Source organism: Melanerpes formicivorus, unplaced genomic scaffold, assembly GCF_026170545.1.
Source record: "Melanerpes formicivorus ecotype bairdi unplaced genomic scaffold, bMelFor1.0.p_v2 SCAF_105, whole genome shotgun sequence".
In the NCBI taxonomy this organism is placed as follows: domain Eukaryota; kingdom Metazoa; phylum Chordata; class Aves; order Piciformes; family Picidae; genus Melanerpes; species Melanerpes formicivorus.
The window spans coordinates 482,135-549,199 of record NW_027142457.1 but is presented as its reverse complement, the minus strand read 5'-3'; the positions used below and the strand labels follow the sequence as shown (position 1 = coordinate 549,199).

Sequence of the window (67,065 nt, the reverse complement as noted above, 5' to 3'; positions counted from 1 at the left end):
TTGGATGAGGAGCACATTCAGAGGGAGTGGGGGGAAGCTGGAGGATAAACAGTGAGCTGAGATGTCTCTAATTCCTCTGTGCAACTGCCTGTTGGAAACTTCGGGATTACTAGAAAAGCCTCTTGTGCTACTGCTAGTTTCTGTTTAGAAGTCTGGCTTCAGACAAAGGCATCTGTATTTTTATAGTGCAGAAAGGAACATGAATGGTGGAGAAACCTGATTGGAAGCAAATGTTATCCTGCAGACTTAGCACAAACAGGATGTGGCAGATTAGAAGGGAGGATTTTTTTTCCCTTGTTTTTTGAAGGCAATATGCATTTGAATACTCTGAGAAGCACGTGGTGCTTAATTTTAGACCCTGTATTACTCAGTGTATTTATTATCCTTATGTTTGTAGCTCTTGTGTATAAGTGAACTGTTGTAAACACAAATAACTTGCCAGAGATACGATGCATGCAGTTAAATATGCTTCTGGTGACCTTCTAACAACAGGCTGCCCAGAGATGTTGTGGAGTCTCCTTCTCTGGAGACGTTGAAACCTGCCTGGATGCATTCCTGTGTGACCTACTCCAGGTAATCCTGCCCTGGCAGTGGGGTTGGACTTGATCTTTCAAGGTCTCTTCCACCCCCTCATATTCTGTGATTCTGTGAAACCAAGCCCAAGATGCTATCTGAAACTGTTCCACTTTTCTCCCAAGTGCGATGCTGCAAGAGGTTAGTGACTCATGACCCCCCTCCAAACTTCACTCTGTTGCTGTGCCAGTTCCCCCTCTTCCCGATCCCAACTATTCAGAGTGCCAACCACTTGCAGTTGTGGCATTTAGATAGCTTTAATACACCTCCAGGAAGTCTTCCACATTTTTAGCTCCTTAAAATAGATGCCTGGTTTCTTCAGGACCACGTCTGTCTCCGTTGCATAACCTTCTTTGGGTTCTTTCCGAGGGAATATTTTTGTTAAGTCTATGAACACAGTTATGAGACAAATGACAGAGCAATAGTAGCACTTCCATTTTGGCATGCCCAAGTTATTCCTTTTTAAACAAGTGTGTGATTATAGCATGAAAGTCAGGGTGGCTGATGTAGTGGTTATTTTAGCTTAAAATCCATTCTAGATGTAAAAAGACAAAAAAGTAAAGAAGTGTTTAAATTCCAGTGCAGGGGAGGTCTATTATTAAATTCTTGAAGGCTTAAAATGGGTCTTGATGTTGCTATTTCAAGTGTGTCCCAGGAATGCAGGAGGCTTTTTATAACATTAAATCTGTGGCTTACTTCAATGTAAAGGCAAAAGGCAAACTGTTATTCTCACACCTTTTCAACATGGCATGCATCAAGAACAATGAGGCCAGCAGGAGCAGGGAAGTCATAGTGCCCCTGTACTCAGTATGCTGGTTAGGCCATACCTTGAGTACTGTGTCCAGTTCTGGGCCCCTCAGCTTACGAAGGACATTGAGGCACTTGAGTGTGTCCAGAGAAGGGCAACGAGGCTCGGGACAGACCTCGAGCACAAGCCCTACGAGGAGAGGCTGAGGGAGCTGGGGTTGTTTAGCCTGGAGAAGAGGAGGCTCAGGGGAGACCTTATTGCTGTCTACAACTACCTGAAGGGAGGTTGTAGCCAGGAGGGTCTCTTCTCCCAGGCAACCAGCACCAGAACAAGAGGACACAGTCTCAAGCTGTGCCAGAGGAAGTTGAGGCTGGAGGTGAGGAGAAAGTTCTTCCCAGAGAGAGTTGTTAGCTGTTGGAATGTGCTGCCCAGGGAGGTGGTGGAAGTTATCTTGTAGAAGTTAGAGCTCTCAATCTCTGGTCTATTTCAATCTAAATCTAATCCCGTTTAAAACTCTTTTTCACAGGTTTATGCTGAATGTGTCCTTCAAAATTACCCTGTGCTTTTGATGTCTGGGGTGTATGGGGGAAGTTATTCAAAAGACAGGACAAGAGGAGGAAGGGAAAAGAGAGAAGCTGATGTCAATTTATCTTGGGAAAACTAAAATAATCATGTTACATGTCTCCTGGAATTGTGCTGTGAGGCTAAGCAAATGTACATTCGTTATAACAAGCTTGAACATCTAGGTAACTATTTTGGGAGCTGGCCCCTTACAGTGATTTTCCACTACAAGATAATTAGATGCACAGAAAGCAAAAACATCCTTTGAGCTGTGAACTTCAGCTAGCAAGTATGTTCTTAGAGTCAGTTTCATTCTCTTGTACCTATGTTGCTGGCTGTCCTTAATGTTATTTAGGTTCCCAGGTGCTTAGCTTGCAACCAAGTCACGTGGAGAACCTGGGTCCCAATGACAAAGGTTGCTTCTGTACCCCACACTGCTGTCTTGTTTGCAGTGAAGCTCTGTGATGGGTTTGTCTCTGCTAACTGAGAGCTGCTGTCTGAAAGCTGCAGAGATGAAGGTCAGGCTGGTTTTGGAGAGCAAGAGCTTGGTTTGCTCAGAAAAAAACAACATGATAATATTTAAATTTATATTAAAAAACCCCACTTCCTGCAGCCTCTTAAGGCCTTAGCAAGGGAGAAAACATAAAAGGAGTCAAACTAACCAGGGCAGCAACAGTTAATGATCAGTATTGCTACTTACACTTTTAGCAGTCATGTAGATGTAAGGGGTTTAATACATCCTCAAAGGCATTTGCTGCTGTTGGCTCAGTAACCCCCAAACTAATTTAATTATGACTCCTCAGACTTCCTCAAGGCCAGCCTGAAGAGACTATCAAATGATGTTTTCAAGTGTGATGGACTTGTTGGCTTTCTTGGGTATTTGTTGGTGTTTGGTTGGCTCTTCCCCAACTTGTTTTGCAGCCACTCTTAGCCTTTTGATCGTCCTCTGATCTGCTTTTGTTAAATATAATGATTGCCAAAGCATTTGGATAGTAAAGGTTCTATCAAAAATTCATTCAAACACAAGGAATGTTCCTCTGCTGCTCCTGGAGACAGAGGCCCCTGGATAGCTGCTGAACAGCAAGGCTGCCCCTCCTTAGGATGAATAGAAATAGAATAGAATTAAAATTAACCAGGTTGGAAAGGACCTTTGAGATCAAGTCCAACCTGTCATCCAACACCATCTAATCAACTAAACCATGGCACCCAGCACCCCATGACATGATGCCAGTGCTGGGAAGGATCAGGTACCCTCCTTTGTGAGCATCTCTTGTGAACAAGAAGTGCTGTACTGTGGGAGCATCTCTTCAGCTGCTGCAGCTGCCAGATGTGGAGAGGTCTGCTAGCAGGTTATATCTCCCGTGACACTTGCACTGTGGGAGGTGGAAAACATCCAGCAGTCTGAAGGGTTCTCAAGAGTTGTGAAAGATAATAAACATGCCTAAAAAAAAAAAAAAAAGGTCCTTCCAGATATTAATCCAGGCAGAGAATTTGTCACTTGGGGTAGCAACAGCCCTATTTAGCAAGGTATAAACTTCCCTTTTTCCTAAACATCCCAGGCATTATGGAATTTGCAACTTAAACAGCTGAGAGGAGCAGCGTGTGGCTGAAGTATCTGAGGAACTGCATTGCATAGACAAGTAGGGTCATAACTTATTAAAACATTTGCAAAACACATTCCAGTGAGACGAAGTTAGACAGCTAGAGCATCTTCCCACGTAAGAAAGGCAGCGCGGAGCAGAATAGGTAATCATGGAAATGGGCTGCCCAGGCGCATTCCTTGGATGGCTCAGCTCGTTTTTGAGCACTCTGAGCTCCCCCTTGTTGGCTTGCAGGGCAAATTCAATTGGTTTTGCAGTGGAAGTGATGCTGGAGCTTACGTCAGAACTTTTTCCTTCCCACGTCCCAGCGTGCTGCTGAGCAGGGTGTGATCGTAGGCTGCCTCTCCAGCATATGCTTGGGTCAGAAATAGAGTGGTGTGCAATACACTTTTCCTGAAAACCTTGCTTATAAATAGTATAGGTGGGGCAGATGAATTCAGTGGTCCTCCAGCTCAGTGGCAATTTGCAAACTGGTCTGGCTGTCCCTGCTGGAATGATGTCATATTGGCAATGGCGAGCAGGAGCAGAGCCAGGGATCTCAAGTTCATGCACAGAGCTCCTTGGCTGCTTCTGTGTCCCACTGGATGTGTAACTAGTGCAGCTGCATGGTCACGACACTTTTCCCTCCAATTCATGTTAGCTACTGCACTTTGAGTTGTGCCAGAGGAGGTTTAGGTTGGACATGAAGAACAACATCTGGGTTTGTCAAGCCTTGGAAGGGGCTGACCAGGGCGGTGATGTAGACTCCATCCCTGGAGGGTTTTAAAAGCTGTGTAGATGAGGTGCTGAGGGATGTGGTTTAATGGTGACCTGGTAGTGCTGGTTTAACAATTGGACTTGATAATCTTAAAGGTCTCTTCCAAACTAAATGATTCTATGATTCTCTACAGAAAAGGCAAATCAGCTGGGAAGCTCCCACCCTATTTCTTCCTAGGAAAACTGCAGTTGCATGCAGGGAAGTGCTCACCCTGCCCCTTTAAGAGCAAAGGTAGTGTTAGCAGCGATGCAAAAATGTGCCCCGTTGGTGAAGATGCATGCAAAAAAGTATCTTTGCAGTGTATAAAAGGCAAAATAGATCCAATAGAGAGAGCTGGAATCACAAATCATTCCTTTAGAAAGCTGAGGGCAACAAGCATGTTAGGGAGTGTCAGTTTCATTTTTGAGTGTCACAAAGTTGTTCTGAACATTAAATAACAACAACCTTCATGCACAGGATGTGTCTGGGCTCCGTGCTCTCCACTATTAACCATTTCACAATGTACAGAAAACAACCAGCTGACTTGCTAACTGGAGAATCCAAGTGCATCATCATTTGAAAGCTTCTCTGAATGGTGCTTGCACACAGTAATGAGCAAAATTGCAATGAATCGTAGAATCAATAAGGTTGGAAGAAACCTCAAACACAGAATCACAGAATCACCAAGGTTGGAAGAGACCTCAAAGATCATCAAGTCCAACCTGTCACCGCAGACACACGTGAAGTAAGGATTCTTAGTGGGTTTATTCCCCAAATTCTAGACACATTTATCTGTAAGAGTTTTAGGCACTAGGTGGGATGAATTCAAGCAGCTGTTCTTGAAGAAGGCAGGTTGTGCTCTTGTCTCATCACAATATCACTAAGGTTGGAAGAGACCTTGAAGATCATCAAGTCCAACCTGTCACCACAGACCTCATGACTAGACCATGGCACCAAGTGCCACATCCAATTCCCTCTTGAACACCTCCAGGGACAGTGACTCCACCACCTCCCTGGGCAGCACAGTCCAATGGCCAATCTCTCTTTCTATGAAGAACTTCTTCCTGACATCCAGCCTAAACCTCCCCTGGTGCAGCTTGAGACTGTGTCCTCTTGTTCTGGTGCTGGTTGCCTGGGAGGAGAAGAAGAAGAAGAACCCCCTCCTTCATACAGTCTCCCTTCAGGTAGTTGTAGAGGGCAATAAGGTCTCCCCTGAGCCTCCTCTTCTCCAGGTTAAACAGCCCCAGTTCCCTCAGCCTCTCCTCAGAGAGGGCTTGTGCTCGAGGCCTCTCACCAGCCTCATTGCCCTTAAGAGATCGATGACTGCTGTAACTGAAAATGACCAAGAGAGTGAAGATCCTCATCGTCATTGGGCAGTTCCCGAAGACATGCAGCTCTAGGATCAGTCATTCTTAAATCACCATCCATTCCTGCAAGGCTGAGCGCTGGTAAACGTCGTTAGGCGTAAAAAATTTGTTTTTCTGGCTCTAAGGCTAAATGCTATTAGCCCAAATGAGCTATGGAGGTGAGATGAGAAAGGCCCTGTCGAGTATTTATTCAGAATTCAATTAAATACACATGTGCCACTTGCTCTACAAAGAACATAAGGGAAAATGTGACTAATACATAAGAGCAAAGATTAGTTTACTTGTCAGTTCACGATCATGATATAGGTGGAATTTCCTCCCATAAAAACAGCATGACAAAGAGTTCATGAATATTTTCTCCAGTAGCTAATGTTTCCATTCCCAGAGGAGTGCTCTGAGCCCACAAACAAGAAAGGCTGCTGCATCTGGGATTCAAGAGAATGTCACCACAAAATATAAACTGTCTGCGAGAAACTCGCAGCTCTGATGGCTTTATCACAGCAGAGACAAGTGCATCACAGCTGTGAAGTGCATCATAGCACAGGCATGGCCCGCGGCTAGAAAAATCCGTGACGGCGTCTGGGTGTACTGGAAATGGCGTAGGTCTGGGCTCTGCTGGGGGCAAGGAGAGTTTGTAGGTGGAGGGCAGAGCTGTCTTTCCATTTTGCTGTCTTTTTTCCAGGTGAAAGGTGCAGCTTTTATGGCGCTGTGAGGATGGATTCTCAGAGGATGGCATTTCACTGTGACATTCAAGCTTGTTCCGAAGTGCAGCAGATTAAACTATAGATCAGTAAGTAACACGTAGGTGCAGTGAGTATACATTTTGAATATGGCTGTGCCATAGAAATTATTGTTTAATAACTCAAAAGCAGCTCTCTCCTAGAATAACCACCTCATAATTGAACATGAACTAGTTAAATGCAACCTGGCTTTGAGGTCTTGTGTAAAGAGTTTGTGCCAAGCTGTTTTGAACCATCAATCTCAGGTGTTTAGAGCTGCTTTACCCTCTGCTCAAATGAAACCTGTGCATCATTTTGGCCATTCCCATGTACTTTTTTTCCAACCTTTTATCCCTTCTCCTTGAAAGTAGGAGGGATAGGTAAACCAAATTGCAAGGAATATTACCCAAATACAGGTAATGAATGCAGGTAACAAAAAAGGCAGTGCTGCAGCAGATCTGCAGAAGCCAATGCACAGGAGAAGGTTGCCTCAATTGCAAATGAAGGAGAATGGTGAGGCTGAAGTTAGAACAATATTCTCAAAAGCAAATCCTTAACAGAATGAGGTAGAGATGTCATAGCTGGGGGAATCTGTTCCAAAATGTACTCTGGGAGAAGGCTTGAATCCTTCAGAAACTGAGGTTTAGAAAACCAGCAAGTTTCTATAAAGGGACAAAATCCACAATGATCTAGAAACAGGTTTACTTTTGCCTGAGGGCTGTGACGTCTTTTCCACAGGAGTACAGAAATTCAGGAAGTTCTTATTCTACCTGTTGAACAAACCCAAAGGGGCAGACACTACATTTTTTTCCCCAAGTGCATGCAAGTTCTCATGGCAAGCAGCAAAGTGCTAAGAAAATGAGATAATTAACTTAAGGGATCCCAGACTCTAAGGAAGTCTTAAAGAGCATGTTACCACATTCCTCTTGTTTATATTGTTTTTAACATTTCTCCTTAAGAGGCAGCTGGCCTGTGTCTTCTGTTTAACGTGCAGTGTGGTCCAAAAAGCAGCCAAATGTAGCTGGAGTGGGGTGGTGAGAGTTGTCTTTCAGTGCCTGAGAGCATACTGGGGAAAGCAAGGAATCCCTGGGGTCTGTGCCTTCCTGATGCACTGGAATGTGGGACCTAGACCTTGCATTGCTTTAGGAGGTGAATCCATGCTACCAGGTATGTACACACTGTGCAGTGCTTTGTTGCATGGGCATCATGCCCCTGGTGCCCACTGATGTTCCTCTTTGTTCCAGGATTCCCAGGTGTCCATCATCCCATGCTGATGGATGTCAGAAAACACTGTCTGGGAGTCACTACAAGAAATACTGCACCTCTCCAAGTAACAAATTGTTCAGTGCTTTGCTCTCAATAACTGTCGTGTAAAATATCAGTGAGGGAGTATTCACATCAAGAGCAATTTAGGGGTTTTATGTAGGACTTGGGAGCAGTTCTACATAATATTGTGCAAACAGTCAAGGTTCCAGAATGAAAAGATAATGCTTCAGTTTACTGGGGGAGTGAAAACAAAAGGGAAGTGGTGATATTTGTTGCAGAAAGGAGATGTGCAGAAGGGAAGATACATCCATAGAGCAGAAAAAGGAGTACAGTGTATTGCTAGGAACCTCTCTGTGGACACAGAAATCAGGAAGTTAAATGTCATGGAAAAATACCACAAAGGCAAGGGCTATCTCTTTGTCCTTCCAGTACCCCTTATAAGAAAGCAAACTTTGGCTTGTTTAGGGGCTAACTAGGCAAAAATGTTCTGAGAGGATGCCATGGTGGCCAGTAAAGCAACTGGCTTTTAGAGAAAATGCCCTGAAAGCTCAGGAGTAAATGATCCCATTTTACAGGACAGATGATTCTGGCAAAAGGCCTCCTCGGCCAAGCAAGGAGCTGTTTGATGAACTACCACAGATAGAAAGGGGAAACGGTGACAGGCTTCAGAAGTGAAGTATAAAAGCATTTATTGGACTTGTAGATGTGAAATTGAGGAGATTAAAGCTCAGCTGGAGCTAAGAGTAGTAAGAGACATAAAGGAAGTACTTCACAAGTTTGCTCACAGAGAAAATCAGAGAAAATGTGGGCTTCAAGGGGATGGTGGGGAAAAGCTGAAGAAGGGATGACAGAGAAAGCAAAGAACCCAAGGTTATTTTTTTTCCCCTTTCCACTCAGGAAAGCTCTTAGTTTGTGAAGGAAAGGCAGAGCCATTACTGAGAGCAACAAGGGAAAGAGTATAGAAGGTGGATGGGAAAGGTAGGAGCATCAGGGCAGCTTTAGGCTCCCTTGCCCCTGTTGCTGGAAAGATGACAGAATCACATAGTGGTGGGGTTTGGAAGGGACCTCTGGAGATCATCTAGTTCAACCCCCCAGCCAGAGCAGGTTCACCCAGAGCAGGTTGCCTTAGATGGCATCCCAGTGGGCTTTCAAAGACATCAGAGATGAAGACTCCACAGCCTCTCTGGGCAGCCTGTTCCAGTGCTATACCACCCTCAAAGTTCTTCTTCACTTTTAGATGGAGCTTCCTATGTTCAAAGTTGTTCAATGAGTTGCATTAATGAGATTAGTATGCATTAACATGTTGTATAATGTTATCTGGTTAAAAATCAAAGTCTTAGATAAAATTGATGATTGCTTGAGGGCTAAACCCTTATTTAGTTAATTTTTTTTAATCTGTTTAAGAAAGATGCTGCCTTTGGCCCCCTTCAGCAGCAAGCCTGATCTTGGTCCATCGCAGTTTGTTCTGCTTTGTAAACCCTGGGCACATGGCCATGGAAATGCACTCAATTTATGGAATCTATATTGCTAAATCATCTACTGAGAAGAAGCAGAAACCAGCTCCAAATGCTTTTTTTCTGCATTTCCTAGCCTAAACATACCGACTGTTGTCTTCACTGAGCAACAACATCTGTTACTCTGGGAAAACAGATGTGTGAAGTATACTAGCAGTCAGGAAACATCAAAAAGGTGGAGAGGAGCTTTCAGCAGCTCCAGAGGCAGTAAGGAAGCTGGAAGAGAAGGCAGATGCAGTGTGTGCTTGCAAACAGGGAGTGTGGAAGAGGAAAAAAGACCTCATGGGAATTGTTTAACTTAGAATGATAAAGAGAAGCCCCAGGAAGAAAAGTACAATATTGTGAGGCCTCGCTTAGGCTTTTGTTTTCTTTAATCACATTCCTTATTCATAACAGAGTTGATGACTTAGGGGTTTCCCAGGAATCCTTTCATAGTTCTGGATGCTGATTTATACTGATTCTCATGGGTTTGCTATCAAGGGGATGTTGGATTAGCTGAGCAATGGCTGGGTATAATTCTTTGACATGTTATAACAATTCATAAGATGAAAGTCTGGCTCCTAGCAGGAGCAGGGAAGTCTGTGAGTCCTGTGTCCAGTTCTGGGCCCCTCAGTTTAAGAAGGACATTGAGACACTTGAACGTGTCCAGAGAAGGGCAACAAAGCTTCTTCCTTAGGGGAGGAGCAGCTGGGTTCTAAGAAGCGTGGCCAGCAGATCAAGAGAGATGAGTCTGCTACTTTTATCTGCTCTGGAGTGCTGTGTCCAGGTCTGGAGCTCTCAACACAGGAAGGACATGAACCTGATGGAGAGGGTCCAGAAGAAGGCCATGAAAAAGATGAAGAGGCTGGAATACCTTTCCTAGGAGGACAGGTTGAGGGCACCGGGGTTGTTTAGCCTGGAGAAGAGAAGGCTCTGGGGAGACCTAATAGCAGCCTGCCAGTACCTGAAAGGGGCTGCAAGAAGGCTGCAGAGGGACTGTTTGGAAAGTGATAGGGTGAAGGGCAATGGTTTGAAATAAGAGAAGAGGAGATTTAGATTGGATGTCAGGAACAAGTTGTGCATCATGAGGGTGGTAGAACACTGCAACAGGTTGCCCCGGCAGGTGGTTGAGTCTCCATCCTTGGAGATATTCAAGGTCAGGCTCAACAGGGCTCTGAGCAACCTGATCTTGTTGAGGATGTCCCTGCTCCCTGCAGAAGGGTTGGGCTAGATGGCCTTTGGAGGTCCCTTCCAACCCAACCCATTCTATCACTGTAACCCTCGTGTAACGCACTGTGTCTTTGGGTGTCTCTGAAAGCATTGTAGTCTCAAGACTGTAAGATAAGACAAATCCAAGGAACAGTTGTTTTGTTTCTGGGCATCATGGAGGGGGCTAGCAGAAAAGCTAAAAGTACAATTGAGCAGGCATATAGAAAATACCATCCTGGATTATGTCCAAACCACACCTAATCCCCTACCCTGTCTCCAGCAATGATTACTGTTATAATCTGCAGATGGAAATGGGATTATGTGGCCTTTGCTCCTCCACAGACATTTAAAGGCTTATTCTGAGTTGTAATCATTTGAAACTGGCTTAAATTCTGAAGGCTGTGGTTTAATGTCTCTTGCAGTGAATTGATTGCAGAGAACTATGATTCTGTGGATGTTCCTGTCACCCACAGAAATGGCCACTCTCTCCTCGAGCAGTGGTGGCCTAGACCTTTCAGAGCTTTGCCTTCACCAAGGTCAACAGAAACACAGAAGTATGGTCTGTGAGACACCATTCAGCAAGTCGACAGGCACTTTCTTCTGGGAGAAATACCACAAGTAAATTATGGCTGGGATAGGGTAGAGTAGAACAGAACAGAACAGGGTAGAGTAGAAGAAAGTAGAGTAGAGTAGAACAGAACAGAGTAGAGTAGAACAGAACAGAGTACAGTAGAACAGAACAGAACAGAACAGAGTAGAACAGAACAGAGTAGAACAGAACAGAGTAGAACAGAACAGAGTAGAGTAGAACAGAGTAGAGTAGAGTAGAACAGAGTAGAGTAGAGTAGAACAGAGTAGAGTAGAGTAGAACAGAGTAGAGTAGAGTAGAACAGAGTAGAGTAGAGTAGAACAGAGTAGAGTAGAGTAGAACAGAGTAGAGTAGAACAGAACAGAACAGAGTTGAGTAGAATAGAATAGAATAGAATAGAATTAACCAGGTTGGAAAAGACCTTTGAGATCATCGAGTCCAAACACCACCTAATCAACTAAACCATGGCACCAAGTGCCCCATCCAGTCTCTTCTTAAACACTTCCAGCGATGGACATTGTAAACAGAACCAATTTTAGGTGTTTGACATCATTAGTCCAATAAGAAAGGGGGGAAAAAAAGTGAAAAAGAAGTTTTTATTCGATTTGAGCTTCTTGTGTTATTTTGATTCTCTCTGGAGCATTCAGCTGATATCTGTACGTTGCTGAAAAACTGAATTTGTGTTGCTGGAATCATCACAATGAGTCATTAAAATAATTAAAATGAGTCAATGAAATGAGTCACTGAGTGAGAGAGAGTTACACCTGCAAGCAGCTCCTGTCCCTGTGTTATGCAATTGAATTTTTGATGATTTGGGGGCTTAAAAACTTGTGGCGTTCACGTTGAAGTGTTGATTAAGAGCTCATGCTGCCACCTGACTTGTAATATTTAGTGCTGCTGAATGAGCCTTGGTAATTGCATTAACTTGTTAGTCACAGAAAGCAGAATCTGCCACACAGATCCTTGTTGCCTGATAAGAAGTGTTCCCTTGAAAAAGTTTGCAGAAGCATGTGCTTGGGCAGAAATTGTGCTGATACCAGGGTTAGCCTTCAAAAGTGCCACGTCCAATCCCCTCTTGAACACCTCCAGGGATGGTGACTCCACCACCTCCCTGGGCAGTACATTCCAATGGCTAACAACTCTCTCAGTGAAGAACTTTCTCCTCAACTTTGTATTACATAAATGAAGCACTTGAGCTTTTTAAGGAGAGGGATTACACATTATGGGTATCAGCAGAGTGCCTCTCATGCCTGTGTCCCTGGGTGAGTTGGTACCTTTAATACTGAAAGAAAAGAAAACTCAAATAAGCAGCATCCTTATTTATTGTTAGGTGTTATTTGCCAAGTAGTGAAGATTGAGAAGTGCTCCCAAACTTCTGGTGACTGAAGTTACTTCACTCATTTTGAGGAGAAATTCAGTGAGTGGATTATTGTTCTTTTTAATGACTGTGAGTCCTGTGTCCAGTTCTGGGCCCCTCAATTTAAGAAGGACATTGAGACTATTGAACGTGGACAGAGAAGGGCAACGAGGCTGGGGAGGGGTTTTGGAGCACAAGCCCTATGAGGAGAGGCTGAGGGAGCTGGGATTGTTTAGCCTGGAGAAGAGGAGGCTCAGGGGAGACCTTATTGCTGTCTACAACTACCTGAAGGGAGGTTGCAGCCAGGAGGGGGTTGGTCTCTTCTCCCAGGCAACTGGCACCAGAACAAGAGGACACAGTCTCAAGCTGGAGAAGTTTAGGCTGGAGGTGAGGAGAAAGTTCTTCCCAGAGAGAGTTGTTAGCCACTGGAATGTGCTGCCCAGGGAGGTGGTGAAGTCACCATCCCTGGAGGTGTTCAAAAGGGGATTGTATGGGGCACTTGAAGCCATGGTATAGTAGTCATGAGATGTTGGGTGACAGGTTGGACTTGATGATCTTTAAGGTCTTTTCCAACCTTATTGATTGTATGACATGCCAAAGGTAGGTGCTGCTTCCCAGCAGGGCTGAGGAAGATGGTGGCACTCAGTTATTTCAGCACTTTGTCTCAGGAAAAGGAAGCAGCAGCCTGCTGGATCAATTATATTCTTTCCTAAGAGTTTGGGCTGTTTCATAAGCAGTGTGAGATGATGGAGGAGGAAAGTCACACCTCTCCTCTGCCTGCCCAGCGCTTTTTCCTCAGTAGGCTTAAGAAGTTCACTGAGGAATTAAAGGATTTTAGCCTTTCCTACAGGTAGGTTATCAAGGAGAAATTTATACTGTGCAACAAAATGCCTGTTCTAGACAGATTACACAAATTTGTTCACTGAGTCTACTTCATAATCTGTCAGATCACAGAGAGGTACCAATCAGAACTGCCTTTTCTTCTGTGATAAGCTTCTATTTTAAAAGTGATTTACAATTCCCAGACAGAAAATCAGAGCAAAAGAGCTGCAAAATTTATTATTGTGATCCTATCACCTTTCTCTGGGGAATTGTGAGTATTTAGTAAGTAAAAGAGAGAAAATCCATCTTCCGTGGGTAGTACATCACCTACACAGTGATGGCAATCTTTCATTTCTTTTTGGCTTGCAATGACAGGGAGATACCATTTCTGTGGGGAAAAACTCAAGCCCTTTCCTCTTATGGTGACAGATATCTCCTTTGGACCTTTCTAGACAAAACACTGTGGTCTTAGTCTGTTTTTTTGGGGGGGGTTTGAGTTTTTCAGCATACAGAAGCATGGAGGTTTGGTCGCTGAGTAATGCCTCTCTCTCTTCACACCTGTTTGTTACACAACATGCTGTTTGTAGATGGATCTGTGCTGAAAGAGTTGTGCTTGGAACTGACAACAGTTTGAACAGAAGAAAGGAAAAGGAAGGGGATTTTAAGACATCTAGTTTTTCAGATGTACCCTTTCTGTATGCCTCTTCATGAAGCTACAGTCAGACTTGCTAAAATAAGGCACAGCAATGCTAAGTAGAGCCCCAGAGCTGTGAAAATGCTGATACTTTTAGAGTAAAATTCCCCTTTTTTTCCCTAACTGCTGGTGTCAGAATATTTCAAGTGAATACATCCTCCAAGGAAGAATGCCTCCAGCTGAATTATCTGCCTTGCTTGGTCTTTGCTTTCAAGTTAAATAACACAAGACGAAAATCAAGAGTAGCTTTCTTCCTGTTCCTTTCTCAGTCTGAATGTTTCAGGAGTCTTAAGGGAAATTCTCCAAGGACTCTAATAGGCAATTTCAGTAATGTAGCAATGTTATAGATTCTTGGCTTTTCTGGAAGGTGGACCATGATTTAAGAGACAGATCTTCTTTTGATTTGCCTTATTCTCCTATGAAGGAGTTTCTGCCTTCCTGGAAAAACGCTTATTTCTATCTTTGATTGATGTCTTTGGTGAATCACAGTTTAAAACCTGGTTCAAGGGTTAGGTAATTCTTAGTGATATGATTTAATATTTTCAGACAATAACTTTTGTGTTTGAAATTTGAAACAACAGTGTATTTCGGGAGGTGATGCAGGCTTTGTGGTTATATCAGCTGTAACCAGAGCAATGGTCAGGACAATTCAAAACCAAAACAGCAGAAAGCTTCTCCTAGGCTCTGACTATGCCCTTGAACCTCAGAAAACAAATAACCAGCAGAGTCACTCATCTTCCCCAGAGATGGGGGTTACTTGAGGGAAGGGAAGGTTTGAGGAAGATTTAATAATAGCCTTCAATCATGTTAAGGGTAAACATGGAAGAAGCAGCACACTCACCCTGTTTTAAGTAGGGCTAAGAGTAATGGGTTTAAGTTATCATAAGTGACAATAATTTCTATGGGAAGAAAACTTCTTTATAGTATTGAAGTACTTTATTTATAGAGATGGGGGAGTCTCTTTCCAGTGTAGGCCCTTCAGAATAGACTGAGCAAACATCTGTTAGAAATGCCTGTGGTGTGTTTTGGGGCAGGGCGAGAGGCTAAATATTATGTGATAATGATATCCAGCTCTAAGAGTAGCTCTGACCTCCTCTAAAGGCAGACAATGGAGAGCACACTTCCCATGATGCCAGTGCTGGGCCATCACCCCAAAGAGAAGGTAAGGGGGGGGGGAGTAGCAGTATGACCTGTAATGGAAGGATGATGAGGAAGGCAGTGCCATTTCTCTGTTGTGCCTGCAAGGATGTAAGCTCACTCTGCTTTCGTCTTTGCTAATGGAAGAGGAAGCATTTTCTAGCTGCAGGCTACATTCAGAGGAGATGCTGACACAATTCCCTTGCTCACTGTGTGATTTCTGCAGGCACCAGGCTGTGAGAGCTCAGCTATGGCTCTGGGCTTGCAGCTGCTACCGCTTAGCCTAAGCATACAAGAACCACCCAACTGCACTTAGAGAAAGTCTCTTAGCTGAGGCTCTCGGGGCACTACTCAGATAATTCTGCCACACTTTGAAGCCGAAGAAAATGGGTCACAGAGTAGCTAAGTGGCAGTTCAAGCTCACAGAAAAGTAGTCTGGCACTCAGAGCTCTTTGTCAGCCTTCGGTAAAACACAGGAGTTTGCTCAGTAGTTGTTAGCTGAACAAAACGTGCACTTGTCCCTGCTGCTGAATGGACAGCCACTGTATTCCCAAGAGACCCTCCAAGAATGAACAACTTAGTGAATTAAATTAGTAACCTCATGGGGATGAGCTCAGCAATGAGGCAAAGTAATCAAACCCACGGGACTTGTACAGATTGAGTGCAAGGAAGATTTTGGGTAATTCAGACTGTTTTTTTCATGATGGCAGGTGGAGAATTGTCCATCGTGAGTTCTGGTCTAGTTTTGATCCCACTAATGACACTGGAAGAATGAAGCTGTCCTCTTTTCAAGGACAAGTCTAAGTTTGGTCTCCTTGTACAAAGAGACTAAAGAAGGTTTCTGAGAACTCCACAGCTGTTTGAACAATTTCCATCTCCTTTTGCTCAAGTAAGTGTTTATCTTGCCATTTCAGTTAGCAGAACAACCTGCTTTCCAACCTGAAATGTGTTCACCTGTTAGAGCATGTCAGGGACACTGCTGGCTGAAATGTTATAGGAATTAATCCAGACAGACACTCAATTCAAACTTAATAATAGTATTAAACAAAATGGTCCTGTAAGAAGATTTTTCAAGAGGTGTTTAAACCAGCCATGGAACCACCTAATTGTGGCCTTCCAGTATCTGAAGGGGGCCTACAGGAAGGCTGGGGAAGGACTTCTCAGGATCTCAGGTAGTGATAGGACTAGGGGGAATGGAATGAAGCTGGAGGCGGGGAGATTCAGGCTGGATGTGAGGAGGAGGTTCTTCACCATGAGAGTGGTGAGACCCTGGAATGTGTTGTCCAGGGAGGTGGTCGAGGCCCCGTCCCTGGGGGTGTTTAAGAGCAGGCTGGATGAGGCTCTGGCCAGCCTGATCTAGTGTAGGGTGTCCCTGCCTATGGCAGGGGGGTTGGAACTAGATGATCCTTGTGGTCCCTTCCAACCCTGAATGAAACTATGAAACAAAAAAACCAAACCAAAACAACAACAAACAACAGAGAAAATAGTCAGCTTTATTTTGCTAAGTACTGATTACAACTGAGTGATTTTGCTGTATTTTGGAGAGATTAAATTTGTGCATAAATGTTTCAGAACCAGGCTTCTCCCTTTTGTATAATCCATTGGTCCCTCACCGCCTTCTTCCATATCCACACGAGTAACTTTGCATTAACTCTGAACTCCACCCAGCAAAAATATCTCTCTGCCAACCACAAGGGTAACTGCAGAAGAGACCTGCCACAGACCCCTTTAGGAAGGTGTCAAGGCATGTGAGTCAGAGGGAACAAGAGAGTTCTGTGAAGGTTCTATACAGAGAGAGTGATTGCCCATTGGAATGGGCTGCCCGGGGAGGTGGTGGAGTCACCATCATTGGAGGTGTTCAGGAGGAGACTTGATGGGGTGCTTGGTGCCATGATTTAGTTGTTTAGGTGGGTTGGATTGGTTGATGGGTTGGACACAATGATTTTGAAGGTCTCTTCCAACCTGGTTTATTATTCTATTATTCTATTCTGTTATTCTTTTCCCATCATCTCCTTCTAGAAATGAGGCTTGTCTGGCTTGACCATCTTCGTGTTTGGACAGAGTTCAAAAGGAAGTGGATCAGGGATGTTGTGTCTCAGATGGAATACACATATTGCCTACTAAGGAACTACTTTTTCTCCCAACATCCTATTTAGGACATTTGGCTTCCTAAGTGAATGTTGGTATGTGAGCCATGTAAACCATTTTCTTTTGCCATCAAGTTGTGTATCTCTATGGCTTGTGTCTGTACCACTACTGTTTTGACCACCTTTTCTCTCTTTGCAGTGGTTCATGCTCCTGATAATTTGGCTAACTCTAGCTGTAGTAATTTCACCATTTAGAGCTGGTGATCATTTTTTCTCAGCTGAGAATCTTACCTTGGCAGTTTGGTACTTTATTGCACTTACCCTTTGTAAACTTTGTAGGTTAGGACTCAAGGCCAGTAAGAAGCACCTGGATCAGAAAACAGACAAAACAGCAACTTGCTGAAGATTTGCTTGTCTCTTCCATCGCTTTCATGCTGGTAGCACAGCAATCCTAGGTGATTTCTGATTTGTTCATTGGAACTGAAAGGAGAAATTTTGAATCTCTCATACAATATCTGAGGGGAGTTTTTGCATCACCAGTGACACAAACCCCTTTATTCAGCTAATTCTCCATTCTCATACCCCAAAGCATCTTGCCCATCAACTCTACCTTTGAGTGTACCTTTCAGAAGAGAGTGGTGACTGCTTCTTGAGCCCACCCTTGATAGCTACCCATTAAGCATGAGGGACAAGTTGTAAAGAAGGAAGGGATGGCAAAAGAAAAGATGCCTTCAAACCAAGCAATAAATGGTAGCAAAGGAAGTACTTCCATCTGCTTGCCTCCTGAGAAGGGATGGATATCTCACTGGGAAGGCTTCAGACCAGTAGGCTGATACCATGACACGGAATTGGTTTCAAAGTGGGCATCAAAAGAGGTTTCCCTAATCCAAGGATTGCTTGATACCAGAACATACAAAAGGATGGTGATGTTCTGGTTAAAAACACAATAATAATATCAGTAACTGCAGGATTTGCAGAAGCAGCTGCCTGAAACACCTACCCATCTCCCGACACCTGGCTTTTGTACCACAGCTCACTCCTGCAGGAAACTGAGTGCTCACTGCCATCTATTGGTAACAAATAAGCTAACATGAGTGTCCCACTATGATAGCACAGTAGAAATTACATAATTTGCCAGAAACTGGACACACTCCACTCTTAAAGATGGTGCTACATCTTCCCAGGCTACTGAGTGTCATCTTTGCTTTGTTTGTTTATTTTTAATGAGACTACTGCACCACATGAGGTGTGCTCTCCTCACTCTAGCTTTCCTTTATATTACTTAGATCTTTTTGTCTGTTACAATGCAGCTCTCCATTTGTATGATTCACATGAGACTGCACTCATGGCAGTGTCCAAGCAAGGCTTGCTGAGCTCCCACCCCAACCCTGGAAACTGCAATCATCCCAGGGGCAGGACCAGGGCCACTTGTTAGAGCTAGAGGCTGAGCAGGGCTTGTGCATTCTCAGCAGCAAAATGAATGGAGATGATGCCATGCTTGCAGTTCAGCAAAGCAAGAGATCTTGGCATCACTTTGCAACTGGCCTCCACAGTCCCCAGAAACCGCTGCTCCCTTGCATGGGGAAACTGCTTGGCACGGAGCAAGGATTCCAGAGCTGTGCTCCGTGGAAGTTCAAGGTGAGCCAGGCTTCCTGACAAGCTTTATGAATGCCTGAATTTTGTAAGAGAAGGCTTTCATAAAGTTGTAATCCTTTTATCTCAAAAGGATTGCTGCTTAAATTACTGTTAACAAAGTCAAGAGTGGGAGGCAACAGCAGAGGCCTGCCAGTACTAAGAAGATCAAAGCGTGCTGGCATCGATAGCTGTATTTATGTTGCAGGTTTACTTGTATTAAATTATTTAGGTACTTAAGAAGAGATGAAACATTGCACTAGCAATACAAGAAGTATTATACCACTAACTGTAGTTTAAACTTATTCCTTTTTTTTTCTTAAGAGAGTGTCTTTAGTTTGTCTCATAAATAAAGGTTGAAACATGGCTTCTTTGAACGAAAGCAAAAGGTTATGTTTTCCTCTGTTTTTCTGTGCTCGTTGAAGGCTTGGGGGAAGAAGTGGTTTCCACATCCAAGACAACCAAATCTTGAAACGAGGAGGCTTCCTGCTTCTTTTATATTTCACTTCTTTCCTGTTATAATTGCCCCTTTATATACAGACAGCAAGGCATACAGAGCACCTTTTAAAACCTATCTGTAGACACAGGTGCACACACGTGTATACATTCCCTCCTGGATCAGGATAAAAAGTCAGAAACTCTAATGGGAATGAGATCCTGCTAATGTCTCTCTTGATCTGCCAGAAGCCAAAATCCTTTGTTTCCCACCTCTGTGACTGCTTTCCTGGACACTCAGCTGCCCAGCTGCCGTGCTGGCTTGTTGGCTGTCCCAGGAGCCAGCTGCTCCCACAGAGAAGTGGAGGATCCCTGGGAGCTGGCAACATGCCCACCCCACTGCCAGCCAACTGGCTAGTGCCTTGTGGGGCAGGCTGGTGGCAAACCTGTGTTATTTCTGTGCTATTTTCTGATGGACTCCTGTGGGACCTATATGCCCTGTTTAAAGCAGCACTCTCTGGTGGAGCAGTATTTCTTTAGAGACAAAAACTAAGGCGCTTCAGTGTATCTGTGTGATGTAGAAATGCCCTTCTCCAATGTGTCCTTCAGCTACAGCTGCTCTCAGTGCCCAACACGCTTTCGATGTGTGCAGATGGATCAGAACAGTATTCAGACAGGGGTCAAGAAAAATGAGGAGAGAACCACAGAGCTACTGGATGCTGGCACTGGAGTATTAACAGAAAAGGAGCAAGCAGGACATTTCACAAGGGGTAGGAATGACCTAAGAGAATGGGGGGAATTTGGGTGGAATTCCTGAGGAGCCAATGCCTTCACTTTTTAGAGATTAGAAAGCTATGAATGTGTCATGCTGCAGAAATGCTTAGAGTCAATGTATAAAGGCTCAGGATTGTTGCATGAGTAGATAATAGCTAAAGAACATCGTCTGTGGTTATGCAAAGCCAAGTTCATTGCCTTTCACTTACCTCAGCAGCAAGCTGAATGTCAACATAATGCCCATGCCAGAGAAAATGTTTTGTTTGGGGATTTTATTCCCAGCTAGTAAATAGCATAAAATCCAACTAATATACCAAACAAATCTATTTAAGACAATTCATATTTGAGAAGAGGGTATGAAAGGTACCTGACTCAGCTGTTGGAGGTATGTATTTGGTGTCATTTTGATGATGGCCCTTCTCCATAAATGACTGTATTTTAAGCATCATTTGGGGTTGTTTTTCTTCCCTTTTCTGCTGTTCAGGTCCAGTTTAACTCTCCCTGTGGAAAGACCACTTAATTTTCTAAGGAATATAATATGTGTGAATATAATATTTAGACCACTACCTGTATACCTTAGTTTCTTCCTCTCCACATAGCAAATACATACTTCAGTTTTTCCTCCTTCCCCCCTCAGCTCACTATCCTCCTCTTCTTCTCTCCCTAGTCTGTCCCAGTTCCTTCATTTCTTCTTCATTTACTTCAGTTTCTTCATGCAATAGAAAAATGTCTGGAGTACAACTTCCTTCCTTCAGCCTATTCAGGATTTTTTCTCTCTTTCCATTTCTTTCTCCTTGTCCTTCTGATTTCACTCTAGCAAAATTCTTCCTTCCTTTTAACATTCAACTTTTTGATTTCTTCTTAATCACCTCCTCCTACTCTGCATTGACTCAGACTTTCTTTTCCTCCTCTCTTAACCCTTCCCTGCCTTGCATCTTTCTTTCTCCCTGCACCAACAGTCTTTTCAACATTTTTTCTACCTCCCCCACTTATCTTTCCCACTAAAGATTTCACCTTGACTCATTTCATGGTATTACAGCTAATAATGATAGTAGAAAACGAGCTTTCCACAGAGAGCAAAAAGGATCTCTGCAATGAACATGACAATACAGAAAGAGATTAGAGAGACAAAGGTAGAGCTGAATAGGACTGAAAAAAGCAAAGGCTCCTAATGGGACAATGAAGTCCTTCTTTTTCAGGTCTCCTTCATTTTGTTGTTTAAGTCATCTTCTGCTAGAGGAAAATTGAGTTAAGAATTAAAGTACCTGCGAAGCTCACTTCAGATAGGTAGCTGCTTTAGATAGCCGAGTGGGAGTGCTTTGACTGTGTCACTGGAGCCATTTGTCAGAGACATCTCTAATCTTGCTTTTCCAGCATTGCAGTGTTTATTCTTTTGCCCTACAGAGCTGACACTGTCTCATGCAGAAGGAAAAGAGTGGGTTGGTCTTTTATTTTTTTTCTTTAATCTGAATTAGTCTCCAAATATTTAGTAGGGCTTACATCCAAATAAGCTAAACCTGCTCAGATCAGATTTACTAAAGGTCCATATGTTGCAGGCAGTGTGAGAGGCTATCCCTACTCTTATTGTTCCTCCTCAAACAGCTAAGGGTCTCTGTCTGGGCCAAGAAGATCTGCTTACCTTTGACCTACTAGCATTAGTAACACATTTTTTTTTTTGCAGTGTTTCATAAACTCTCAAAAGCTTCATGTCTGGAAGCTGAAATCTAAGTTTTGTTTAGAAGAGAGGGAAGAAATGGCTTGAGAAATGCAGTCTTGGTCTAGCCTTCAGCTGGGTTTTGCATGGCTTGGTTCTGCCTAGCAGGTACTAGCACAGCTGCTTCAGGAGCCTTGTGCAGTTTGCTCAGCAACGTATTCAAATTGCTGCCCTGATAATGAAATGAGAGTTGTGGAGGAGGGAAAACAGGAGATGAGACAGGAGAGGAGAAGGAGAGATGGAGAAGTAGCAAATGTAGCACTGGGTCCAGCTCCCACTGAATCAACTCTTTCTTGACCTTGTGGGAAGGAGGGTAAAAGTGCAGGGCATCCCTCATAAAGAATTTGTTCCTTTCACTCTTTGTGCACTAATGAATTGTCCTCTCTTCTTTTGGCTTTTCCATTTAGAGAAATGTGAAAATATCTTCATCTGGTTTCACACATCTGTCAAGATGGTTGAAATGCCATACTTGTGAACATGGTAAGTAACCATTTGCTTCTGGAGTCTGTAGTCCTGCCTCTCCCTTGCTACCAGCTCTTCACTGACATCTCCACTAGATGATCTCCAGAGGTCCTTTCCAACCCTTAGCATTCTGTTATCTCCATGGTATCTGCATCTTCATATCTACAAGAGGAGTTGTGAGCTGTAAGTTGGCTGCTTGGGGAAACTAGCTGATAGGAACAGACTTCAGTTTGAATCAGTATTTTAACCCAGCTCAGCAAGCAACCACCTAAACTCCTGTGCCAGCCTAACAGAGGTGGCAGCTCAAGGGCAGAAATTTTGGTGGCCAGAGGCATGAGGTGTATGATCTTGATCTTTTTTGGCAGCCATTCCAAATTACATTGGTTTAAATTGTGCATGAAGCTACAGACAAGTGATGTAATTGGGTGAAGAATTCACTGCCTCGGGAAAGCAGATTTTAACAAGGTGTAACAAATGCTCATGTTACTTTCCAGCTATGAAGAGTGGAGTTGTATTGTGAGGCAAAACTGAGCAGTGGGTAAATCACTGCAGGTGGACTTTGTAGGCTGTCCTCTCTGCCTTTCAGGTCAGACATAACTGCCTTAGACATTCTGGTAAAAGAAACAACAACAAACAAAACCAACTTCCAAATATCCATTTATCATCCAACAAGCAGTCACACACCAAATAAATGCCCTTCCCCAGTGCCTTGGGATGTTCCTTTAGACAGGACAAACCTCCCTTATCTTGGTGCCATTGAGTCAGTATCTAGGAATCAGATGCCCTGGCTGCTTGCCAGCGCCTGCATTTTGCTGTCTGCCAGGGCAGGCTCAGCAGCTTCCCTGAGCCTGGGAAGGGGCTGTATGGACCATGTCTGGAAGCACTTCTTCCAAGCAGCTGAGCAAGCATCTTCAGGGCTGTCTCAGCAGTTGCTAGAGCAGCATCTTAGTGTGCCTTGTAGTAATCCTTGCCAGTGATTGAGAAGGGTTGATACATCTTTGGGTTTCCTTGGTTTTCTACTCCATATGAGCCTTTCTGTACCAGAAGAGTTCACTATTTATTGCAGGATGTCCAGTTGTGACAGAGATGATGATGTGAAGTGAGTGAAGGAAGTGAGTGAAGGAACTGAGTGAATTGAGGAGCCTCTTCAGCGGTGCAAGGGGTGCAGTTTAGCTCCCATAAGGTCACACTGCAAACGATGCAGTAATTCAGAGCAAGGAATGCACAACCTCAGCACAACTTCCAGCTTTAATATTGGTTTCAGCTAAACTGAAAATAATCTCCAGCAACAACACAGCTTCTAATTAACACAGCTTGATTCTCTCTGTCAGCCTTGATTCCCTTATAAATTTTCAAGTCACTTGAAAAGAAGAACTCCACACAAGAAAACCATCACCCATAACAATAAACTCCTCACCATTTTTAACATGGAAGTGTAACAAGTATGGAAATAGAAGAAATTAAACCAAAATTATAGGAATTAAACACAGAATTAGAATAGAAACATAAAAATATCACAGAATGCTAAGGGTTGGAAGGGACCTCCAGAGACCATCTAGTCCAACCCCGCTGCCAGAGCAGCAGCATCACTTGGAGCAAGTCACACAGGAATGCACCCAGACATTGTATGTAAATATATATGGACTTTAGAGGGAAGTTCTTCCCCATGGGGGGTGGTGAGACACTGGAACAGGCTGCCCAGGGAGGTGGTAGAAGCCTCATCCTTGGAGGTGTTTAAGGCCAGGCTGGATGCGGCTGTGAGCAGCCTGACCTAGTGTGAGGTGTCCCTGGCCATGGCAGGGGAGTTGGAACTGGATGATCCTTGAGGCCCCTTCCAACCCTGACAATTCTGTGACTCTATGATATATAAAATAATCTATTTATCTATCTGTCTTGGTCTAATTATATAGATTTATTTATAAATACAAAAATTGATCCCTTGTTCATTAAATTGTCATTGTTCTGGTACCAAGAAGCAAAGGTTTCACTGAAATTTTCTGTGTTTACTATGACTTCTTCTCTTCCTTGGTAACAAAGACCTTTGTGGCTTCCTGTTTGTTAAAAACACAAGGGATGTGTAGAAAAGAGTATGAGTGAACATTTGCTATTTCAGCTGTAGTGTCCTGTGTAATTTTAAATGGAAAGCAAAAGAACGGCGTTGGGGATGGATGTCTGAAAAGAGGAAGGAAAGATCAACCCATGTGTACCACAGAGAAACTGAGGCTGTGCAAGGAACAGGTAAGGTGAATATTTTGGTTGTAGAAATACCATGACAGAAGTACCAGCTCCCTTCTTCCTGCAAGGCTTTTCACAGAATCACCAAGGTTGGAAGAGACCTTAACGATCATCAAGTCCAACCTGTCACCACAGACCTCATGACTAAACCATGGCACCAAGTCCAATCCCCTCTTGAACACCTCCAGGGATGGTGGCTCCATCACCTCCCTGGGCATCACATTCCAATGGCTAACAACTCTCTCTGTGAAGAACTTTCTCCTCACCTTGAGCCTAAACTTCCCATGGTGCAGCTTGAGACTGTGTCCTCTTGTTCTGGTGTTGGTTGTCCGGGAGAAGAGACCAAACCCCTCCAGGCCACAACCACCCTTCAGGTAGCTGTAGAGAGCAATAAGGTCTCCCCTGAGCCTCCTCTTTTCCAGGCTAAACAATCCCAGCTCCCTCAGCCTCGCCTCATTCTTGTTTGTTCATTGTTGTTGTGGGTTTGTTTTGGGTGTTTTTTTCCCCCCTTTATTGTCTTTCAGATATGACAGCTTTGTCTTATGGCCTCTTACAGGTCTTTTAGATTTACTCTAGACTATTTGAAAATATGGTGTCCTTTGAAGTAAGAGCATGTGGAGTGCGTGTCTTGCACTCTGTTTGGGGTGAGTCTCCATTGCATTCTTACTGGCAATTTCAGTTTGATAGAATGAATTGCTGTGGTGGCCTTTTCCAAAGTCATGCTCTTGGATTAAAGAGTTTCCTACCATCACATTTCTGTTTTCTGAGTAGATATTTTTAGTTAGCTCAAGGTTCTCTCTGATAAACTCGAGGGTTTTGCTTTAATGTGTGTTTTCCAACCTCAAAGCATATTCCTTATTTGTCTCCAGTTTCCTGTTATTCTTTCTGAGGTGTGAATAAACAAGGCAACTATTGGAGATTTTCCAGGACAAACTTTCAGTCTTCAGAGCCATGGTTACACAAATGGTTTCAAATTGTCCATGTCACAACATTTATGAAGGGCTGCAAGCAGTTCAGAAGGCTGTTTTGGTCAGGAGGAGTGCTGCTCATGCCTTGAGATCTGTTCCTCTTCAGCACACCACTCTTGGCTTATCACTGCTCCCTCTCTTCCTCTTCACTGAATCTAACCATCAGCTTGACCAAATATGCTCCAAATAAAGAGGTAAAACCACTCTTGGGTCCTGCAACATCTGGTGAGGTTTTAAAGTCTTTCCCTTATTCTTCTATGCTAAGTTTGCAGAAGATCCTTTCCAGGGAGCAATTTAAGAAGCAAGCAAGGTTCATTTCTTGCTATTAAGTTCCAAATATCAACTGCCCTAAGAGAGAAACTATTGGGATTAGATTATGGTGAAATAATCTCTGTAGACCCAGACTCTACTTTTGAACGTGGCAGTAGAGCCTTCCACTGTCAGCCAGTTCATCAGTGTGTCCTGTGCCTCAAAAGCTGCTTGCAAATGTTTTGTAGATTCAGAGAAATAAAGGACTGCAAAAACTATTCAAGAGATAATCTGATCAAGTCCTCTGCACTGAGGCAGGATCCAATATATTTATACTAGCCTCAACAGACATATGTGTACATATGGCTATTCCAAAACTCTGATTTTAAGGGAATAGTGTGATCTGAAAACCAGCTGGAATCCTCCATTATCAGAAATCACAGTACCCAGCTATAAATTACTGCCTTGGATAATATGCTCACATTTTGGAGGTGATTTTTCACTTCCTCACCTCTCCTTTAGTAACAACCTTGCATTAAATCCCAGCTCACCAAAGTTAACAGGAGAATTCCCAGGGACTTCAACAGCACCAGGGTTTTTCTGGTTTTCTTCTTGAATTAGCTGAGTGGCCATGGGAATCTTTGGCTGACAGAGATTTATTTAGAAACCATGAGACACCTCAATTTTAAATCTTACTTTAGCCTGCCTTTTATTTGAGTGTGTGCTTTGGGAATACATTTAGATAATTTCTATATTTCAGTGTAAATCCCGAGGTAAAATGTCACTGCTAAGCCAACGTTGGCCAATTGTTCATTTAATGGATTTGGGTTGAAGTGTTGAGCTTGATGGGGGAAGTTGGGATTCTTACTGAGCCCTGATGACATAGGTAGAGTTGGCTCTGCCTTGGGCAATGAAAGGCTCTAGATCATGCCTCCAAGTCTCTGTCAGCCCTATGATACTTTGATTTAACTAGTTTGCTTTTTAGCTTCAATCAGACATAGATTGTGACTAAGACAGATCATGAAGTGAAAAGAATATGCCACAGGAAAAGAAATGTGATGCACTTGTTTAAATCCATCGCCTGAAAGCAGCAAATAACCAGACTTATTTAGGCTCACTATGAGCAGGTTTTCTGTTCCTAAATAACATACTGAGTGAAACCTTAAGATGTTCCTTTGATGTAAATCCCATGCTGAGGTTCTTTCTCCATATAATGATGAGGAGGCACATTAGATCTACTAACAAATGGGCCAATGTTACTCTGACCCGAGAATGGGTTTTCAAGCTGCCAAAATTGCCTGGGATTAGTAGAACACTCATCCTCCTCTTGCGGTTCTCTGCTCACCGTTCTTTCAGACGATCTCTGAAGAATCCAAACATCAAAACAATTTAAAAGGAGACAAGGCTTTGTACGATCATGCAAACCAATTCTTTTGTTTTGTTTTAAAGTAAGTCTTTAAGGCCCTTGGGCAAAGAAAGAAGCTGGAAAAGCTACTTAAAAGTTGTTGTTTGGATGTGCTGTGGCTCTAATTGGTTCTTTTCGTTTTAAGGCTGATAGATCTGCTACTCAAGCTGCTTTGCAGGGATGCCCACTGCCTCCTTTCCTTCAGTTTACTCTTTCTAAAAATACACAAGGAATTGTTTTTGTTATTGCTTTTTATTTTAAGCTCAAACAAACAAACAAAACTCCTGGTAACAAATGAAGCAAACGACCTGTCGGTCTGCTCCAATTTAAAACATTAATTAAAACCACTTCATTGCCCTCTGGGTGGGTGTAATGGCAGTCCAAGGAAAGAAGGCTGCAGATCTTCCAGAGATGGGAAGCAAGTGGCAGTGGGGACAAAGGTAAAAATCTGGGCGGCTCACTGGGCCTGGGTGGGTTCCAACAGGGAGCTTTACAACTTTAAATCCTCATCATGTAAGCTGAAGAACACAATTTGGTGGCTGAAGTAGATATAATAGTATATGTATCTTAGAAACCAGCTTCATGTGGGTGACACATTTAGCAATCTTTGTACAAACTTTCCCAAACTGGCAGCTCCAGGATGTTGTCTATCAAGACTGAAGATCTGTTGAAGCAGTTTGCAATCTCAGGTCTTTTCCTTTTGGGGGGATGTGGGACTCTTTGCTTGCCTTTTGGAATATAGCTTTGATTCAGTTGGTTTTTTTTCTGTCAGCATTTTGCTACCTGCCTCAAACAGACACACAGTAAAAACTTCACATTTCATATGGGTGGAAAGACTGTTTTGTCACACAGGGCCACATAAATTTCCTTCTTGTGTGGCCTGCTCCGAGGGCTGGAAGATATAAATCTAATCTAGGATTAGATATGAAGGTGGGCAGGGGAGCTCAAGTCAAGGTAGTACTTTGGTCATTGCTACAGGAGAATACAGTCCCATTCTGTGGTGGCAAGGTGTGTCTCTGAAGCATAAAATAAACAAACAAATGTAAAGAAAACCAATAAAATCAAATAAAAACAATCAAACAAACAAAACTCCAAAATAAAAGCAAGTGGAGAGAAGTTTTGGGGCTTGTTTTGGAGCTGCTTTGCTTCTTGGCTTATCACTGCTCCCCCTTTTCCTCTTCACTCAACCTAACCATCAGCTTGACCAAATGTGCTCCAAATAAAGAGGTAAAAAGCAGGAAATCATGCAGTAAGAAAGAGATTGACCCTTCCCTCCTCGTTACTCTGGGAATCCAGTGGTCAGACCAGTTTATCCAGCACAGTACACTGACATCTAAAAAAACCCCTTTGTAACCCTTCATTAGTTAAATTTGGTTTGATCCTCAGTCTCTGTGGTATCACCCCCACACAGCAGCAAGTGCGGATGGCACAAGAGTAGGAAGATGTGAGGAAGAAGCTGGCTTCTCTTTACCAGCCTCTGTGAGGTACAGCCCTGAGTGTGTTCTGCCTGAGATAACCACTGATGGGTACAAAAGACAGAGTTTTGGGAAAGACAGTTTGTAGGGAACTGTTGCCTGTCAGACAGATGCAGGCTAGGTTAAATCTCTTTCAAGGCTTATTTCCCCATTTTCACATCTTCAAGGATACCTCAAATCCTTTTCCTCCCAGTCTTACTAAGTATCTCAGAGGCACCTTCTGAGAAAGCATTTTCCTTGCAGATTGTGTCATGATGTGAAAGTGTCTGGTGTCCTCTAAAAAAATGTGTGTTTCCAACACAAATTCAACACTTTTCAGTCTGCTCCCAAACACCTGTCTGCCCTGATCTCCAAGAGCCGAGAAATCATTCAATAATTATTTGCTTTTCTATGCAGGGCCCTAAGAGGCAGGTTTTTAACCTGTGGGCTTGATGGTTTAATTAGGTCAGGACCTTTTGTGCTAAAAGGCTTTTCATTGTATGTTGTAAAAAATTTAAAGAGCTGCTTTGGAGGAACAAACTTCTGCAAGGTCCCCGGTTTGTGAAGTCAACCACCAAAGACGGTTTACAACTTTCTTTGCCGTTAAAACAGAACCAAATTTATACACACCACAGCCTTTGCTCAAGGCTTCTTTGTTCAATAAGAAAAGGGGGTGTGGGAGGTTGAGGGGGTGTGGGGGGGGAGTAGTTCTCTTGCTGTATTCCCAAGGGAATCCCACTAAGTTAAAGCGCGTTTTAATCTCTTGAGCCGGCAGCTTTATTAGTAAGCGTTTCCCAATCTTCAGGGAAATCTAATTTAACAAATAGATCAGAGCCACTTCAAACGCAGCTTTCAGTTGCTATCCACCGGGAGACAAACGGGGAGGAGGAAGTTTGTCAGAAAAGCCCTTCTCTGAGCCCAAGAGTGATTACCAGAGGTGTCTCCATCGACTGCCACCCACCTAAAGTCGATACTACTCAAATGAGTACGCCGGTGAGGACTATATAAGAGAAGCGCATGGACCTGGAGGGCGCATCCCCCCTCTCCGGGCGCAGCCACCGACCGCCCTGCTCCGCGCCCGGCGGAGCCTCCGCGGGAATACGGGCTCTGCGGTGACAACCGAGGACCGCTGTCCCCAGCCCGTACTGCCTCACCGAGCCTTGCCTCCGCTTGAAGGTAAGCAGCTGTCCTCCGGAGAGGATTTTGCCGTGGGGCGAGGGATGCCGCTACCCGTGCAGCGAAGGCGGATCGTTCCCCCTCTTACACTCCGGGTTTGCCGTGAGTCCCGGGAGGCAGAGCACGGAGCCGTCGGGGAGAGCCGGCTCCCGTGCGGCTTCTATTAACTCTTTCGCCCAAGAGGATTTTCAGAGGACGGCGAGTACGAAACAGTTTGCAAATAACAGAATTTCCCTCCCTCCCCCTTAATCCTGCCCGTAAGCTATAATTAGAATACCTTACTTAGGGGCATTAAGTGCAGCTCTCGAAGCCTCAGCTTCATGTAATTGTTTTTGCCCTTTACACCCCGATTTGCAGCAGTTCCCGCTGTAATTCGCCCCTAACTGAACTCCGACTACTTGCCCTCCCGTACGCTTTGCCCGACAGCCGGCGCGCAGCTCTGCCCCGGACGATGGCAGGGGACAGGGCGGACCACGGAGGGCTGCACGGCTCCACCGGCGGAGGGAGGGGAGCAATGGGGGAGAAAGGAGCAGAGCGCAAATATGCGCGGCGTGGTTAATGCCCTTCCCCTAATCCTGTCCATACGTGAGCCCTCTGGGGCGCCAGGCCAGCACAGCGAGGCTGCTCGGGGGCTGGCGGGGAGGGGACAGCCGGTGGCGGCCCGTCGGGTGTCCGTTCCGCGGGGCTGCTCTGGCCCGGGAGTGTGGGAGCGGCGGGCGGGTACGCACCGCCTCCGTGCCCGCGGGGGTGCCCCTGGGTACGGGATGGGGGCCGGGCGGGCGGGCTGCGGGCCGGGCCCGGCGCTGACAGCCTTCGCTCTCTGCCTCCTCCCAGCGCCGCAGAGATGCGAGGGGCGAAGAGACGCCAGGCGCTGCCCGCCATCGTGCTCCTGCTGCTTGCCTCAGCACCGCCGCCGCCGGGTGCCGAGGGCAGGGACGTGCCCGCCGCCGAAGCCGAGCGGGGAACGCTCCTCGACCTCCTCCTCCAAGCTCTGGGGGACGGCGACCGCCCGCTGCCGCCCCGCCCGCCGCGGAGGGACCGGGTGATCTCCCGGCGGTACAGCAGCGGCGGCGGTGCCCCGCCGACGGACCCCCGCTCCATCGCCGCTGCTCCCCGGCCACCCCCAGCCAGCGCCGCCGCGGCCCCGCCGCCGCCCCGGCTCTTCGCCCCTGCCCGCCACGGAGGTAAGAAGCACCGCGCTGGAAGCCCAGAGATGCAGCCCCCAGGGGGTCCCGTCCCTGACGGATCCTCCGCCGGGGCAGTCCGCTGAGGGCAGGAGGGAGCGAGTGGGAAGCGGGGAGCGGGATGCGCTGCGGGGTAACAGCTTTCGGGGAGATTCAGCCTTTGCTGAGGTCGAACTCTGCTAAGGGCAGAGCATCTCAGCCTCCCCGGCGGGAGTTCAGCTATGGGAGGTACCGGGGCACTCGGGAAGAAGAGGGGCACTCGGGCTTCAGCACCTTCTACTGGGACCACACTGGTCTGCAGTCCCGCTCTGGTCAAGCCTCTCAATCTTCCTGCGCTGCACCACTGGCAGTACCGAGGGAACACACTTTCTCCCCAAACTTAGGGCTGCTCTTCTGTTTTGCACGAAGAGGAAAGTTGACTAATCTGAAAGACAGATGTCTGGACTTCTTTCAACTTCCTCTTCAACTTGACTAGCTCCCATGTGAGGAGTTTTTCTAGTTTTGATGGGGTAGTGTGAGTGAGCCGGGCTGTGGTGGGCACAGGGCTTGGTTCACTTTTGGAGGATTCTCAGGCTAGCGCAGGTCAGGCTTGGCCTTGACAAGCAGAGGCAGTTCAGGGCCAAGCACAGCTGCCTGGTGATATTCAGACTATGCTTGGCCAGGAGACTGGGCAGTGGTTCACCTCTGCCACAGCTAGTTTTGATGCAGAGCCACACAGAATGTTTCCTGCTAGTGTGGAGACGCCTCAGGGGTTTGTGTAGGTCAGGATGGTGCAGTTCAGCACGAAAGTGATTACAGTGACTGTATTTTAGCTGTAGCCCACTAACTTTTTTGTGTTGTTGCCCACCAGAGACCGTACTGGAGAGAAACCAAGATAAGGGCAAGTAGGGAAATTTGGTTCCTTAGGAATTTATGTCCCTGGGGAGCGCCCTTGTGGCTGGTGGCTGGTAGTAGGTGAAGCTGAGATGCAGCCCTCCCCAAGTCACACTGCTAGACTTGCTCTTCTCTGCGTCCACTGGTCTGTTTTAAAGACAATTAAACCCCATTTCAGAAAGACTGGAAGTTGAGTGACAAGCTCAGAAGTTAGAAGCTGAATAAGAGTTTTTTAGGGCAGGCACTTGCACAGTGAGATCACTGCACAGTCTAAGGAAACAGGGCTGGAAAAGGACAAATCAAGTGAAAAAATAATGAATATTCTGGCATTACAAGTTTCTGCTGTGTGCTCTGCCCCAGGTACTGAGCAGTCCATCAGAAAGGAGTTGTGCTGTCCCACTGAACTTCCAGCTATTCCTACCTTTTCAGAGCTTTAGTCTCTGGTAGTTAATGAAAAGCCATCCCAAAACAGATTGTCCCAGATTTGCTTGTAGACTGGAAAAGATGCTGCTGGCAATCAACATGACGGGTCATGAGTGATCACTTACTGTGGCTTGAATTCTTTATTTGCTGTGAGCAAACCCCCAGTATACAACTTTTCCAGGAAACAATACCAAAGAGGTATTTTCCAGGCAGAACACATGAATCCTTACGTGTGTCCTCTTCTCAAGAGAGTGGTAAGAGAGAAGAGTCTAAACCCAAGATCAGTAGCTATTAGTGTCAGGTAGCTTGAGGAAAACAGTCTTTTGTGCACAAGAGCATCGCCCTTTTGAGATATTTACTCCCTAGCTAAATAGTTTTATTGAGCTATAAACCAAAGGTGTAAATATTTCATCATATTTATATTGCTTTGGAGTGGAATTTTATTGAATTCATTAGTATTATGCATAACAGGGCTTCATTTTCTATTCATCGCTGGTTTTAGTAGCTATATTGCATACAACAAGGAGCAGAGCTGCTGAGAAGGTCCTTAGAGAAATTCTCTGGTGTAGGTGCAGTGTCCTGTGGGCTGTTACAATGGTTGCTTCCTCTCCAGGTTAGAAAGGGCAGATCTACAGCTTAAATAATAAAGTTTTCACATTGGTTCACAGGTTTTTTGGGTAGCAAACATCAGGGGTGAGAATTAGTACCTGTTGTGATGCTGTGTGATTGTGGGGCTTTTTGGATAGACAGCTGTGACAAGGCTTTTCTTATAAGTCATTGTCCTTGTCCTGTAACTCCTGTCACCAACATGCTAACTGCAGCTTTTTGCTCCAGCTGGTAGCACCTGAGTGCCAGCTGAAGAGAATGGCTCAATCAGTCAGGAAAGGTGTTGTTCAGCTGAGCACTCAGCCAAGCATGTAAAACCAGTGCCACGTGTTTGTATTGTTCATTATTGCTGAAAATCAAACCCAAGTGTTTGATTGAACAGTGAGTTGAGCAGCTCAACTTGAAACAAAACCACCCAGAACAGTGCCATGTACAGTGCAGAGCAGGAAAGAAGCACAATTTGTGTGTTCTCTCTCTCTCTCCCTATCTATTTAGTTATTTTCTGAGGATCTATATTATCAATGAGCTGAGAACAGGAGGGTTGAAATGTCCATCCTCTCCTGTTCTTCTGTCTTTCCCTTGTTCTCAGGACCAGTTCCAGCTTTAATCTAACCACACAAAGAGTTAATTCAACTCACTCTGCTGTGCCACCACGCTCATCTTTTATTTTATTTGTCTGGGGGCTTGGTTAGCTGTTTGAATAGTGAGGAGACTTGGCCTGGAGTGCCCACTGGGTGAACTTTAGGAGCAGCACAAGGCAAGTGACTGAAGTACATGACCGGAGGTGAGGTTTGAGAGGGGAAGGAACCTCTCCTTTGATGCAGTGGAGACTTGCTCATTTACCTTAGGCCATAACAAATAAAGCACAGCATCACAGAGTGGCTTCAGTGAGGCTGGAAAAAGAAGAATGAGATGACAACTGTCAGACATCCTACACGTACCATTCATTTATAGATGCATAAAGAGGATGTAAAAGTGAGAGTGGTTGGTCTGTGATGCCCAATCTGAATGTGGCTTGCAGGTAATTTAAGGGCAGGTCCTGGGCTAAAGCTGTGTTATAGGAATAGCAACTGTGTTCTGTTTCATGCAAGATCATTGTGGGCATGGCAGGACTGAAATAAGATAGCCACCGAAACCTTCCCTGCCACGTTGGGGTAGTGAGCTGCAGTGACCTGTGTGGAAATGACTCTTTTGGTCTTTTTTCCCCCCTTAATCAGGGATGCATTCCATGTAGTGTGGTCCCTAGCTGTATGAAGAGTTGTACTGTGTATCTTGTAAGACCCAGAAAGACATCCACATATGCAATAAAGATACCAGTTTCACCATCACCTTAACTATCTTGACATCTTATCCCTTTTACCCTTGTTCATAAGTCATCTCACACAGACCTGTCCCTCTTTTTCTTGGTGAAGACCTCTCACACAGACCTGTCCCTCTTTTTCTTGGTGAAGACCTCTCACACAGACCTGTCCCTCTTTTTCTTGGTGAAGACCTCTCACACAGACCTGTCCCTCTTTTTCTTGGTGAAGTCATCTCACACAGACCTGTCCCTCTCTTTCTTGGTGGCCTGACTAATGAGAGCAGGCACTTACTGTGAAGCATTAATGCATTCCAACTAACCAAAAAGCAATCTTCATCTTTTGCTAGGATTCCTGGTAGGGTGTCACTAAAAATACAAGTAGTTCCTTTGAATTATTGTATCTAGTGGCACTAAATTTTCTGTCACAACATCCTTGACTTGCCTCCTTTCCATGAAGTTTCTGTGCTTGAGTAGGGGGTTTGGTGGGGTGGGTTTTTTTTTTTGCACTAAGAACTGTTTCATAAAGTTTTTAAACTTAGCTGTGAGGGCTTCTCAATGAGCAATCTTTTTCACAACTGTCCCTTGCTTCTGCTGCATAGCTTTGGTCAGGATTTTTGTTGTTGTGGTTTTTAAATGAAGGCCCCAAATATGTATTTTCATAAGGAGAGGATTCATCAGGTTATTTCTGAACGCTACGCTGGGGGAACTAGGATAGTTCACCATTCCTTTCAGATTTGCTTTGTTACCTTTATCCAAACACTTTCTGCAGGACCAAAATAGCTTTTGTGTAGTTAGATTCAAAGAAGTGTTGGGGAGAAACAGCCTGCATTAACCATCCTTTCCTTACATAGTCCCCACAAGAGCGGAGAAATGAGTTAGTTACACTTACAAGGAGCTGGGGGCTGAGATTTGTCTTTGTGCTTGAGAGGCTGGCAAGACGTTTTAAAACATTTTGATTAGTGATTTTTCAAGCCTGAAGGAATGAAGATAAATATTGCTCTCAATTTACCTCTATGGTCAAACTAGCCTCCTGAGCATATCTAATTCAGATTTAGAATAACATAGCAGAGAAGAGAATTTGCCTCTCAGACTTCAAGGTTAAACTCAAGAGTTCCATTTTATGCCAGAATTTCTTCCACATCAGCAGAGGAAAACTCTAAGCTGTCCCAGGACGTGGTGCTAATTTAACCATCATTCATAATGAGTTTGATTTGAAAGATATGTTTGGGGTTTATTTCAGTTTATGGTTGAATCCAACCCATGTAACCTCATGTAAAGCATAAGGAAAGTTTTTGCTCTTTTTACTCACTGAGCAAATCGCCTCCTAAGTGTCACGTTAGTTACAGATGGGAGTCTCTAATTCTGCCAGTCCTGCTGTGCCTAATACTAAACTACTTAAGTGAATGTAATTACTGATCTGGAATAAAAAAAGAGGGAGACCACTGAGGAATGTAAACCTTGTCTCTCGGAAATTAAAATGTATGGTGTGGCACAACACGGAGCTCTTTGTGGTCCTTCTGTCTCGTTCAATTGTTATTCTTATTCATAAAAGAGCTTTTTGTTGTGGTTTTTTATTGTGTTAATAGGAATTTCTGGGCATTCAGGAGGCTGAAAGGAAGATGAGAAGTAGCAAAAATGACATTGTCCAAAACCATGCTTACCAAAACAGACATTACGTCAGAAATCAGCCAAATAATGGATGGAATTGATTAAAAAAGAGAGAGATGATATTGCATTAAAAAATCAACACAAATGTCGTTGTCCTGTAGTAATTATTCCTGGTTGCACATCTGAAGTTTCTTTGAATAAGTTATTTTTGCAGTGTAGTTTGTGGGTAGGCTTTTCTGGAAGGGGAGGCTTCCTCTAGAAGCAGAATATATTTATCTATTCCAGGCAAATATATTCTGCTTTCAGAGGCTTAATATAATCCATATTCTAAACAGTTGGGGGACTTATTTTTCTCCGCTGTCATTGAGAAGGAAATGATAGGGAAATAATTCAGAACTCTCTCTCTATTCAAGATCTAGTAATGAAAAGAAAATGCCTTCTCATAATTTAACAACTGAACTAATCCTCAGCTATTATTCATCTCAGCAGAACATCTATATGGCAGCCTGCATGGAAGAAGGCAACTGGCTTGGGTACTGCAAGCAGTAAAGCTGCCATAGACAAACACACTGCCCAGCCAAATGGTTACTGTGGCAGGATCAGAGGGGCTGTGAGGGTCTTGCCACACCACGATGCAGAAATGCAAACAGACCCAATGAATCCAGTGGAAATAACCATTATCTCTGCTGGTGCCAAGATTAGGTGTCAGTTCTACTGGAAAAATAGAAGTAGGCCATAGAGATTTCATTTGGATGAGGAGAAAGATTTACTCTTTGTTAAATATATTGATAGCATTTTGATCTCAAAGTCATCCTCAGTTTTTCCTCGGTAAGTTCTCCTAAACAAGCTGATAGTGGCCAATTTTTAATGACACATCAACAGGTTTAGTTCTAATGAGTGCATATTTGTAGCTCCATTTGTATTTGGAAGTGTATTTTGCTTTTCCCACCATTTTTGCTGTTTTCAATGGAATGGTCCTTGACTATACCACCTTTCATTCAGGTCAGCTGTTATCATCAGCATTTCCTTCCAGATTATGTTACTCTCACACTGGTTCCCCAGTCTGTAAGGGGTCCATGATCTCAGTGCCTCAATTTGTGTGCTGGCTTTCTTAGCTTCTAATTTAATGAAGTCCCAGATTCTGCAGAGAGTGTATGCTCCTTCAGCCTTCAGTTCTGTGCAAGGGCTTGGGTCTGTCCTTGTGTCCAACTCCTTCATGGTTTTAGAAGTCTTTACGACCTGTAACCCTGCTGCTGCATTTCTTTCCTTGACAGTTTGAGTTTTCAGGTGCATTGTGCAATATGCTTTGTAGCAGCAATAGTGTGTACTTGGCAAACATGACTGCCAGGCAGCTAGGCCATGGAACAGGAGGCATCTGAAATGTGGGACAAGCCAGGAATTTCCCTTATCATGGTGGAGAATGTGAAGCCCATGGGCCAACCCTGCCAGCTAGTGAGTGAGCAGTGACAAAGCAGCCATTATGTAACTGCAATGAGGTTCATCAGAGCAGTCCTTCAAATGGCATGATGACACTGGCTCTCCAAGGGGCTCTACCTTCACTTCCATCAAAGACAGCACAAACTGGGGTGCTCAATACCTTATGTTGTTCTCTGTCCTGGCATGTGAAGGGGGAAACCCTGTGGAACTGCAGTACAGTGGGCAGCAAACATTTTGGATGTCAGTGTGCCACGCCAAGAGCAAGACTGAACATCAGCATCTAGCTATGCCTTGTTGTTGGGCTGTTGCATATAAAGTCAGTGACCTTTTCTTTATTCAGCATAAGGAGATGATCTGGTTTTTCTTTTAGTTCTATTTCATACTTTACATAAATTGCATGTAGCACGATGAGAGACACAGTCTCTAATGTGTGCAGTTCTAACCCCAGAAAAGTGAACGGTAGGATTAGGTCTTGAAGAAAAGATTGGACGTGGCACTTGGTGGCATGGTTTAGCTGATGCCATCGTGTTGGGTCACAGGCTGGCCTTGCTGATCTCAGAGGTCTTTTCCAGCCTCACTAATTCTGTGATTCTGTAATTTTCATGACATTGCACCAGCATTGGGCCTGAAGTGCCCCAGGGCTCTTCCAACATGCGGGGAAGTGAATAATAAATAAAACCAGAAATTCCATTTCAAGGTAGATCCAAGTACATGGAAGTGTAGCATGCACCTTGGCTTAGCCTCGCTTGGCCTTGAGCTTGTGAGCAATCTGGAGAGCCGAGATATTTTGCATTTTTCTTTTTGTTTGCTGTAGGCATGATTTGATTTTTTTTCAAACAAGAAAGAATGGCAGGTTTCTGATCTGTTGTGCCAGGTGTTAATCCGCCAGGGAAAGCCTCTGAGAGGTGGCAGAATGATAGTGCACAGGTGTAAGGCTTTGCAATGCATCTGTCATTTGGTAGAGAAGCTTTAACCTTGATTGCTCCACATCTGTATTTTAAATACCTAGGTATACAAGGAGGAAGACTTAAAAAGATGACAACTGTGCATACACATATGCATATTCATCTTCTAATTATTGATGTTTTGGGGCAATTAGGGGGGAAATGATATGGTGCTTCAGACCTACGTGTGACTTAAAAGTTACAAAGGTGGCTTATAAATGTAGGCTATGCTTTCCAAAGTGCTTAAACCAGCATTAAAGTCATGGCATAGTAGTAATCATTAGTGCAGGGTTAGGGTTAGGATTAGGGTTAGGGTTAGGGAGAACCTCATAATGAATGAGGGACCCTAGAAAGATGCACCCTGGAGGAAAATGGCCACCAGAAGGCTGCAAAGAGAAAGAGGAGGCTGGTTCCATGTCTAAAGTGTACTTAGTCGGATTGTTTTGTTCTTAAAGACCTCTCCAAGTGACCTTAAGGTAGGTTTTAAGTGAGGGAAAAATATCTCCCTTATTAACATTTCTGTTTTCAAGAGAGCTAAAATTTTCAGTGTTTTTCTTTTTCTTTATCTAGGGCATTTCAGTAAAGATAAAACAATAGAATTACTTAAAGCTAAGCAGACATAGTTTAGTAATTTGTAAGGCTTGTTTTAAAACACACCAAATACATGCACTTTTAAGAGCCACCTTAAATATCTTCTCTTTTTTCTTCAGTAAAAACATTCAGCTGATCTTGTACTGAAAAAAACCCCAATATATAAATATATATATAAAATAATTTGCTCCTTACATTTGGGGGCTCAAAATGAGGAAGATTATTAAAGCAGGCTGCTAGAAAGGAGCAGAATGCTTCCTGAGTGTGTCCACATATGAGCAGTGTCATGCAGGACAAGACATAGCCTTTAGGCTGGAAAAAGATGCAGTCTCTGGGACATGGCTTTGGTTGTGTTTCTTGCTTTGACACCTAAGCAATTTCATATTCCCTCTGCCCAGGAGACCACGACCAAAACTTAACTTTAGTGAGGAAAATGCCAAAATGAAGCTTGCAAAATGACAAGAAACCAGGAAAAGCTGCACAGGGGAAAGCATTTTGCTACAGAAAGTGCAGCTGATCTCCCGTGTTAGCCTCAGTTGATGGCTAGCTTTTTCTGTTCAGTTTAAGGATGAGTGCTTCATTTTGTCACTTGTGAACTGGAGGTTACTACTTCAGTGCAAGTCCCACAGGCTATTTATTAGTGTTTTGAGCATTTTTAGTGTCGGTCAATCGGCAAACAGTTGCTCCAGTGAGAGAATCAATTGAGTATTGATCACATACTGAGGGTACAATTCTTTATCTCGAGGATATAAACAAGATTTTACACATGAAGGATCCAAGCCCTTGATTGGTTAGTGGCCATTTTTACATTGTCCCATGTTTTATTGTGTCTGCTGGGCAAAAAGTCAGCCATGTGCGATGCTCCACTGATTTGAATAGGACAGTGCAGGAAGCTGTGTTTGTTTAATACAAGCTTTTAACATCAATGGAAAACAACGTCTGGGATTAGAAATTGTGACTGGTTTGGAATCTTACTATTTCATTTTTAAACAAAACATGAATCACAAAGGCAGAGCTTTGCATGCTATTTAAACTTTTTTGATACTCTTATGTTTTTTTAAAGCCTCTTTATCAATTGAAGTAAATTGGGCAGACTGCATTTTAGTGCAGGGTCTCTTACTACATGATTTGAAATCTTTTTCTTTGGATTGGGGGAAAAAAAGCCAACATTTAAAGTTGCATCAGGAAAGCATCTGTTGTTTCTTGCAGATTTTGGACAACTTCAGGAGTAACATGGTAAAAGTGTAATTAAGGCTTTGCTACTTAAATGATATTGTGTTAACTTGAGCCTGTGGAATAAAGGTGAAATGCAAAATGATAGCAAGGGGAATGTGATGGGTTTCAACAGAAGGAACCTTTGGAATGAAGTGTTAGGAAATGCATCCTCTTCAGTGGATGTGGCAGCACTGGATATATGCACTAGATTAGCAAAAGCCTTAAATCCCATTGGATTAAAATAGCTGAGGAGATAGCTGTGATGTTATTAATGTAATCGTGATATAGTAATTACTTCTTTCTTCTCTCTTAACTTGCCTAACGCCTGAGAGACTTCTCCTCTGTCACTGAAATGTTAATGCAAGGAATGTAGGAAAAACTAATTCTTTTTACACTGGACACAAATTTATGGCCAAAACATCCCAACAGGAGGATTTCTTGTGGTCTCCAGAGAAAATCTCTGGAGATTTCCATGAGATACATCAGGATGTGCATTCGTTTTCCTCTTTTTAATATAGTCTCATATTACACCTCCAACTGTCCCAGAATTAGAGCTATGTCCCAACACAAAGCCATCAACTTGTAAATATCCCCTTGAGAAGCTCTACTTCTGGAGGCCTTATAACTTTCCAGCAAAAGTGTCTTTATTTCTTCCTTAGTGAACATAGAAGAGATGCTTGCTACCTTTATGAATAAGAGGCAATAAAACATTGTTTTATGTTGAAGCTATTGCATGCTTCCTTCAGCATTTAAAACTTCTCTATTCAATAAAAAATAAACCCACACACATGCAATCATGAAGGCTTTGCAGGATTCTGGACACTATCAGAAGAAAGACAGTGGGAGCTGAAAACTTGAAAGGAGTGTTCAGAATTAAATTCCCTGGAGCTTACTGACAATGTTACACTCAGGAAGAAGGGAAAGGTTTTGGGAGGAGGCCTCACATGTGAGATATCTGAGGTCTCCAGAGAAATCTCCGGGAGAGAAAGCAATCTGAAGCAGGTTAATCACTCTCACTTTATGCTCTGGGCCTGAAGTTTGAGTGGACCTGTTGGTCATTACTAATTCAGCAAGATGCCCCACACAATTTGTGCTTTCCGTTATTATATGATCAAGTCCCAAGTTACATGTGAAGTTACTGTAGACAGAACTCCCCCTGTCAGTAACAAGACCTCAGGCAATTTTCAGACTTTCAGAAAAGGGATAACTACAAAATCAATAATTTCTGTAGGTAAAACCTGTGAAAGTACAGCAAACTTAACACCCAGATGTACTGCTCATGAACAGGGCAGCTCTGCATCACCCCCACGGTGAAGTCACTCCATGAGTGTGTACACGCTTCAGCTTCATGGGTCTACAGAGGATTCCTTAGTCAAGCTGCAATAAAGGCTTTCAGAATCCTTGAGACAGACCCAGACTGCACATTTATACTGAAGTCCACTCACCCAGAACTGAGCAGCACCTCCAGAAGAGCCTTGCTTCTCCATTACTTTTGTCTGGGGTAGCTATTCATTTCCTATCAGAGCAAGGAGTGAAACAAGGAGTAAATCTGGAGATTAAATATACTAACAAGATAAATGCTATCTTAGAATAGATAGAAAACCTCTTGAATATGGAGAGTAACAGTTCTTTCTCTCTGCAGTTACATTTTCCATCTCAGAGAACCAGAGTATTATAACAGTGAAGAGCAGTAGTTAAGAAACAGAGAAGAATTAAACTTCCTTGGTCCCATTGAAAGTTTCTTCTGGTTTTCAAGGCCAGTGCTCTCTGCTCAGCATATTTTGGCCCTGTGAAATGTATGGTTCTCATGTATTTCACACCTCCTTCTGATCCTCAAAGATAAGATATCCCGTATCAGTACATTTAAATAGATCACTGTGTTTGATGCACTTATATGTAACACTTAAATATTTTGGTCCCAATTATCATTGATAAGAAGTCTCCTTATGCAGCTGTGGTAGGGTAAAATCACCTTAGCCTGAGTATAAACATGGCATGGATTCACTGGGAGCACCTCTAAGATAGCAGTTGAGAATAAAGAATTTAGAAGGGAGAAACCATGGATTATTAATCTATGCTCAGAGTTCTGAATCTGTTTTAATTCAGAAAGAAATAGAAACATTTCTAAAATAAGCACAGGAAATGTAAAGTACAGTTAAACAGTGCCATTTGCACAGCAATCAACCTGGAGCCTATTCATCCTCCAAAAAGAGCAGGGTCTAATTAAGCTCTGGCAAACTCAATTCTTTTCCCTTTCACTCAGAGTTTGCCTGCGTTTGTCAGAGCTGAGCCTGGCTGCTACGCAGTTAAGCGCATGTCATCAGTTTTCATTCAGATGATTCAACTAGTTCATATATTGCCTTTGATATATTGCAGCTGTTCTTGTGTTTAATTTATGCAAATATTCCTGAATCTACATTTATTAGCAGCCATGGGGGCTAAAACAGAATACTTGCACAGAGTGCTGCGGAATTGCAAGAAGTGAATTTCCTCTTCACATCTATCAATGTGTGGTTGCTGCATCTCTCATTCTAAGGGCGATTCTGCCCTCAGTCAAGAGCTCTCCAATAACTTTCCAGGCATAATTTGGAGTCCCTGAATTCATCTGTTGGGTTATTTTAGTGATTTTTAAATAGCTGGTGGATGAATGGAAATTGTTATCTGCCACAGGGAAAAAAACACACACCCTAGGAAGAGAGGAAAAGATGGCTTCAGCAAATTCATGCCTTGAAGTTTGACCAGCCTTACCTATATGTATTAATTCTCAGTGAATTATCCTTTTATAGCCTAATCAACAATTAATGTTGTAATACATCTTTCCTCTTGGGAAGACTGAAGTGCATATTTGTGGCTCAGGATTCAAACCAGTGAGGGTTTCATAATGCCATGCATTTGCCCGAGGGATATCCTCGCCTGCTTGTTTGAATCTCTTATGGAAAAGAACCAAACAACTCTTTGGCATGAACCCATACATCAGGCCTGTAATTGTTCAGAGAGTCTTTCTTCTACTTTTCAAACTACATATGTGTTCCAGTCTTCCCTGTTCATGTCTCTGACAGAGGACTAAAGAAGGAAAGAGATTCTTCTGAACTATTCACATAGTGTTTACCTGTATGTGTGGTGCTGTTCAAGAGCCTCCCAGTGTAAAGCACAGTTGCTGATTTTGTTTGTTTGTTTGTTCACATTTCTTCTTCAAATGTAAATCTAGTCAGAATGTGTTCCTCCAGATCTATATCCATTCCACTTCTGTTTTCTAGAGTGATCAGTGATAGTAATAGCTGAAAAGTAACTGTATATACACCACCTCTGGCTTATTGCTTGATCCCACAGCATTTTCTGATGGAAGCAGGGATTTAAAGAGAGGAGGGAAAAAAACAGTAATAAAGAAAAGAAGAAATCCATGCTCCTTAATGTTCTTTTGCCAAACACATCTAAAGGTCTCCACAGGCAAGGATTAACTCATACAAATACGCTTTCGGAGCAGCTATTTAAGAATTATTAATAAACATCATTACAGCTGAGTTCCTTGTAAATATATCCTGTTATAATTTCATTATGGCTGGCTGAAGCCCTAGGAGAAGCCAATGTTTCAGCCTCTTTGTTCAAGCCTTAATGAATTATTGGAAAGTGGCTGATTAGGAAGCACTGAATCAAAAGGGGCTGCTGCATTCTGAATGTTCCTCTCTTTGATGTTGTTTACCTCCCAGGTTGATTCATTTCCTTCTCTAAAAATCTTCCTACACAAAGCTAGTTTGCATGTCTGGAAGTCAGATGTGTTAGGTAGGTATTTAATGAATGCTCTAAGTGTTCATTGAAGCTCACAACCTAGAACCAGATTCTGCCCAGGAGTGGGGCATAACTGGTCTGTAGCTAAAGGAGATATGATGAAAGAAGTGGCATGCTTAACTAGAAGTTTAGTTTCTTCCTAGACTAGACACACTTCTCCCTTTTTCCTATTTGGTGAATCTGCTTGCTTCCTGCTTCTGGATCAAATGCCTCTAGCTGTTCAAGGTAGAGTCTAGACAGCAGAAAGCACCTGCTTGTGACACTCAAGCCACTGCATGTTGCTGGGTAAGAGCTAGAGCCTACACTACGTGTCAGTATTTCCTAGAGCTTCCTTTTCTGGAGACTTCCATATTCTAGGTAATGAAACACTAGCACAGGCATAAGGGATTAGGATGTGACTGCATCTCTTCTGGAGCCTGGAGTCAGATCCTTGATGAATTCCTACACAATGTCAACATCTTCAAAGAGGCAGATGAAGTGTGAGTAGCTGCACAGTGGCTTAATGTTGTTCCACTGCTTCCCACAGCATGCTTACTGGGCAGTGCTTCTGAGAGGGTTCACATTTCACAGCAGTGACACACTGGGATGTTGCCTAAAGTGAACCCAAGCAAGAGCAGTGATACCTACATCCCGATTGTTTTGATCTCCATTAACCCAGCCTCATATAAAAATCTTTTCATTGAGTGCAACACCTAAAGTAATGCAAAAGCAGCAATCATCAACCACAAGCTTCCCCACTCAGGAATGATTTACAAATACTTATTAAACAATTGAACCTGTCTTCAGGGTGCCCTTAGCACAGCCTTTGCTGTCTTGGGGTGGAGAGAGGTTAAAAAAGTTGGCTTGCGGGCCATTATTTTTAAGGATGACCTTGCAATGTGATTAAATTCTTAAGCATGGACTGCACAGATAGGAATGGCTTCTAGTTTAAGGGTTCAAAGCTTCTGAGATGTCTCACTGGTAACGTGCCTTGGGCAGATCTCCAATTACATGTCTTCTGAAAACCCAAAGGAGGAGCATCATAGTGGATTGTGTTTTCACTTCATGGGATCACAGGCTGTTAGGGGTTGGAAGGGACCTTCAATAATTATTAAGTCCAAGCCTGCTGCCAGAGCAGGACCATAGAGTCCAGCACAGGCCACACAGGAACACATCCAGATGGGTTTTGAAAGTCTCCAGAAAAGAAGACTCCACAACCTCTCTGGGCAGCCTGTGACCCTCACAGTAAAGAAGTTCCTCCTCATGTTGAGCTGGAACCTCCTGTGCTGGAGTTTATATCCATTGCCCCTTGTCCTATCACAGGGTGCAGCTGAGCAGAGCCTGTCCCCTCCCTCTTGACCCCCAGCCCTCAGATATTTATAAACATTTATTAAATCCCCTCTCAGTCTTCTCCTCTCCAGACTAAAAAGCCTCAGGGTTCTCGTCTCCTCCTCACAGGGCAGTGCTCCAGTCCCTCAATCATCCTGGTGTTGTCTGATGGTATCCAGTGAAGAAATTCACTCTTGCAGAAGTTATTTTTTTTTGGTTGTTAAGATTTATTTTGATCTGAAAAGCACCACCAAGCAAAATGACAGTGATGGAAAGATTTCATTGTAATAGCCACCATTGTGCTTTATTTTATGAAGTATGGATGGGTTTGTTCTTTTTGCATGGAGGCAAAGCAAACCATGAACTGCAATTGTACATTAGGAAAAATGTATGGAAAATAAAGTTATTTTAGAATGTCCTTCTTTCACCTCCCCTTTCCCACCGTATCTGCCCCTTTTCCACTCCCTTTTCCCCCTCAAACCCAGAGCACCTGGGCTCTATTGGAGTCTCCTCCCACCCCAGGTGTGGCCACTTTGCCCTCCCCACCCACTCCTCTTTTTAATTCCCCCCAGGAAAGGCAGCTGCCCTAAGCTGAGCCCATCTGGGCTGAGGATCCTCCTCTCATCACTGGTGAGTCCTCATGGTGCACACTGGGTGATGGTGGTGGTGACAACAAAGGCCGGGGGGCCTGGTGGCCCCCCGGTTAGTTAGGAAGAAACTTGATGACAATTTTAATATCACCCATGGGTTCTGGCTGGGCTTCCTTACTGGGGCTGAGCTCCTCTGTCTTATCTTGGCTGGTTGAGGGTCTTGTCCCTGGCTCTGGGATAGGAGCAGGAGTGGTGGTGGAGGAGCATGAGCTGTTTAGGCAGCATGGAGGATGGTGTAGAGGCAGCAGGGGCTGATTTGGGAAGGTGAAGTGGGGTGGTGTAAGTTCAGTTGCAATAGCCTCTGGATTATTTAAAGTTAACCAGATAGCTTTAGTTTGAAGAGGGAAGTATAGAGGCTGAGGCTGTTTGAGGCACAGTAACAAGGTCTGTAGCCAGTCCTATTTGCCATAAGAAGATGTTGAAGGTTCAGAGGGTGCAGATGAGAAGTAAATAAGGCGAAAGCTGGCTTTGCCAGACAGGTAAAGACTTACTCACGCTGGGAGAATCTCCAGCTGGGAAAATCCGTGGCTGTTAGAGCCTTTGTGCCACCAGAATAGAAAAAAGAGTTGGCTCAGAGCAGAGAATCTGGCTCAAAGAACTTTAAATAAATATCAGATGTCAGAGCTGTGACTTAATTGTTTAGCTAAGTAGATCATGTGAATTACACACAGACTGCGGACCTGCTTTTGCTACTATTGAAATCAAGGAGAGCAGAATCAGGCCATGCTCTCCATCCAGTCTCTTTCTGCCCTCAAAACTGTGTTATTTGAGAGTATGACATCTAGAATAATTTCTGGTACCACTTGGGAAGCCAGAGAGCTGCTAGTACACAACTGCTTTGTGTTTTGTGACAATAGGCACAAGCTAAGGCTTCAAACAGAGTGCATTTCCTTAGCTGCTGTTGGCTTTTATTTCAGAATTGATATTCAGTCAATGGCTTCTGTTCATGGAATTTGGAGCTCCAGGTATCAGACATTGTTTTCTGACAGAAGCCAGCTTCCAAGAGATACATCAGGATGTGCACTTGTTTTCCTCTTTTTAATATAATCTCGGATTACACCTCCACCTGTCCCAGAACTAGAGCTATGTCCCAACACAAAGCCATTAACTTGTAATTATCCCCTGGAGAAGCTCTACTTCTTATAACTTTCTAGCAAGTGTCTTTATTTCTTCCTTAATGAACATAGAAGAGATGCTTGCTACCTCTATGAATAAGAGGCAATAAAACACTGGGGTTTTTTATGTTGAACCTATTTCATGCTTCTTTTAGCATTTAAAACTTCTCTATTCAATATAAACCCCCCAAACACGTGTAATCATGAAGGCTTTGCAAGATTCTGGGCGCACTCAGAAGAAAGACAGCGGGAGCTGAAAACTTGAAAGAAATGTTCAGTTGTAACCAGAATTAAATTCCCTGGAGCTCACAGGCGATGCTACATTCAGGAAGAAGGGCAAGGTTCTGGGAGGAGGCCTCACATGTGAGACTTCTGTTACCTGATTCAGAGCCTTCACATAGTTGTCAGGGTGAGATATTGGTAGACAGGTGACAGAAAGAAAAATGGGAAGATCTGCAGCCAGTGTGCAGACTGACATGTATTTGTACAAATTGTGGCTGGATGATGGATGACTCTGGGTACAGCAGGTAACTGATGACATTAGGAGCGAAGGGAGGGCAGACAAATTATTTAAGTATTGTATTTCTGGACGTACTTGGAAGGTGCTGTGGGAAATAGTCTGATTTAGATAGGGCAGCTTTCAGGTGCTGGATTGTGAATCCACACCACAGGGGACATTAGAGACTTGCAAGCATCTCTGCTCCTGCCCAGCCAGGATTCAGCCTCTCCAGGCTTAGCATGACAACATCAGTTCTACATTATTCTAACTAGCACAAGGTGAATTTTCTTGTGTTGAAAAATGAAAGTACAGTGCCTGAGTACTCAGCAAGCAATTACTTTTCCCTTCACAAATGATGAGTTAAGCAAAGAAAAATCGAAGTGTAAGAGGAAGAGGAGGAACATAACATTGCCAGTGTTGAAAAGCCTGAATAGTTCACAGCAGGCAACACTGTCCTCCCCACCCCTTGCCTGCCACTTCAGACATGATTAAATGCTGCTTCTGTAGCCTGAGCGAGTTAGCTTCCTCCAGCCTCAGGTTATGTCCTTCCCACAGTTCAGTGCCCAGGCTCAGAGGAGCCAACTCTAGGGATAATCTGTTGCCCTTAAGAGGGTGTTGAACTAGAGGCTGGCAACCCCTTCCAGGCTGTAAATAGTCATTGCTCTGCCGAGGTAGGAAGGCCTCCCTGGAATTACTGTTCGTGCTGTTAGTTCTCTTCATAGCAACGACTGCTGCTAACTATTCCTGTCACTGCGCTCGCAGTTCCTCAGAGGATAGCCATCGCCAGGAGGCCAAGGGAGCATGAGGAAGGGGAGAAGGCAAAGTGCAATGGCTGGGCAAGAGTAGGGCATGGGCAGAGAAGTGTAGTGGAAGTGGCTGGCTGGCTCCTTCCCATGGATGTGAACAGATCTTTATCATCCTCCCATGACTGCAAGTCAACCTTTGCTACTGCTGAGGGACTTCAGTTAAAAATACATTTCATCCATAGCTTCAGAAGAGTAGATCTGGGTATGGATGAAGGTAGGAATGATAAGTAGGTGGCCTTCTCCTGTGTCTGGTGTGTTCTGTGTAGCGCTCCAAGTGATGCAAAATGAATACCAAATGCTTCTGTGCCTGTTTCTCCTGCTTTTGCTCTCTTCTGGAGAAGTGCCTTTGTGCTGTCACAGGTGCCTTCACTCTGGTACATCACAGTGATGTGGCTCACAGGGAATGAGAAACTGAGACAACATGAGCAATTCTGGTATCTCAAAGATGATCCCTGTAAGTTCAAGCAAGAATGCTGGCTTATAAAGGGAAAGAAATTCTGTATCCTTTCCAAGTAGCTTTATGATAAAATGGAACAGAGCAAACTCAAACGAGGTTCATAGGTGGTTTGATTTTGTGAAAGCTTTTGCTGAAGGACTGGTTTTTAATGGAAAATCCTAGAAATTAAAGCTTGTCTCAGAGGGCTTTGTGACACTTCACTTGCACAAAAGAAGGGAGGTCTCCCGCAGACTGTGCTTGAGAGGGGCTATATTGGCAGTAGTGCCATGCTGCTAGCTGTGGTAGCACAGGAGCTTTGGCCTGGCTGCTCTGCTTTCACTAGTAGAAAGGTACAAGGATTATGTGAAGAGGACAAACATCACTTTCATTCACTCCCTATCACAAATGAATGGAGAGAAAACAGCAGCAGTGAAGAAAACAGAACACAAATGAGCTCATAACACCTTCTGAGGTGATTCAGAAAGAGAAACTTGAAAAACAAGTAGACTATTTCAAAGTCATCTGTCTCACGAGACACACTAAAGTTTAGTTACTTCTCATGAAAACAGTGTTTTGTGGCCTGAAACATCCAAAAGGGGACCAGCTGAAGGATATTCTTTTCAGAACCCTCAGCTGAATCAGTAGTCTGTTACTTATGGATTTATCCTGTGCTAGAAACGTGGCAAGGAATGTGAGATGTTCAATTTCTAACCTTGTGTGCTCCCTTGTAATGTGACAATAAATAAATTGAATTAGTTCAGGAATGAACACTATTCAATTATTTGTAGTAAACAAACAATGAAGGAATTAGCCATAAAACACTGTAGCAACCAGATGGATTTCTTCTCAGGATGAAAAAAGGCATCTTTTACGTGGGTCATCATCATATATTTCCAAGTGAAGTTAAGAGTTAGCATTTTAATCCAAAGAACAACAGAGGAGTAGTAGGGATTCCAGAAGGTCCTCCCTCTTGGATGTCCATAGACCATGACCCAACAGCACACAGAACATAACTGTTATACAGTTATTTGTTGCTTTAAAGCTAGTATTTCACACTTATAAATCCAGTAAGTTTATGCCATATGATTCTTAAATCCAGCCATCTGCTATTTCAGGCAGCACATCCTAGAACCTTGTTCATAACCTCTTCCAAGAACTGGAATGTGCCTAGCTAATATAAAACTTGTCTTGCCCATTTACCAGTTGGCAGAGATAAGTAACTACCCCTTTCTTCTTAAAGAAAGATCCAAGTTACATTAGCCTTGCTTTTTGGTGTTACTATTTGTTTGGTTATTGTATGTAGAGCATCTTCCATACTATTTACAACAGAGTGTTGCTAAAGCTTCTTGCCCCATTGCTCAGGTGAAGGCTATAACTCCAGTTGAACTCAGGTGTCTCAAGTTAGTCTTTCTATGGTACCCACATGAAGATCTCTGTAAGAACAGTGCAGCTCAAAAAGGGTTGGGTGCAAAACCCCTCCTGGAACTCCCTTGCAATTATAATGGGGTGGTGATGACTGTGAGGAGAGTTGGACTGGGTTTTTCTCTTTTGTTGCATCTAGTGCTCTTGCCAGTGATAAAGCTTGTCAATCATAATGAAACCTATCCCTCTTAGACTTTCCCTTTGAGGGAATCATACTCTTCTACTTCTAAATTGACTGATGTCACAGCTTGTGTTATTGCTCTGATTCCTGATGAAAATTACAGAATTAATACTTTTTAAAATATATAACACCAGAAAGTGTATTTAAAACTGAAGTTGGGAGAATTTGAGGGTTCTTAACATTCAAAAAGGAGTGGTGGTCACCATGCTGACATGAGAACAAGATGGGTAGAATGAATGTCAGGGCAAGCAAACGTTAACTTCCTAGTTTAAGTATCCTCAGAAGCACTGTTTCAAACCTGGGCAAGTAAATAAACATGGAAGTGTTTATTTGACATGGGAGCAGAACCAGCATTTTAAGACTTGACTAATGAGCCACAATCCTATATCACAAAGTGCAGTCCAAATATTCCCCATAAATAAAGTTGAAGTACCAAACAAAGCTTTTATGGTGAGCAAATAAATCCACAGAGATTAGAATACTGTTTATGTCTGCTCTTGGAGAGTTAGAAGATAGATTGACCCAGTAATTCATTATGAATTCTTAATTGCACTCTGTTTGTAACCCTTAAGCTCTGGAGTGTACTTTGTGTTGTGAGAACCAAAAGGGCTCCTGTTAGGTGGAGTAAAAAGGAAGCCTTGTAAACTCCACTCTTGGAGTAGCAAGGGATGTATGAGTACATCCAGCATATTCTGCATTCAGTAGATGGCAGTGGTATGCAGCTGTAGATTAATTCAGGGTTTTCTCTTGAGCAGACACTCTCATCTCTCTGAATCCAAGCAGTGTTGGTCTGAGCATTTATTTGAGGCATTTTAATTTCCCTCCCCCCCCCCAGAAAATACTTTTTTTGCCTACTAAAGCAGACAGTGACAGAAAATGCTAAAAGTTTTGCTAATGCATTGTGATCTTTATTATACAGCACCTGGAAGAATCTGGGGAGGTTTGAATTCCAAACAGCAGCATTACATACAGAGAGGAATGCATCTGTCTGGAGCATTGACTCATGTTCCGCTTATGCCTGCTGGGACTTAGTACATATACATCAGGGTCTCAAAATAAGTGTTCAGTAGGTGGGAACTGTCTCTGCTACTCAAAGAAGCAGTAAGGTGGTGACATTGTGGAATCCTGCACACAGGAATAGATATTTCCCTTGTCTGAAGGGATGAATTCCAGCTCTGCTGGGGGAAAGCAAACAAATTACTAAGACAATTTAGAAATCAAGAGGAGTGTTGCCAGCAGGTCAAGAGAGGTGATTCTTCCCCTTTGTTCTGCTCTTTGGAGATGCCACCTCAAAGACTATGTCCAGTTCTGGTGTCTCCATCATAAGGAGGACACAGAGCTGCTGCAGAGAATGTAGAGGAGGACCACAAAGATTACTTGATGGCTGGGGCACCTTTGCTGTGAAGATAGGCTGTGGAAGCTGGCATTGCTCAGCCTAAAGAAGACTCCAGGGGGACCTTTAAAGCTGCCTTTCAATACCTGAAGGGACCCTACAGGAAGGCTGGAGAGGGACTTCTCATAAGGATGTCTAGGTACAGGATAAGGGGGCAGAGTTTGAGGGATAGTAGGTTTAGACTGGATCTTAGGAAGAAGCTCTTCAGTACGAGGGTGGTAGGATTCTGAAATAGGCTGCTCAGGGAGGTTGTGGAGGCCTCCTCCCTGGTGGTGGTCAGGGCCAGGTGGGGTGAGGCCTTGAGCAGCTGAGTCTAGTTGAGAGGCATCTCTGCCCATGGCAGGATGGTTGGAATATAAGATTTCTAAGGTCCCGTCCAACCTAAGACATTCTGTGATTCTATTATAAAACTCTTAATTATGGAGAAGTGAAAGAAAAAGATTAAAACAAAAGCAGAAATACAGTGTATGGGGTAGAAACCACACAGGAGGAGCTCTAGAGAGTTAAATTACCTCATTTAAGTAGATATTTTCTCATATGGCAGTGATTTCCAACACAAATAATAGAAAATGTTTAATGATTTATGATTAAATGATGGAAGGAGTTGTTCTCTCTTGCACAAAGCAATGTTTTTTCTTGCCTCCCTGTGGGGAAACTGCAATAGAAACTGCATTAAACATATCAGCCTGTGAATTGAGTTGTAACACGACCACAAAGTTGTCCTAAGGATTTTGAACACTCTTGGACAGATCCCAGAATCAATTGGTGGTCCCTGGGTAACGAGTACAAATGTCAGACGCTTTCAACAGAGAACTGTGTGCTCTGTTTCTCTGTTGTATCAGACATCACTTGAGGATCCAGAGAAATATTTCAGCCTACATTAATATGGCTGTTGTTTGTAGACCAAAAACCCCCAATGCCATTCTGATAGCAGTGGAACAGCAGCATAAATAAAGTCTTTCCAACATAGCCAAAACTGCTGGAAGTCCTGGGTTGTGCAGGCAGGAATTTTGTCCACCCATGGGCCCAAGAGGAAGAGTTTTGTACAATCTGGCTGCAGGCAAAGTATAATAATGAAAATAGGAAATGAAGTTGGTCAGGGTGCTGAAGAAACAAGTGTATTTTAATGGACTCAACTCTGCTCAATGTCATCTGCTGCTGAGGGCTGTGTAAGGATGAGCTTTTGGCTTTCCAAATGCCATAGTTATAACTTTGAACAAAATATATGGGAATCAAGATTTTAATAAGCTTTTTGCTCACAGCTTCTAAGCTCAGACCTTGCTAGCTCTCCCAATCATCCCTTTCATTCCAGTTTTACACAGAGAGAGTGATTGCCCATTGGAATGGGCTGCCCGGGGAGGTGGTGGGGTCACCATCACTGGGGGTGTTCAGGAGGAGACTTGATAGGGTGCTTGGTTGCATGGTTTAGTTGATTAGGTGGTGTTGGATGATAGGTTGGACACAATGATCTTGAAGGTCTCTTCCAACCTGGTCTATTCAATTTTAATAAGGGCTAAAACTGGCAACTCCAGTCACCTTTTACTTTAAGCCCTAAGATCCTCTGTGAAGAGGCACAAATTGAGAAAGCAAACTGTGCAGGGTTGAGCACCAATTTTCCAGTATAAACTTAGCCACTGTGTCTCAGAAGCTGAGCTGGAAAGCCCTCTAAATTTTTCTTGCCCTTAGATTTTTGGCCATAAATATTTGTAGACAGAAGATCCAGTAGCAAATCTGTCCTGCCACCACTTAATAGCGCTCCATGGCCGTTGCTGTCTGTGGGAGGGGTGTGTGACAGGCAACAATTTGCCCCAGATGAGTTCTCTAAGGACACATACAGAGGTCTTAATGCAAAGCAGAAAGAAATCTCTGAAATAAGGTGGGTTTTTTTTAATGATTATAAACTGAGATTATACCCAGGGTCAACAGCACAAGTGCCTCTTAATCCAGATGTACTCTTTATGGTGAGGAGTGGCAGATTTGGTAAGTCCAGGCATACGAATGCCACAGTCCCAATATTTCCCCAGCTGAATAAAAGCAATCAGTTACTGTATCCCATGGGATATGTGCTATATATTGTTTCTGGTTTATGTGACATGGTCTTGGGGCAAGGATGGGTTGAATACAGCCTCTCCACTTAGTATTCCCTATTCATGTGAGTTTCACACTTAAAACTCATTTCATTTTCTTCTTTCTTTCGTGGGTTTGGGGCTTAGTTTGTTTTTCCCAGTGTGGCATTCAAGTGTTGTGGTTTTAGTAATGCTTTGCCAGCCTTACTGTAGCCATGATTCTAATCTTCCTTTGTGAAATTAATGCTTCAATGGACTTTAATTTTAATTGTGAGGATGAGTGTACATTGTGAGAATGGATATTAAACTACTACCTGTTGTGATAGGTACCACACCAAATATGGCTGGAGTAACTAGGAGCTTGTTAGCTGCCAAGAAAAGCTGCTGCAGAGGTTTTGTCTTGGGGTTTTTTTTTTCACTGGTTTTTAAAAGCATCCTGTGTGGAGTTGAGATCCTGCTTGGTTTGGTTGGGAGTCAGCAATACATTCTCTGTTCAAAGTGGTGTTCATTAGTTTGATTGAAATCCGAAATCCTTTGAGGCCTCAGCCCCACAGTTGTGTGTAGGTCAGAGAGCTTGGCTGGTAGATGGAAGAAAATGACTGTGCTTGTGTTGGGCATTGTTCAGGGCAGGTCCCCCTGTCGATAGAGCCAGTGGCCAGAAGGGTTCCAGCAACCTGTGCTGCCCGTGATTTTTATACAGATGAGCTTAGGTTGTCTTTGTGGAGGGCTGGGGGCTCACTGCTTGTGCTTTACCAAGCAAATGCACTGTACTATTGAGAAAATGAACACTTGAAAGAAGCTGGGAGGTGGGCACATGTTGAAAAGCTGATTGCTGCCTGGAGGGACAGCAGGCACAGCAGGGGAGGAGCAGCACACAGCTCATTCTGCCATTTCCAACACACCACTGACCTAGTTTTCCCTACTGGGACAGGCATAGCAGGGCTGGTGTGAACCTTGGGCTGATGGGGGGGTTATTCACATGAAGCAGACCCTGCAGCACTTCTCAGGCTTACTGACACAGCGCTGGATCTGCAGCTTGGTGCTTGCAATGCCAAACTCAAGCCTGAGTATCAAATCTGTGATCCACTTTTACCTTCTGTGCATCTGGGGGTGGGGTTTTATATTGTAAACTAGACTTGTCTTAAACATAGTTATTATGGGGCAAAAGACAGGTACTGTTCTTATGGAAATTCTGTTGACTTTGAAAGGACCTGGGTCTAAGTCTTCGTAAGACCATGAATGCCATTTCCTAGCCCAGCCTTCACCAGGCTTTGATTATTGATCAGCAGTGGTCCACTCGAGGCATCTTATAGTTTCATAGTTTCATTCAGGGTTGGAAGGGACCACAAGGATCATCTAGTTCCAACCCCCCTGCCATGGGCAGGGACACCCCACACTAGATCAGCCTGGCCAGAGCCTCATCCAGCCTGCTCTTAAACACCCCCAGGGACAGGGCCTCGACCACCTCCCTGGACAACCCATTCCAGGGTTTTACCACTTTCATGGTGAAGAACCTCCTCCTCACATCTAGCCTGAATCTCCCCATCTCCAGCTTCATTCCATTCCCCCTAGTCCTATCACTGCCTGAGATCCTGAGAAGTCCTTCCCCAGCCTTCCTGTAGGCCCCCTTCAGATACTGGAAGGCCACAATTAGGTCACCTCGGAGCCTTCTCTTCTGCAGACTGAACAGCCCCAACTCCTTCAGTCTGCCCTCATAGGAGAGGTGCTCCAGCCCTCTGATCATCCTTGTGGCCCTTCTCTGGACATGTTCCAGCACCTCCACATCCCTCACACAGATCCTTTAACTATTTTGTCTTTTCATAAGCTTCATTCTGTCCAATTTCAAATCATGGCTTAAAATCTAAGTTTAAAGGAGAAGGGGTGGCGTTGCATTAGCAATAAGGCAAAAAGTTAATTCAAACTGAGGAATCTTAGGTAGATCAGGTGCCCTAACTTTGCTGAGTTGTAGTAAGACTTGGGCACTTTAGCTGAAAATCCCAGCTGAAAAATACACTTATGTGACCTTTGGGAAACTGCCTGAAGCCAGTGGTAAGAATTTATTTTGGCAAATCACCAACATCTTCCAAAAGTATGAAAGAAAACTTGCTCTCTTCTGAGCCGAATGTTAACTCAGATGGGGAACCATAAAAGAAAAGAAGGAAGAGAAGAAAAACAACAACAAAAACCAGCATAGGAAAATACAAAGATTTAAAACTTTATTAGTGTTAAGGAAATATTTTCAGTGAATAAATTTGTTTAGTTGCAGGTTATTAATGTTTCTTTGGGCTAAAAAAAACACAGAGGAGAGTCAGGGGTGACCTTATTGCTCTCTACAACTCCCTGAAGGGAGGTTGTAGCCAGGTGGGAGTTGGTCTCTTCTCCCAGGCAACCAGCACCAGAACAAGAGGACGCAGTCTCTAGCTGTGCCAGGGGAGGTTTAGGCTGGAGGTGAGGAGAAAGTTCTTCAGAGAGAGTCATTAGCCATTGGAATGTGCTGCCCAGGGAGGTGGTGGAGTCACCGTCCCTGGAGGTATTCTACTGGGGAGTGGATGTGGCACTTGAAACCATGGTCTAGTAGTCATGAGGTGTTGGGTGGCAGGTTGGACTTGATGATCCTTGAGGTCTTTTCCACTCGTATTGATTCTATGAAATGACTGTCAGAATACCTGCTGCTGTTAATGTATTGTGGTATTTTTAGGCTATGCCTTTAACTCTTTTTTCACAGATCTTGAGAGGAATTACTTGAAAGATTTCACAGTGTTGTTTCCACACAGGAAACGATGAAAATGTATTTCTCAGTGAATTTGGGAAGGGGGCTGCTCTCTTTACAGCAGATACCTTGGGGTATTTAATTTTCAGAGCTTTTATTGCAACTGCTATACTACATAATTTGTATTTCTCCTCTCTCCCCAGAAATTTTTCCAAGAGATTCCAGTCTAAAAGACAAATTCATAAAACATTTTACAGGTAAGACAAGTGCTTGCTCTTAATTTACTTACATATATGTGTTCTAAGTAACCATCAGAGTCACACCATTAGCCCTCCTGAGGTTCTGCAGCCAGTTTAACACTTGTGAAATTGAATTTGCATTATTTAGGCCTTGAAGTCTAAAAAAATTAGAAGTTTAAAAGGACCTCTAACTGCATTTAGGTTTGAGTCTCTCTTTGAATGATCTAGCACAGAGTACCTTTCAAACACAAGCAAAACATTCATGGTTTAAAACTCGCTGTTTCATTTCTATCACCCTGTTGCTGCTTGTTGATCTGGGGCTGCAGGAGGAGTTGGAGTTGTAGGTACTGAATGTACACATCTGTATGCCCCAGGTACTGCACTGTGTATCTACATGCAAACAATTTGTTTGTAGCATCCCATTGCAACCCAGAGTCTGCAGCATCTCACGGCAGAAGTGGTGAGCGAGTAGGGTTTCTCTGCTTCTATTCTGTTTCTGCTGCTACATGCAAACAACAATTTGCACGTGGTTACAATTTGTTTGCATGTGTGAGGACCTATCTGCTGCATCTGGCAAACATTATTTTAATGAGAGAAACCAGCATGTTTTAAATGTATACAATCCCTTCACCCCCTCCCCCCCCCCCCCCCCCCCCATAGTTTTTATTGTTCCTGCAATACCTATTTTCAAGTTGATTTCTAAAGCTTTTCATTGTACTACACATGTCTTTCAGAAGCACACCTCTGTGGCTAGGGAAGTCTTACTATGTCAGAGAAACACATCTTGTCTTCCAGCTCATGTTTGCCTTATTTTAATAGGGTAACCAAATAGAACAAGGAAAGGTTAAAAAGTGTAAATCAGTCAAAAATAAGTTGCTGTTTCAAATATGAAAGCTTGCTAGGAAAGTTTAATATGATTACAGTCAGGTACTTGTACTTGAACACTGAGATGGTGTTGTGTGATGCACTTACCTTTGGGATTCTATTTTGTAACAACTGGGAAAATAGTGCACCCTCTGAATATCAGCAGAAAGAGTTGCCAACAGCATGAGGCTTGCAATGATTCTTTAATCTACAGTTCCAAATGTTCTGTAATTCAGAGAAGTTAGGGGATTCAGGGCATGACAGTGCAAACCTATAGGTGATCTTAAATATTATTTGGATCAGTGAAACCTAAAAGCTTGAGAAATAGTTGGCAGTTGGAGCAGAGAAAAAGAGAACTGGAAAGATGCATTTGTTCTCTGCTGGAAATTTCAGACAGTCCTTGGCAAGAAAGGAAAGAATTTCTTGTCTCTTTTCCTTGGGGGAGGTGTCCTCAGACCTTTAGGATAAGCACAGCTTTAAAGATCTGTCTGCCAACTGCTAACTGGAGCCTAAGAGCATCTACAGGGAAGGTGCCGTGCTCAGTTGGCCTTTCATTCTTGCAGTAAACACAGTAAGGAGGAACCTTACCATTTTCAGTCCACCAGAGAAAGGAATGAAAAGAACACAAAGATTCCTATGCAGCACAGGAAGACTGAAAATTCCTCTCCTGGGGAGGACAGACAAGAAAGATTTGCTTATATTAATACTTAATCCATTTCCCTTTCTTTTTCAACTTTGGAAACTGCTCAGCCACCATAAAAAGCTCAGCACAAGAATCTGGGGAAGCTAAGTAATGAATGCAGAACAAGTTTCATTACTCACAAACAACAGTGGAAAAACAACCATGAGATTTACAGAAGGTATTTTGAAACTACTAAATCATATAATGCAAAAGGGCATAAGGCACTTGAAGGTCTCTTTCTGGAGTCATTCATTAAATTGATATTCCCGTTCTGCATGAGTGGTTGCCATCAAAATTGCTGAAATTATTTGACTAAATTTAGCTGGAATGACTAAGGAAAGGAGGTTCACTCCAAAATTCTTCAAGTTTACTTCTTTGCTGGCTTAGAATTTCTGCCCACATGTTTATATATATATATATATTGTTGTTGTTCTCTTAGGATCTTCAGTGATGGATTTTTTTCTGACTTTGTGGGTTTTGTTCAGTTTCACAGCTTTGGTGAATCCTGTTCTTAGAACCATAGAATTGTTTCACCTAGAAATGACCTCTAAGATCATCAAGTCCACCTCCATGGCCATTAAACCATGTCCCAAAGTGCCATGTCCACGTGTTTCTTGAACACCTCCAGGGATGCTGACTCCACCACCTCCCTGGGCAGCCTGGTCAAATGCCTGACCACTCCTTCAGGAGAAAGTTCTCCCAATATCCAAACCAAACCCTGCTGGCACAAACCAAGACATTTTCCCCTTGTTCTGTCACCTGACACCAGGGAGAACAGATCCATCTCCACCTCACTCCAACCTCCTTTCAGGAGGTTGCTACTTGTATACTCCTGATTATATTCTGCAGGAGAACAGGCCAGTTTAATCATCCTGGAGTGCTTCCTACTTCTTCCCTCCCCCCATTTCTCAGTAACAGCTATGTCCACATTTTGTCTCAGCTAATTGTCATTTTTGCACTTTTTTCCAGATTAGGAATATTATTTGCCAACTTTTGTGACTTAAAGAACAACTTTTTCCTGCTCTCTGTTGCTCCTGTATCCCCTTACGTACTTGTAGGAGTCTTCTTTAGGCACAGCCCAACTATTTCTTCTTCTGTGCAAACTGGAATCCTCTTTCTATCAATGTGAGTTAAGCAAACTATTCAGTTACAGTCCAAGAGTTGGAGCGCCCCAAACTAAAAAGCTGTGAAAAAGAGGAGGGAAAGGGAAACCAACATTATCTTTACAGTCCATTATATTTACAGTTTCAGGCTTAAAAGAACCCCATGGTACACTTGCACTATGCCAAGAATAGTAGACACATTTTACAACTAACTAAGAACCAAGTGTAACAGTCCTTGGCTATAGGAAAAATCATAAATAATCTCCTGACTCATAAAGCTATCTATCAATCCAGCTTGAAAAGCCAGCTGACACAGAGTGCTCTGATTAAGGCACAAATAAAATTAACAGCCTATTTTTGGTGGCAGGGAAGAAAACTAGAAAGCCATCTATTATCTGAAGGGACATGGAATTTATTTAGTGCCAAAAGCTGCCGTTATCTCCATACATCCTGGATAATTTTGAATGACACACTTTTCTCCTGGGCCTCATTACTCAGATTAAAAAAAACTAAATGGCAACAATCTTCCCCTTCAAAGTTGCAAATCTTTGTCAGCTTGTTGCAAAGCTAATTTGTGGCTGAAAAACATCTCGTTAAAGCCACACAGTGTTGTAAAATAATGTGTAAGTGTGATCGCTGTCAGAGAGAGGGCTCCTCTTTAGCTTCTGGCAGTTTGACTCCACTAGCTAAACAGAATTGGCTTTTTATGTTATTGATTTCTCCAGGCTAATAAAACATCTTTTGAACTGTAAAAGAATATATATATATAATATATATTTGGGATTGTTCAGCCTGGAGAAGAGGAGGCTCAGGGGAGACCTTATTGTTTTCTACGACTACCGGAAGGGAGGCTGTAGACAGGAGGGGGTTGATCTCTTCTCCCAGGCAACTAGCACCAGAACAAGAGGACACAGTCTCAAGCTGCACCAGGGGGAAGTTTAGGCTTGAGGTGAGGAGAAAGCTCTTCCCAGAGAGAGTTGTTAGCTATTGGAATGTGCTGCTCAGGGAGGTGGTGGAGTCACCATCCCTGGAGGTGTTCAAGAGGGGACTGGATGTGGCACTTGGTGCCATGGTTTAGTAGTCATGAGGTGTTGGGTGACAGGTTAGACTTGGTGATCCTTGAGGTCTTTTCCAACCTTATTCATTCTTTATGACATATTTATATATAATGTTATTTACAATATATTTGTATAAAATAAAGATATAATAGTATTCATATATTTTCCCCCCTGAAATGGTTGCTCTCTTCCCCTGACAGGAAAGTTAGCCAACAGAGTGTTCCATGTGGATCCTTTTGTAGCACTGCTTGAATCAAGCTAATTTTTCTGAGGGTTCCTATTTGTGCTGAATTTAGAGGATGCAAATGCAATTTACTCTTGTTAGTGTCAGTTTATGTCAGTGTTTTCTGTTGAAACCACAGGAAGCTCTTCCCCAGCCGCCAGCGCTAAGCAGGCTGCATGATGTAAATATGACATTTTAAACTCTCCTTTTCAACTTGGGTGTCATCCTCAATACTTTCCTGAGGACATCAGCAACTTGTTACCTTTGAGCCATGCTTTGGAGGCCAGTAGCTACCTATTCTTATAAAATATCGCTGTGGGATGATGACACTGTGTGTTCAGGGTAGGGACAATGAGCTGGCAGAGCAGAGACACTGGAATAGAACACCACACCCTGGGATATCCCTCACCCAAACATTGAAACACATGCTGCCCTCTGCATGTCTGCACTCTTCCTTGCCAGGACTATTTTAACAGGAGATCAGGTTCCCAGATGCTCTTCAGCTGTCATTCTTTTTCTCACCACCCATGCTGTGTATTAAGAACTTTGTAAACCATGAATGTGCAAATATAAAGCACTAGTACATGAAACTACTTCATCTTTCCAGGGCCTAGGAACTTGTATTTGCTTAAAATGTGGCTTTTATTTATCTTCAGAAACAAATCCTGCATTCCATCTACATCATTCCTTCTACATTAGACTACTGATGACTGCTGAGCAAACTAAGTTCTGTTGTAAATGCATCATTCTGTTTTTTACCATGTAAGACATCTTGCTGTTAATTACTAGAACTTCAAGCCCTTTTTTTCCCCCCACCAAGGGTCACTTGTCTGTTGTTCAGATCCCAAGTGTAGTAGCATTAGTATTATCTTCTGATATTTAAGTAGCATTGTAATAATAGATTTGCAGCAAAGTTGTTTGAAGTGTAGTAAAAGACCAAATGTGATTTTTAGCACAACCCCACCCAAAAACAAAAACTGAACTTATTTCTATGTGATGTCATTTATTGAATCTGCAGAGCAGTGACACTGAATGCTTGTGGCTAACTCTTCTTACTTTCAAACAGGGCCAGTCACATTTTCCTCAGAGTGTAGCAAGCACTTCCATCGACTGTATCACAACACAAGGGACTGCTCAACGCCAGCCTGTAAGTACCAATTAAAGTACCTTATAAAGCTACCAGTGGGACTTGTTTAAAAGCTACCTTCACTGCTAAGTGTTTGATGTGCTGGTCTTTTTCTAACTGTTGCTCTTTGCTTTGGCACTGTACACAAAATATGTCCAAGGCCTTTAATATACAAAGATTAGAAATAGAATTAACCAGGCTGGAAGAGACCTTTGAGATAGTCCAACCTATCATCCAACACTATTAACACCCTTGCAGTCAGCTGCATGTAATGGAATTCCTTCAGAGAGCCTAACATAAATGAAATGAAAGCTACAGTGAAAAACCAGTCAGGCATGTCTGTGCAGAAGGGAGATGTGAATAGAATAAACCAGGTTGGAAGAGACCTTCAAGATCATCGTGGTCCAACCTATCATCCAACCCACCTAATCAACTAAACCATGCAACCAAGCACCCTATCAAGTCTCCATGCTCTCCTCCTTGCTCCCTTTAGCTCTGCTGATAATGTGTGCAATAAGGTGAAATCTAGCAACTGAGATTCATGGTTTTGTTTTGCAGATTATAAAAGGTGTGCAAGGTTGCTAACGAGATTAGCAATGAGCCCTTTGTGTACACAGTCCTAGGATGTTTGCTATGTAAGTATCATTTTCTCATTTGCTGAATGACCTGGTGATTTGCTTCACACTTGTACCTTGCTATCATGTGTACACACAGAGAGATGTGCTTTTAAGAGTTCATCAGCAGGCATCTGTGACATTGCTGTAAGATCTGACTGATTCCTCACTGAAGTACATAGAAGCACAGATAAATCTGACAGGTTTCATTGTAATTTCCTCTAAGTTTATTGTGGCACCATATGCCCTGGGTGACTTCTTGCTGTTCAAAATTTCATGAAGGATTCCAGTTGCTGAAAGGAAAATTCATGAGGGCTTCTTCAGCACATTCATTTCAGACCATTTCAATATAGGGCTTTAGTGGTGGTGCATGGAATAAGCAGAATGTCTTGGACTCAGGTCTGACAATGCACTCTTCGTAGATTGCTGTTTATTAATGTTTAGGACCACATTTCAGTCCCAAACTGTTTCTGGAGAACTTACCTGAAGTTAATATCAGTTTGTGGTGTAGAAGTAAATTGGGCATAAAGATGTGACAAAGCTAAATGCTTCAAATAACAGGATGTGGAGGGAACCAGTCCATTCCTGTTTATGAAGAGCATGTTGAGCGTGTTAGTTACTTAAAGGTTTGTATCATTGTCTCTGATGAAAGGAGCAGCTTCCAGTGAGCTGTTTTCTGCAGTTGTTAGAGTATCAATATGATGGTTGTACTTCCACTAGTAATTTGGAAATCTGCACTGGTTGTTACTGACCACTAAAATATATAAAAGCACTGGATTTAGTTTCAGTTCCTTCAAAGCTGATTTCCTTTCACCCCCACCTCCTTCTGACAAATACTGCAAGCTTGGAGTTTGGGGGAGTTGTGTATCACTTCTTCCTGCATCAAGATTTCAATTCATACTAATCAAGAATAAGAAAGGAAGAGAAGGATATGAGTCAGTGTTAGCTGATTTGGTTTCCAAGTGGAGGTGGGATTGAGGAAAAAGATGTGAAGAATGTGGCCATATTTCAGTGCTGAGAAGAAATGACATAATTTCTTCTTTTCTTAACTGTTTTTAGTACCTTTGGCCTCTTGCCTTTCAGGTCTTGCAGATGGTTTTGAATATACCAGGGGCACTAAATTAGAGGCTGATTAGAGATAGCAGGGCTTTGCCAGGAACTCCTTTTCATGACTAAAGATAGGATTGATTTAGTTATTAAGTGCCTAAATTTCCATTTGTTATTGTTCTCTTTATGACTTCAGCATTGTAAAACACCTCAGCTCTCTCCCATTTTCAGCACTTTCACCTATTTAATCTGTTTCCCCCTCATATTTATCTCTTTACACCTCTGGGTTCATGGCTCAGGGCTTCCAGAGAGATTTCTGGGTGATTCAATGCTTCCCTTCCCCCCCCCCCCCCCCCCGACCTCCCCTTTTCTTTCAAGAGGGTGAGTCAAAGATCTGCCTCTATATCCACAGCAGAGAAGCATCTATCTCATCCAATATCCATCTGTAACATTCAGAAAGATCAAAAGTTGCTATGTCTTGCAAATCCAGGTATTCTAACTTGCCTGCCAAAAATACTCTCAAGGAGATAACGTGTGGGGAAGGGAGGGTTTAGATGGCAAGCAGTTAGCAGCCTGTGTGTGCTGCACTCACTTGAAGTTGTATCTAAGCCGACTTTCCTCTCCACTTTGTTAAAAATAGAGAAAACATTACAGGAAAAGCAGAGCTGAGATTTGAGTGTTTCCTAGGTGCCTCTGTGCTCCCTCACCCTGTTCCACCAGCAAATAGACAGAGAGGCTACTCTCCACTAGAGACACAACAAGCTCAGGTCTTCATATTTACACATACCCAATATCTTGGAATGGAAATGTTTTCCTGGGAAGGATGAAGGGTGGCAAGGGTTGCTCTTCCCTGCAAATATACAGAGTTCTGTGTGTTCATCCCTCAATGGCACTGCATTTGTAGCATGGTCTGTGATTGCTTCTACTCCCTCTTTTGACACAGAGGATCTGTTTTCCTCACCACCCTCATGGTAGCTTGGAGAGGTCAGGGTCATTGTTTCTGTTTACTGTAAGGGAATTTGCCTTTGTTATAACTTCTGAGAGAGTCTTGGAGATTGTTGGTTGCCTTTGGAGGTTTTCCCACTTGAAAAATTGACTATTTTAAAGCATTTCTCCTACATGTGCTAAAATAGGCTGCTTTTTCCTCATAGGAAAAAAAAGGGGGAAAAAAATAGCTGCAGTGCTATTACACAAATATTTTCCTCCCTCTCCTCTAAGTGCTCAGGTCCTAAAAATAGGAGACACGGCCTTTCTCTGCTAGAAAGGAAGTTTTGCCTGGAGCAAGGCAGTCTTCCACGGGAGGTGGAAGCTGGGACCCGAAGGGAAAGGGCCAGGGCTGATTCAGGACCATGGAGAAGGACTGCAGGGAGCAGCTGCCGAGATGCTCCGGGGATGTTCCGGGGCTGGGTACCGAGCACACGCTTCATAGCAGTTACTCGCTCTAATGGGCTTCTAACAGTTTTGGTTTTATGTGGTTTGGGATTCATTTAGCTTGGTTTGGTTAGTTTTGGGGTGGTTTGTTTTTTTTTTCTGTTGCTGGTTTGTTTCTAATTGAGATCTTGCAAATAAAATCCAAGTGCTTCATGAAACCCCCAATCTAGAAATGCACAGAACTCTCTTTGTGGGAAGCTTCCTTCTAAGGTTCACCAGCATAGACCATTCTGTGTTAAACCTCTTAGCATCCACCCTGAGGATTTGTCACGGTAGAATTCATGAGTGTTCACAGAAGGGCAAGAACCTTCAGCATTCTGGAGTTAAGATTTATGCAATCCACCCAAAACTGTGATTTCTAAACAGAGTTATCACAGAATTTCAGGGAGGAAGGGACATTGAAAGATCATCTAGCCCAACCCCCTTCCAGAGCAGGATCACCTACCCCAGATTATACAGGAACACATCCAGGCGAGTTTTGAATATCTCCAGAGAGGGAGACTCCACAGCCCCCCTGCTCCAGTGTTCTGTCACCCTCACAGGGAAAATTTGTTTCCTCATGTTTATATGAAATTTCCTATGCCTCAACTTCCAGCCATTGCCCCTTGTGCTGTCATTGGGTATCACTGAGCAGAGCCAGGCTCCCTCCTCTGGGGACTCAGCCTTTACACGTTTATAAACACTAAGCTGTCTGCCTCTGTGTTTTGAAACAACGTCTAAACCTTCACACCCTTTTGTCTTGCAGACTTTCTACTAAGGAGAGAATTCTGATTTGCCAAGAAAGTGCCTTGAGATCTTCCAAGACAGAGAAGACATCTTTTACCTTTGGTTTCCTCTTTGATTTACGAGGCTTTGTTACTAGATGCATTTTTATTTTGATATATTTGTTGGACATTCCATGTTTGTGTGTGAAACGGTATTTTATTTGACTTTGTACATTTGTTGCCTATATAGTTCAGACAAGCCAATTATTTAAGTACATTGTATATAAAGACTACTAATGCTATACTGATTAAATGTTATAACCATGTGCAGGGAGTGGGTAGCATCTTGCCGTTTCTCTCGTTCCCATTGTATTGCCATCATTCTGCTCAGGCTCTTACTGTCATTATTTGCACTAACTTGAGATGCAGAAGTCTGTGTAACTGAACTCTGAATAAGCTGTAAAGTGGGGCAGTTTTACTTGCCATGGAAGATATTTTATATTATGAAGCTTTGTTAATATATACATATATATATTATTGCTCATCAGAAAAAAAAACAACCAAACCAACCCCCCAACCTCCAAATTGCTCAGAAATGCACCTTGCTTTCAGGAACATTTGTATGACTGTTCTGGATTGTCATCAGTTACATTTGTACTGGCACTTGTGGAAAGAGTTGCAAATAATGTAAATATAAAGACTGGAAAACTGCAATGCAGTTTTGGTGGAATAAAGAACATAAAAATGACCTATTTCCCAGGAGGGGTTATTCAAGTTGATTAAGAGCTTGCTTATTTAATATACGAATGTAGTTTATCTGAAGAACTTGAAGGCAACTTCTCCCCCTAGAATAGAATAAAGCAGGTTGGAAAAGACCTTTGAGGTCACTGAGTCCAACCTGTCACCCAACACCATCTAGTCAACTAAACCATGGCACCAAGCACCCCATTCAGTCTCTTCCTAAACGCCTCCCGTGATGGTGACTCCACCACCTCCCTGGGCAGCACATTCCAATGGCCAATCAAAAATATGCCTTTATCTTCCACTGTTCTCCCTGATCAAGCTGGAAGTTATAAAGGGCTACTTTCATTTCCTACCTGACACCATGAATGCTTGGCTAGAAATATTGGTCAGCCTTCCCTCTATAACTCCTTTGCAGATTGCTGGGATGAAATGGTAGGGACATCAATAGGTCTAACTCCCTGGGGATGTTGTGGCACTGGTGCTTTTTGGTGACACACTTGTTCCTGCTTTGCTCAGAGAAGGCTGTAGATTGAAAGGGTTTTATTTTAGTTAAGATTAAGATTGAAAGCATCACTAACAGTAACAATCTGAGAGAATTTTCTTTTCAATTTTAATTATCATCCACTCTGAATAATAAGCAGAGCAGATTGAGTCACACTTTTTATCTCTTCATCACAAAACTGACTTTTGGAGAGGTGAGGAACTGGGAGTCTTATTATCACAAGACAAAGCAGTGCACTTCAGGCATGGCTTTAAGTTTATAACAGTAGAACTGAGCTAGAGTCTCCCACAATCAAGAGATGCTGGAGACTTCATAGTATAGTGAAGACAAATGTACTTTGAAAGATAAATAAGCTTTGTTTTCGTATGTGTAAATTTTTATTGGAAAGAAGAGAGATGAGGAGAGCCAGAGGAGACCAGGATGGTGTGAATGAGTGACAAAGTGCATTAGGAAGTATGCAGATACAAACTTTAGAGCATTTTTACCTCTTTCCTAATTAAAAAAGGAAATAAGCAGGACTGAAAAGCTTTTCCAGATACTCAGTGCAAGCCCAGAAGGGAGCTGACAGACACCTGCTGTCTCAGGTGTAAGCTCATCAGCGTGCATCCTCTTTTGGTGAATAAAACACAGTCCTTTTGGTTTATTTGAACTTTAATGTTTCTAGCATAAAATACTGAACCACATTGTGATTTGAGATTGGTAATGCATGCAG

The 67,065-nt window shown here is 43.3% G+C and overlaps 1 protein-coding gene across 1 annotated transcript; it reads left to right on the top strand.

The window, feature by feature from the left end:
- The first annotated feature begins 29,211 nt into the window (after positions 1–29,211).
- On the top strand, positions 29,212–65,836 carry ALKAL1 (ALK and LTK ligand 1). Its single transcript, XM_068166731.1, has 6 exons — positions 29,212–29,463; positions 30,298–30,647; positions 56,220–56,273; positions 61,252–61,332; positions 61,870–61,946; positions 65,149–65,836. Exons 2-5 carry the CDS (start codon positions 30,308–30,310, stop codon positions 61,932–61,934), a joined length of 540 nt encoding a protein of 179 aa, XP_068022832.1. The 5' UTR covers positions 29,212–29,463; positions 30,298–30,307; the 3' UTR covers positions 61,935–61,946; positions 65,149–65,836.
- Positions 65,837–67,065: the final 1,229 nt, after the last annotated feature.

Coding starts and splice junctions, on each gene's coding strand:
- ALKAL1 (XM_068166731.1), top strand. CDS start 30,308: ATGCGAGGGGCGAAGAGACGCCAGGCGCTGCCCGCCATCGTGCTCCTG. Junction 30,648..56,219: donor CGCCCCTGCCCGCCACGGAG/GTAAGAAGCACC, acceptor CTCTCTCCCCAG/AAATTTTTCCAAGAGATTCC. Junction 61,333..61,869: donor GGACTGCTCAACGCCAGCCT/GTAAGTACCAAT, acceptor TTTGTTTTGCAG/ATTATAAAAGGTGTGCAAGG.